The following is a 72089-nucleotide window of genomic DNA, read 5'->3' on the forward strand; positions in this document are numbered from 1 at the left end:
ATCATTCTCCCAACATAACCTCATGTAATTTTCACAAAACCAATATTCTCCCATACTAGTTAATCACTGTGGCAAGGAGCACCTATCTGTTCCACCATGAGGTGGGGCAGAGCTGCTCTAAAGGAGGAGAGAAGAGGAGTAAAGGTGATAGCCTGGCATGAACAACAAAAGGATCATTCCAATTCAGTAATGCAAAATGGTGAAAACTGGCCTTTAGGAATAGGAAATGGTTTTCAAAGTATGAATTGGCACATAGGCCTGATTCACCGTGATGTAACTCCATGATCTGCAGTATTAAGAATATTATTAGCAATGAAATAGAAAAGTGTCAAGAGTCCAACTATGAAACCTTCACATAGCAAATGACAGAACTCACTCAAGGCCTCAGATCCTTTTCACTAGAAGTGGCATGGCTATCAATGGACTACATTTTCTTTTTGGTTGATATTTTCCATTTTATACAGCGAACTCATCATACTATTGCTAAAATCCATGAGGTTGCATCAGTGTAATTGAGTCTGTCATGAATGGAAAAATGCAGCTCTCCTGAAAGGTGAAAAGTGTCAGGAAAGATCCTGCTCAGGAAAGAGCTAATGAAACCCATTGACAGATCACATCAGTGATCAACAGAATTTTTGGAACACTGGGGCAGAGAATTGCCACATGAGACTGGAAGCAGAAGAGGTGCACCAAGAAATGAGTAGTAGTTCCCTGTTCATGCTGCCACAGGTGGATTCAGTGTCTGCCTGAAGGCTTCCTTTTTTTATTCATTCTTATTGCATCTTACTTACTGCTTTGAGATAGGCTTTCCAAGTAAAGCCTGGTGTTTTCTGATAGATGGGTAGATTACACACACAGAGGAAATTAAACTTTTCTATTGTGTCTCTCAGGGTAGTTCTGCTGCCTAATGAATTTGGGGCTTTCAATTTGTCATGTTTGGAGTAAATGTATTTAATAATCTAGGGGTTAATTAGAAAAATAACAACTGACTTTATTAAAAGAGTTCAATTCAACACTATGAATGGAGAATCTTCTCCAAGCAGGACAATTCAAGCCCAAACCAGTGCCAAACAAATGTCACCCATACAGTTCCACCAAACAAACATTAAGTGACAATACACATAACGAAACTCCTGTTGGAACAAACTCATTGGCAGAATGAACATTGAAGACAGGCAGCTCTTACTTAGCTCACTTTAATTACAGTTTCTAACTTAGCTGTTACTTAACTTCTGAGGGTTGATGTCTTTTATTGACTGAGCCTTTCACAGATGTCTTTATACCCATATTATTAGATTCTTAGTGTGTATTTGCTTCCTTAATGCTTTTGTTTCTTGCTTTTAAATACTTAGACTATATCTTTGTTCAAGGAATTTGTGAAAATGTAAAATTTGGAACAGAACTGTAATAATTCTTCAATGACCAATTGTTGATTTAAAATTAAGTTTTATTTGAAGAAAAGAACTTTTGCTGTACTGAAGATTAAATTCTGATGTCTCTAGAGCACTCAGAGCTGTGCTGGCCTTTTCCTCCCCAGGATCCATACTAACCACATGACCCAAACTAACTAGCATCCTTCTGTTGGATTAAACTAGTTGTGACTGACATATAATCTTTAGTAGGGAAAGAGCAGAAACCAGCAAACTCATTTTGCCTAGGGCTGCAATTCAACTTTAAACACTTTCTTTGCAAGCACTGATCCAGTACAGTGAGTATCTTAAACATGGGCAATGGGAAACACAGAAACTCACCATGCAGGATGCTCACTCTGTTTTCCAAACCTGTAAAATCCACATTGAGTGGGAGGGAGATACTCCAGTAAACAAGTTCAGAAAGAAAGAGATGCATGCCCATAGCTTTTCTGCAGGGAGAGCAGATGCTATTGCTTTGGCATCTTTTGCAGCTGTAACTGCTATGCAAGCAGTGCTGATGCTGTTACATAGACAGTGCTGATGGCTCAAGGGGCACCCTCAGGCTGCTCACATGCCAAGCAGAGGCAGCCTAATTTCCTACCTCTATAAATGGAACTGCTGGTGTGCAAGGTCCCTGGACGCTATATTCTTCTGTCTGGCCCTTCTGCACTAAAGGAGGATTCTATTTTGTAAAAAAGAGAGAAATGGAAGTGTGAATAGCCTCCTCCACTCATGCAGTATAATCTCTCTGGGCTACTACTTGAGAAATATGGAGGAATGCAAATAAAACTAAAGAAAAGGAGCAAAGATTGAGGGTGAAACCTTGGCTCCATTGAAGTCAATGGGAGTTTTGCTATTTACTTCACAGGGCCCAAGATTTCACCCTGAGGGAGCAAAGAGAGTTGGCAGAGATGTACTGTACAAGCAGATTTAAGATCAGAGAGGTCAGTCAGTGGATGAAGAGTCAATGGAGAGCTTTGAAAAACAGCAGAGTGTTGAACTGGATAAGGCGTTAGTGAAGTTGACTGCTGAAGTTCAGAGGGTAGCAATTTAGGATGATAATGAGATGTAAGCAGAGTCAGGATGAGCTCCACCCTGACATCTGGTGGTGAGTTGTGGCAAGTTGTGGAAAAGAACTGTAGGGGCTGATCTCATTTGCATAGGCACACCCACCCCACTGAGCGTGAGCCCATAGCTGCCCAAATGGTCACTTTGGCTGCTGTGGGATCCCCAGTGTCTCTGTTATTGGGGCAGGAAGAATAAATTGTTATCTTGATTATGTGAATCAAGGACAATGGAACTGTACTTGGCCTTTTGTTATGATGGAGGGACTTGCCATCAACTAAGTAGCACTTGCTAGGCAAGGGACATGGGTTCCAAAACTTAGTCAATGGAGAGAGATTGGTTAGTAATGTCTGGTTGTATGGGGCCCCTGGTGAGGGCTGTAAATGCTAATTGCATTTTCTCCTTTTTCTACTGTGGAATATTAGAGCTAATTTTGATTCCATTACAAGTCTAGTTACAGGCTACTAAGCTGAATTCACTTTGGGCCAATGGTGCACCAGCACTGAGGCTCCCCTACTACAAGCTGAAATCACTGAGTGTTGTGTGAAGTAGTGGGGGAGCCTGAAGATATATTGCAGAGCAGTTTGTGGGACGGCTGGCAGAGTGGCTCTTGGAGCAGAGCAGTTTGTGGGATGGCTGGAGCAGCTTATAGGGGTGGCTGGCAGAGCGGAGCAATTTATAGGCTGGCGAGTGGAGTGGAGCGGAGCCCTATGGAGAGGTTGGGGCAATTGGCTTTGGACCATGTAAGGTGCCCCATAACTCCCCCATCTCCACCCAGGTTTGGAGGTAAAGCTCTGCAGATAAACTTTTGAACTCTGGTACTGCACTGACCAGGGACAGAGACTTTTGGGTTGTTGGACTTTTGGGACTTTGGGTGACTTTGGATTGCTGGACTCAAGAACCAAAGGGAAAGGTCACGCCCCAGTTTGCTAGGGGTGGGGTTTTTTTGCTCATGGGTTGTGTTATGAATCCTCTTGGTGGTGGTTCCCCAACATAATGCCACATTGTTTCTCTCAGTTATTAAAAGGCTTTTCATAGAATCCTAGAATATCACGGTTGGAAGGGACCTCAGGAGGTCATCTAGTCCAACCCCCTGCTCAAAGCTACACTCAGACTCTGTGCTTGCGAGAGGGGAAGTATTGCCTCTTGGAGGCGCCTGGCGGGGGTGGTATATATTTGTCCTAGGTCACTGGGTGGGGGCTCGAGCCGATTTTTGCATTGTGTTATTGGAATGAAACCCCTAGATACTGAACCTGGCCCTTGTTGCTGCCAACTCTGATGGGCAGAAGGGTTACAGAAATATTTGGGCAATAACTATTTGCATTAAGGTTTGATACTTGCATCATTGTCATTATCAGATTGTCACATCTGCACCCAAAGAAAAGATAATGATATTGATAATTAAATGATAAAAATATGAATGAAGGCTTTTCCCCCCAAGGTAGAAGCAATGTCAAGGTAACAATGAATTTTGCTAGTCTGATCATCTCGTCTGACCTCCTGCACAATGTAGGCCACAGAATCTCACCCACCCACTCCTGCAATAAACCTGTCACCTATGTCTGAGCTATTGAAGTCCTCAAATCATGATTTAAAGAGTTCAAGATGCAGAGAATCCTCCAGCAAGTGACCCATGCCGCATGCTACAGAGCAAGGCGAAAAACCCCCAGGGCTTCTTCCAATCTGCCCTGGAGGGAAATTCCTTCCTGGCCCCAAATATGGTGATCAGCTGAACCCTGAGCATGTGGACAAGATTCACCAGCCAGATACCCAGGAAAGAATTCTCTGTAGTAACTCGGATCCCACCCCATCTAACATCCCATCACAGGCCATTGGGCCTATTTACCACGAATAGTTAACATGATTTTGGCAATGAATTGATTTTTATCCCATCATACCATCTCCTCCATAAACTTATCGAGTTTAATCTTGAAGCCAGATAGGTCTTTTGCCCCCACTGCTTCCCTTGGAATGCTATTCCAGAACTTCACTCCCCTGATGGTTAGAAACCCTTTGTCTAATTTCAAGTCTAAACTTCCCGATGGCCAGTTTATATCCATTTGTTCTTGTGTCCACATTGGTACTGAGCTTAAATAATTCCTCTCCCTCTCCGGTATTTATCCCTCTGATATATTTATAGAGAGCAATCATATCTCCCCTCAACCTTCTTTTGGTTAGACAGACTGACTTTAAAAAAAATTGTGTGGGTGTGAGTGTGATGGAGTTTACCAACCCCACACTAAACCAGATTAAGGCATGGAGCAATACTGGGTTAGGGAAGCTCTGCACCTCAGCAGATGGGAGGCACGCTCCAGGTGGAGGGACAGTTTAAAATGGCACTGGCAGCCCAAGGGAGATACAGGCTGCACTTGGAAGTGAAGCTGAGGGCTGGTGCTGTGGGCAAAGTGATCAGGGCACTGGTAGGACCACGCCAGAAGCAGTGATCTACAATCCCTTCCCCCTTCAATGGTGGGAACCCACAAGAGGCCCTGAAGAGCAGGATGTTTCACCCCCAGGCAGACTAAACTGCTAGTACTAAGACTGTGACCATGCCCCAAAGGGAGGAGCTCCAGCCTGGTAGGAAGAGACCCAGGGAGAATATAACTTGGGGAAGACCAATGGGTGCTCTGGACACTGTAGCACCGCTTTAGGGCCCTGGGTTGGGACCCAGTAGAGAGTTCCCCCCACCCTGTTGTGACAGAACCCCAAGAGGAAACACACAGGAGGGGCTGAGGCTTGCTGTATACAACCCAGCAATGCTCCCACACCCCCTGGACCTCCAGACCAGAGAGACTGAAAAGAACTCTGGAGCTACGGCCTGACTACTAGGCCAGCTGGCTTTCACACTGACCCACTACAAAAATTTGTGGAGACTGCAGGCAACAACTTTGTAACTAAAGGGAGCCTGTGTAAGAACACATGGGCCTAGAACTGGTGTCTGTGGGAGGCACTGCTTCCTCATCACCACCAGGGGCCCAGGCTGGGTTGCCACCAAGACATACTGAGAGGATGAGGCCTGCAGGAAGTCCTGCCCTGAAGGGCATAAGCAATAGCCATCCACAATTCCCTGGTTGGCTGGCACTCCCCATATAAACCATGAAGACATTTCTGGGAGCTTGCTGAAGAGTACAGACCTCCAGTGGGTTCTGCTTTAGATCCTGCCTCACTGCAACTTGTCCTCATCCCAGACTGCTGACCCTGATCCAGGTTTGCTGTCTTTGGCTTAAGATCATTGTTGCCCTGGTGAAAGATCCTGGTGTGGCGCAATCCCAATTCTTGCTGGTTACTCTCAGTTTGGTAATGGACTCTGACTTTTGTTGTTTTGACCTGGCCTGGCCCTGATTGATCTCTGACCGTTGGCCCTGCTACTGAGCAGCTCACTCTGTGCCCACGAGTCGCCCATGACATGGCTTTGATGGCCTGAGGTGTATTTTTTTTAAAGGAGTGGGAGGGGAGCCCTGGAGATGGATCTTGACAAATTGCTAAAATGGGTTTTGGAGAATCAGCAACAGACCCAGTTGCTGCAGAACCTGTTGCTGTTGTTGTTTTGCCAATTGCTGCAGCAGCAGCAGCTTATTAGGGAGTTGGCCACTCAACACAAGGAGCAACAGCTGGTACAACAGGTGGTGCTGCTGGTACAGCCCCAAAACATGCCATCTAACTCATTGACGGGAGCAGTTAACCCCAACTCGGCTTCAAACCTCCCCTTGAAACTGCCAAAAAAAAGAACCAGATGATGAGCCTGAAACATTCCTAGTCACATTTGAGAGGGTAGCCATGGCAGCCTTTTGGCTAGTGGAGAGTTGGGCAATCCTGGTCACCCCGTACCAGACAGGGATGGCCCAGGCCATATACTGAAGCTTCCACATGACAACTGTGCAGGACTATTCCCTACTAAAAAGTAGCCACCCGAGACACTTTTGGCATTTAAAACAAGACCCACCCCCAGAGGTTCAGCAAGAGAGATTTTCAGCTGCAGTTTGACCCAGGCCAGTGGCCCAGACTCTAAAGGAACACTGCTAACAGTGGCTCCAACCCCAGGAAAGAACAGGAGTATGGGTGGTGGAGAAGATTGTGTTGGAGCAGTTCCTCCAAATTCTCCCACTCAGAGTATGGGAGAGGATGGTACAACATCAAGTAGGGATGTAAAAGGTTAAATGGTTAACTGTTAACCCCCGAGGCCCCATGCTGGCAGGAGGAACCCCAGCCCCAGCGGTGCCGGGCCAGCAGAAGGGACACTGGCTGTGCGGAGCAGCCCTGGCCGTATTGGGCAGGCCAGCCAGAGGAACCCCAGACCCTAGCTCTGGCCAGGCCAGAGCAGGCCCCAGTCCCGGCTGGGCCAGAGCAGGCCATAGCCCTGGCCGTGCTGCACTGGCCAGTCAGAGCAACCCCAGCCCCCGCCCCCGCTGCGCCAGGCCCACCTGAGCTACCTTGGTTAACTGTTAACTGGTTAAATGATATAATTTTAACCGGTTAACTTTTTAAACCGATATTTACATCCCTAACACCGACTGGAGACTGTCAGAAATGGGGACGCTGACCAAGAACTACACACTGCCTAAAAAATACGAAGGGGGGACACAGGCCAGTCCTAACCAACTCAGACAACCAGAGGAAGGGCAAGGAGGGGAGATGTGAGAGGAACCTTGCTACCCAACCCAGGAGTGAGCCAAGCAGAGACCACCATGTCTCATGTAGAGATGGGACCACTTCTGATGGGATTGCCCATTCATGGACTGTAATTATGAGTGCATCTGGTGATGGAATCCAGAGCCTGCAAGAAGGCACCAGAAAAACTGGTGGTCCCAGTGCAGGTTAAAAATATCAGAGTCTCAGGCTTAATAGACTAAGGATGTGGTCAGACAATTGCCAGAGAATGTTTGGCAAGGGCCAAGGGAGACCCCTCAAGTACCATATTTCTACAATGCATCTAGAGGGTGTTCACCCCAACCCCATGAGATGATTGCAGTTAATTACACAGTACCATGTGAACACCGCCTGCGTGGGGGTAGCCACAAACCAGGCCTATCCTGTGATAATCAGGTGGGACTTGAAGTTATTTCAGTACTTGATAGAGGCAGGGCAAGGGAAATCCCGGAAGGAAGAAAAGACAAAGTCTGTGGACAGAAAAATAGAAGAACCCAGGGAATGGTTGGGTTGGGGAGGGATGGTGACCTGAGGGAGATGACCTCCATGTCCCCAGTTAATGGCCCCACACCTACTGATGGCCTACACCCCATGGGTACTCAAGCCAAGAACCCATATATATCACAACTCAGTATAGAGCTACTCTCAAACCAAGTTGATTTCATTGAAGAACAACGAATTGCTCTGATGCTGAGGTGAGCCTACAGGCAGCTTGCCTGGGTCAACAATGAAGTACGGCAACCACAGCTACTAAAACAGGAGAAATCAGGAACTGTTTTGTTTCACCTTGCCTTGTCACAGTCTTTTATTTTGCAGATAGATGCATCTGATGTCAGCCTTGGAGCCATACTGTCATAAGAGATGGGGTGAGAGGAACATCCTGTCCTCTCTCTTAGCAGGAAGTTGTCTCCCTGGAAGGAAGTCACCTACCTGGTGATCGAGAAGGAAGACCTAGCAGTAAAGTGGGCTGTAGAAGCCCTGCCCTACTACCTATGGAGTCACCCCTTTCGTCTAGTGACTGACCATGCACCTCTACAGTCTATGAAGGTCACCAACTCCCAAGTCATGCAGTGGTATTTGTCTCTCCAGCCATACTACGTTGAAGTGCTATATCAAACCAGCAAGGACCATAAAATGCAATTCTTTTCATGAGATGAGGGGGGTACTCTCAGCATGTCTGCCCAGAGCTGAAGGGGAGGGCGTGTGATGAGGTTTACAAACCCCACACTAACCCAAAGCAAGGCATAGGCCAGTACTAAGCTAGGGAGGCCCTGCCCCTCAGCAGCTGTGAGGCATGCTCTGGATAGAGAGAGAGTTTAAAAGTGCACTGGCAGCCAGGGGATAGAATTGATGTTGAAGCATGGAGCTAGGGGCAGAGTGACTGGCTCTGATAAGACCACTATGGAAGTAGTGGCCTCCCTTCAGAGGTGGGCACTCACGAAAGGCCTCAAAAAACAGGACGTTACCCTATCGGGCAGGCTAAACTGCTACTACTAAAACTGTGACCATGCTCCAAAGGGAGGAGCTGGAGCCCGCTAGGACAAGACCCAGGGGGAAGTATAACTTGGGGTAAACCAACAGGTGGTCTGGACACTGCCACACCCCTTTAATGCCCTGGGCTGGGACCCGGTAGAGCCTTCCCCCCACTCCCTCTGTCATTGCAGAGCCCCAAGGGGAGAAGAGGAAACAAACAGTAGGGGCTGAAACTTGCTGTATACAATCCAGCAGGCCCCTCCTCAAAAGCAGAGAGACTGAAAAGCACTGTGGAGTCACAGCTTGACCACTAGGCCAGCTGGCTTTCAGACTGACCTGCTACAGTGAGTCAAACACTATGTGCTGAATGCATCAAGGAATAGAAGATAGGATTCACATCACAGATGAATTTAACATTACATTTTATTCTGTTTTGGGCTTGGACAACTGGCTTCCCCTCAGCTGTGGTACCCAGTCAACACTATATTGTAACATTCCATCTGTTTATAATTCTTATTTATTTAATGTCATAGGTTAGCATGACACTTTACAGACATGAAAGGAGAAAAGCTCCCACAGAACCCTAGTGAAGTATGGTGGGCTAGAGGTGGGGTTTGAGACAAGTGGTGTTTTCATAGTATAGTCTGTCTCTGGATCCAAATAACACAATCAGGCTTTTTTAAATTACTGCAGTGATTAAACTAAGAACAAAATAACAACAAAATTCATTCAGTTGATGCAGTGAGTAGGTAGGGTCCATGCTATTCTCAACGTAGGTTCATCCTCCAACCAATTTCCAAGTACAATTTCTTACAACTAACGAGCATGTTGGACTCTGCCACACAGAACATTCCAGACACAGTGTCAAGGTTCCTTCCCCACTCTGAACTCTAGGGTACAGATGGGGGCACCTGCATGAAAACCTCCTAAGCTTACTTTTACCAGCTTAGGTTAAAACTTCCCCAAGGTCCGACTTGGACTTCCACTGCCACCACCAAACTTTATCTGGGTTCCTGAAAAAACATAGTTTGGACACGTCTTTCCCCCCAAAATCCTCCCAACCCTTGCACCCCACTTCCTGGGAAAGGTTTGGTAAAAATCCTCACCAATTTGCATAGGTGACCACAGACCCAAACCCTTGGATCTTAGAACAATGAAAAATCATTGTTTCCTTACAAGAAGACTTTTAATAGACGTAAAAAAGAATCACCTCTGTAAAATCAGGATGGTAAATACCTTATAGGGTAATTAGATTCAAAACACAGAGAATCCCTCTAGGCAAAACCTTAAGTTACAAAAAAGACACACAAACAGGAATATTCAGTCTATTCAGCACAGCTATTTTCTCAGCCATTTAAAGAAATCATAATCTAACACATACCTAGCTAGATTGCTTACTAAGTTCTAAGACTCCGTTCCTGTTCTGTCCCCAGCAAAAGCATCATACAGACAGACACAGACCCTTTGTTTTTCTCCCTCCTCCCAGCTTTTGAAAGTATCTTGTCTCCTCATTGGTCATTTTGGTTAGATGCCAGCAAGGTTACCTTTAGCTTCTTAACCCTTTATAGGTGAGAGGATTTTTCCTCTGGCCAGGAGGGATTTTAAAGGGGTTTACCCTTCCCTTTATATTTATGACACACAGTCATCACAGTTCTTGAAGTTCTATTCCTTACAACGATTTCCTAAACTTGAGAAAGATGAGCCTTTCTTGGGGAAAATGAAACCAATTGTGCCTGATCGCAGTCCCACCATGTATTATTAAAGGCCAATCCATCTTAATTCATGCATCTCCGGTGCCCTCTGGCTCAGTGGTGGATGATGAACTTTTGGGACAAAGGGGGTGTAGCAGAAACAAAACATGCCTGCTTGCTCCCATGGCACCACCCTACCCCAAACCCAGAGAAGGGGAGGATTGACCCTAGGCAAATTGCCCTCCTATACCATGTACAGCCCTTAATTACTTTTGCCAGTGCCAGGCCTGTACCTCCTTCCCAGGATCCTCTTCTTTGTCTTCTCCCTCTTTCGCATTCCCTCTCTCTTTCATAACCTCCTCCTGCCCTGTTCCACAAGGCCTCCTCCAGCTGCTCCATGTCCTTCACTGCAGCACTGAGCCTCAAAGCCCCAGCCAGCAGAGACCAAGAGAGGGAGTGAAAGCCCACCACCCACGCTGGTCCTACCCCCTGTACTGCTAACCTTCAGCGACCCCCACTAGTCTGTGAGGGACTGGAGGGGTGTAAATTGTAGAATGTTCTAAAGTGTTGTGTTCTAAGTGCCCTGTGTAGACCCTGCTGGCGTGCTCTAAAAGGTACGTAGGCCATGTTAAATTCTTTCTGTTTAAACAGAACTACGTCAACTCAAACTAGGTACTTTTTAGAGTGCACCGGCATTTAAAGTATCATCGCTGGACTCTGAATTAGCACCCACTGAAAGGTAGATACAATGAATGATCTTGCTATTATTTCCACCCTTTTTGCACCAGTGTAAGGAGAGGTCTTACAAATGAGCTTCCCATGTCTCCCTACAGTCTATCCTCTCTCACAACTGGAGCTACACAGCCACAAAAGATGGGTCATTCTAGATAATAAAATTGGCCCTTCAAGTCAGGTACAGTATCCTGCCCATAGCTTCTGGTGAAGGCACAGAAAAATCTCCATAATGTACATAGTTCCCTGGACATCCTTTCAGATCCCTGCAGTGATCAGTTTATGCCCTAAAGCATATGTATACCCCATTTTAGCCTACATAATTCCAAGACAAATACTATGGCTTGTAAAAATTTCCAGACCCTTTTCAAAATCAGCTATAGAAATGACTGAGTCTGACTTGTTGCAGGAGTGAATTCCACAGGCAAAAGCTATATGCCACATGGAGAACTATTTCCTGTCTCATTCAATGTGTGCCATTAATTTTATTAGACAATGCCCTTGTTTCTCAGAATTCACCTGTTGAGTAACGATAGTCATACTTTTCCAGGATGTTGTCAGGATTAAGTCAGTAACGTTTGCAAAGTGCTCTGAGATCTTCACATGGAACATGCCAGATAAGTATGGTGTTAGAGTCCCATATTTTAAAATTTAAAGGAGGACTTGTGGCACCTTAGAGACTAACAAATTTATTTGAGCATAAGCTTTTGTGAGCTACAGCTCACTTCATCGGATGCATTCTGTATTTTCCACTGTATGCATCCGATGAAGTGAGCTGTACCTTATGCTCAAATAAATCGGTTAGTCTCTAAGGTGCCACAAGTACGCCTTTTCTTTTTGCGGTACAGACTAACACGGCTGCTACTCTGAAACCTGACATTTTAAAATGTTACCCTAAATTCCTGCCTGATGTAATTGCCCCAGTGGGAGTTGCACGCACTCTGTCAGGGCTGCTTTTGGCCCACTGTTTCTATTCCACATGTAAGCATTTCACTCTGGCCACCAAATAATAAACTAAACATCTCCCCCCTTAACATTACTGGCCTCTGAGGATGACAGAAGATAATTTAAATAGAGCGATGACCATTCAAGGTGGGTAATTAACCCCTCCCCATAACAACCTTAACCGCACCCTGGAGCTCGCGCGTGCTGAGCTGCCCAGGGAACCGACCAATTGCGTAAGGCGCAACCGCAAGAGAACAAAATACTGCGACACCGCGCATGCGCAGCATCAGCTTCCCCTCCCCCCCGAAGGGTGGGTCGTGCCCGTCTAGGGTGGCGAAGTGCGCCCGCGGGGATGTGGTACACTGCGCATGTGCGACGAGTAGGCGGTTGGGCGGGAGGCGCTGCTGTTGGGCCCGGTCCCCACCCCCTCCTCGGCGCTATGAGTGATGGGTTCCGGAAGGCGGAGTCGGGCACTCAGGTGAGGCAGCGACCCCTTCCCCTGCCTGGGAGCGCCGCGCCCCGGGCCTGGCCTCCCCCGCACCGGCCCCACGCGGGGCTCGGAGTAGCGTAGCACGGGCGTGGCCTGTGGGCCGGGCCGGGCCGGCCTGTCCTGGGGGTGTCGCGCCGCCCCTCGCAGCACCATGGCCGGCCGGCAGGGGTTCCCCTGGGGCGGGGAGGACACGGACACGGACACGGACGCGGACGCGTTGGAAGCCTAGGGTGTGGGTGCTGCCGGCTCTGGGGGGGGAACCGAGGAGCTCCCGGCCGCCGTCTCTGCCCGCTGGCACGTCCGTTTCTCCTCGCTGCAGACGGCATCCTGGCCCGGAGGCGGCGGGGCTGCGTCCCAAGGGCTGGCGGCCCGCCGGAAAGATGCGCCCGTGGCCGCTCCAGCCGCGCCGCCAAGCGTTGAAGTATGTGCTTAATTCCCGTGGAGGCCAATGGGACTTAAGTGTGTGCCTAGAATTAAGCAAATGTTTAAACACTTTGCTGAATAAGGTGAACTGCTGAATCAGGGCCCGTATTCCCCCCCCCCCCCCCGTGTGCACCGATATTAACCATGCATGGGACTTGTCTACACTTGTAGAACTTCAGTAATCCACCTCGCCAAAAGGTGGTAGGTTGACAGAAGAATTCTTCCGTCAACCTAGCGCTGGCTACGTGGGGGTGGCTAGGTTGTCTTAACTGCATCGCTCAGGGGGTTGGATTTTTCACACCTTTGAGTGACATAGTTAAACAGACCTATTTTTATAGTGTAGACAAGGCCTCACAATAAACCTTGAGAGACTGTTGTTCACCTTAATGGTCATGAAGGTAGAGATGAATTGTAGCCACTTAAGCACTTTTTTAAAAACTTGGAAGATTTTAAAATTGCCCTGTAAAGTTTTGCTCATAGCAACAAGGCTTATGTTTCTTTAATTCTTCATCCAGTTTTTCTCTGCCCTCCCACCACCCACCCTCTTTCTCTGACCTTGTGACCCTGCGGATGCTCTGGAAATCTTTAAATCTTGCAGCAACACTTCCTCGTAGAATGTTGTGTAGCTTGTAAGTAAAAAAAATTCTGTGCCAAACAAATAATTCTTCAAAAATCTCATAAAATGAGTTTTGTAAAAATGGAGTGACAATGGAAGCTATAAGAGGTGAAGGTTGTCAAAGAGAGTAAGTGAATTTTTATTAAGCAAATAGCTTGTGAAAGGTAAAAATGTCTCACTCATTTTTTTTGACCAGTTGGTCTCTTAACACTTTTAATCACTATCTGATGGTGCCCTGTATAGCATATATTACTTAGAAATGTTGCATATTATTGAATGGCACCCAAAAATGTGCTGAGTACTTCCCAGAAGACATAAGAAAAACTCTTTGAATTCCATTGAAGTACCATTAACTTTCAATGGGACTGAGGCTCCTAAGTAATTTTGACATTTTTGAAAAATTTTCCCACTGCCCCTTCCTCAGCAAACTTACAGTTTAAGGCCCCTGTCCTGAAGCTTATGCCACATGGATGGATGTCTTTTGTCCACAGGGACCCCTATTTTCTACACACCAATAATCACATAAAAAGATCCACTGTGATAGAATATAAAGTGCAATTATTCAGAAGTGTATTGAAAACGCATCTAGGGTACTCTCTTACTAAGGTAGATACACACAGAAAAGTACTGGAAGGTAATCATTTTGTGGAAAAAAGGTAAAAGTTATGTAAAGGAAGAAGTAAGCACCCATAATTAAATTATGGCATGCCAATCTCAATAGTGACCAGATGTTGCTGTATCTTTTCCAGTTTTTTCTGTTCAGTTACTTTCTTTAGCAGTGCTGTGTTAACTGGTTATTTGAGCCATTCACAACAGAAGGTAGAAGCATGTGATTTCTGTTATTGCAGTCTGATTGCTACAGATATTTTACCCTATACAGAAGAACTGTTAAAAATGTTAAAAACTGCCTATGCCAGACTAGGTAGTCCCAGCTCTTGTGAAAAGTTCAATAGATCTTTAACAACCACAGATGGTAAGGTCTCCTCTCTTGTGTCTTATCTGAACACAGTTTTGCTTCAGCATCATTAAGTGTAATATGGACAGACCTTTCACAGAGTTTGTTGCAAAGTTGTTTGTTGATCCTGCCAGGAAATCACACGGTGCACAGCATGATACAAACAAAGCAAGTGTCTGTGGAGATTCTGCTTCAAAACTAGGGAGAAAACATAAGTTTCATAGAAACAAACAGGTACATTATCATCAGTGAATTGTGAATAATCTGTTCAATGCTCAAGATAAGCACCTATAGGTATTTTCAATCAAATGTATAAGCATTCAGTTCATATAACCACAGGTTCATATTTAAGCTATAATCAGATATTTTCTGAGGACTAATGACTGGATGAAAGGACCTGGAGCAATCAAGAACTACTAAATAATCCCCAGGAAATGCCCTATACAGAAAGTATTTGCTATTCTAAAATGAAAATTGGGGAGGGGAAGAGTATGGATTAAAAAAAAAAAAAAAGAATGATGCACATTTAGCTGGTACTGAAATGGCACTTTTTTTGAATTAATGCTGTATCAAGTAGTCAGACTGCTTATATTACCTTAGCATTCAGCAACTAACTCTAAATGTGAACAGCTACATGTACACGTTTGCAGAACATTGTAAAACCGTAGGAACTTGCAAAGCAGAAGGCAGGTTTCCAGCACACTTCGTATTCTCTTGAGATTCCAAGGAGCCATTAGTTCTAAGACACACTTGTTTTTATAGTTTTCATAATGTACGGAAACTTAAAAAAAAAAAAAATTACATGATTTCAACACAAGTCAATACAAACTAGCAAATGCATATTAAGGTAATCTTTGATGCAGTGATATGGCAGATAAATTTTAAGTGAAAAGAAAAGGAGTACTTGTCGCACCTTAAAGACTAACCAATTTATTTGAGCATAAGCTTTCATGAGCTACAGCTCACTTCATCGGATGTAGCTCACGAAAGCTTATGCTCAAATAAATTGGTTAGTCTCTAAGGTGCCACAAGTACTCCTTTTCTTTTTGCGAATACAGACTAACACGGCTGTTACTCTGAAATTTTAAGTGGTGCCTATGTTCAGCCATCATAGCAGGGTACCTTATATTTGTAGAGCCGTACAAAGGACTTAGCCTCACATCTTCCATTTCTTTTAAGCTGTGTGGCTAAATCCTGCACTGGTCTGAAAATCTCAGTTATAGATTCTAAACTGAATTTTCTTGTCCATGCAAAACCGCTGAGTTAGTTGAATATAATTTTGTCTTAATTTGTATCAGGAGAGTTGTTGAACCATCCATGCTACTAAGTTTTCCAATAAAGTGTGTTCTATTTAAAAAGTAGGGAATAATTTCAGTGTGAACACTACCAAATGTCATAGACCTTCCTTTTTTAAAAAGAAAGAAAAACTTGAACACTATACCAGCTAAACATTAAGATTGAGTTATACCCTTTTAAGCAGGGGTGGCCAACATGTGGCTCCGGAGCCGCATGTGGCTCTTCAGAGGTTAATATGCAGCTCCTTGCATAGGCGCTGACTCTGCGGTGGAGCTACAGATACTAACTTTCCAGTGTGCCAGGGGGTGATCACTGCTCAACCCCCTGCTCTGCCCCAGGTCCTGTCTACCCCTTCTCCCAAGGCCTGTGCCCCTTCCCCCGTGCCTGCCATGCCTTCCTCCCCCACAGATCCTCCTGCGCATGCGAAACAGCTGATTGCGGCAGGCGAGAAGTTCTGACTGGCGGGGCTACCAGTGGGTGGGAGGCACTTGGGGGCGAGAGCTGATGGGGGGGGGCTGCTGACGTATTACTGTGGCTCTTTGGCAATGTACATTGATAGATTCTGGCTCCTTCTCAGGCTCAGGTTGCCCACCCCTACTTTAAAGCAAGAACATCTCAAAACATACTTAAGTCTTCCCCTATTCATGTTGAGGGGCATTCTAGTACAAGGAATTTCAGAATAGTGGATGAGCAGTGCTGTGATAAATACATGCAGTATTGCCAACCTCAGAAGATCAAAAATCATAAGTCAGACTCCAAAAAAATTTTTTTTGTAAAAGATTATATTGTGGTAGGTTTTGATCTGTCTTGTTTTGTTTTGTTTTTTAACTCCCCTTGCCCATCCACAGTGTGTGTGAGAGATTTTATTTCTCACTCTTCCAAAATTATTGGGTAAGGTGATTTTGACCTCCACAGCAGGAGCTCTCACACCCACATCTGCACGTCATTTCCCCAGTAATTAATTCTGCACCCCACTGTCCAAATCTGTCTTGTCCTGTCTGTCCCTGCATCAGTTCTTCCCCCACATCAGTTCAACTCATCCCTGGACAACCCATCAGTTCAGCCCCCACAGCCTCACCTCTGCTCCTCCTAGACTCTTCACCCTCATCTCCCAGGCCTGGGGGAGAGAGGAGCTGTAACAGAATCTTCTTCTGCCCCTTCCCAGGCTGGGTGTGAGGGGGAGGAGCATAGGAACTTTCCCCTTTGCTCAAAAGAGCGGAGGTATAGGGAGCAGAGCTGCTGGGTTCCTTCAGTCTCTTGCGCTCCCCCCCATGAGAATGACTTCAGGTTGCTGAGGGGAGGGAGAGAGAGAGCGCTCTGGCTATAGCAGCTCTGATTGATAACTTTGCCCGAGGAGGCAGGCAAGTGAGGCACGCAGCAAATCAGAGGGGGTTCCCCCAGGCAGGGTTCAAATTTGCATAAAGGGTGGAGCTTCTCACATCATCTCAAGACAGGCTCCAGGCCGAGCCAAAATCCTGTCATTCACCAAAAAAAAAAAAAAAAAAAAAATCATGAGAGTTAGCAACACTGTAATGTAATGCAATAATTAATTATATCATAGTGGTTCTGAGGATGCTGTGGGAGCCCTAAACACACTTTGTGTTCTGGATTTAAATGAGTCTTAAACTTTTAATAATGTTTTAATAAACACTAATACAGAAACACATCTATTTGCTGCTCCCGCTTTATGCCTTTTTTTAGGTTGAAGGAGGGTAACACGGTTGGAACTTTGCCTTCGAAAACCATACTTAGCTAAAATCTAATAATTTATCATCCCAGAGGCAAGGCTGTTTATTCAAAAGTCTTAAATATATTCATAATGTCTCAGCTGGACAGCCTGTGTCTCCTGATGGCTGAGGACTTCTTAAGCATCAAAGTAAAGCATCCCATGATCTTGCGAGACTTGGATCTCTAAAACAGATATTCATATAATATTACTGTTCCCAGCCACACTGTTATGTAAAATTTGTAGTAAACTTTATTTGACTTGCAGAACGAAGTAGACTGAGTGTTTTGTCTAGTAAGTAGTAGCAAAAGAATGTAAGGAGAAAGAGGCTAGATAGCAGGATAACAATCTAACCTTTTCAATGACTAATGCTATCTTCTGGACATATATAAAATGAATGACATTTGTAAATATGAACCATTTGCTATGAAAATGTCTCACAGCTATGTAAAATGTGTTAAAACACTCTTTAGAGTTCTTGCATATCCTGATATTCTGGTAAATTTCACTTGGCTGCCATCATATTAACCACAGTGGAGCAGTAAAAGTCATGGTTCAGAGAAAGCAGGTAAGCAAAGACAGAAGGGGACAGGAGACTCACAAAGGGGAAAGATGCAGTGCAGGATGATGAGAATGTAGAGAACATAAACATAGGAGGGAGAGACTCCATAAGCACAAGGGAACAGCATCAGCACAGGAAATGAGCAAGTTATATTCAGTCTCTTCCCTGATCCTGATTATACAGAATACTATAATATTTTTTCAGTGTAACAAGTTGCAGTGTCGCTAAACTGTAACTATGGATATAACATGTATTATACAAGTATTTCATGCAGTGAACAAATGCATGAATCATGGATCCAGTATAATGTCTATTAAAGTGTTTTTATTCTACTTTTAATGAGCATCTCACAAGACTCTTATCAACACACCTGAACAGAACAGTTACAAAGGCAAACACATTGACATTTTATTAATGGAAGGGAATGGTACAATGTCCGTGGAAGTGTCTTACTTGGACTCACATCATAACCTCTTGAAGCAATTTCAGTGTCACTTAGAGTTTTTATACTACCATTAAACAAAAACACAGACAATTGGTTTTTAAATAATTTAAATTGACAATAGCAAGGAGATTCAGAGGAAAAGTTGTCCATCAAATATAGTGTGGAGGAGGGGGAAATGTGTGCTGGGAAGTTATGTTTAGAGTTATGTGCCAAGTGCCCTAAGGATGTGGCTAGGAGAGAGATTTGATGCACTTGTACAGAATTTATTTTATTCTAAAAATCATTAATTTAGAGCTTATGGATGGTCATGAGGTGGTTAGGGACTATTTAGAAAAGCTGGACGTGCACAAGTCCATGGGGCCGGACGAGTTGCATCCGAGAGTGCTGAAGGAATTGGCGGCTGTGATTGCAGAGCCCTTGGCCATTATCTTTGAAAACTCGTGGCGAACGGGGGAAGTCCCGGATGACTGGAAAAAGGCTAATGTAGTGCCAATCTTTAAAAAAGGGAAGAAGGAGGATCCTGGGAACTACAGGCCAGTCAGCCTCACCTCAGTCCCTGGAAAAATCATGGAGCAGGTCCTCAAAGAATCAATCCTGAAGCACTTACATGAGAGGAAAGTGATCAGGAACAGTCAGCATGGATTCACCAAGGGAAGGTCATGCCTGACTAATCTAATCGCCTTTTATGAGGAGATTACTGGTTCTGTGGATGAAGGGAAAGCAGTGGATGTATTGTTTCTTGACTTTAGCAAAGCTTTTGACACGGTCTCCCACAGTATTCTTGTCAGCAAGTTAAGGAAGTATGGGCTGGATGAATGCACTATAAGGTGGGTAGAAAGCTGGCTAGATTGTCGGGCTCAACGGGTAGTGATCAATGGCTCCATGTCTAGTTGGCAGCCGGTGTCAAGTGGAGTGCCCCAGGGGTCAGTCCTGGGGCCGGTTTTGTTCAATATCTTCATAAATGATCTGGAGGATGGTGTGGATTGCACTCTCAGCAAATTTGCGGATGATACTAAACTGGGAGGAGTGGTAGATACGCTGGAGGGGAGGGATAGGATACAGAAGGACCTAGACAAATTGGAGGATTGGGCCAAAAGAAATCTGATGAGGTTCAATAAGGATAAGTGCAGGGTCCTACACTTAGGATGGAAGAATCCAATGCACCGCTACAGACTAGGGACCGAATGGCTAGGCAGCAGTTCTGCGGAAAAGGACCTAGGGGTGACAGTGGACGAGAAGCTGGATATGAGTCAGCAGTGTGCCCTTGTTGCCAAGAAGGCCAATGGCATTTTGGGATGTATAAGTAGGGGCATAGCGAGCAGATCGAGGGATGTGATCGTTCCCCTCTATTCGACACTGGTGAGGCCTCATCTGGAGTACTGTGTCCAGTTTTGGGCCCCCCACTACAAGAAGGATGTGGATAAATTGGAGAGAGTCCAGCGAAGGGCAACAAAAATGATTAGGGGTCTAGAGCACATGACTTATGAGGAGAGGCTGAGGAAGCTGGGATTGTTTAGTCTGCAGAAGAGAAGAATGAGGGGGGATTTGATAGCTGCTTTCAACTACCTGAAAGGGGGTTCCAAAGAGGATGGCTCTAGACTGTTCTCAATGGTAGCAGATGACAGAACGAGGAGTAATGGTCTCAAGTTGCAATGGGGGAGGTTTAGATTGGATATTAGGAAAAACTTTTTCACTAAGAGGGTGGTGAAACACTGGAATGCGTTACCTAGGGAGGTGGTAGAATCTCCTTCCTTAGAGGTTTTTAAGGTCAGGCTTGACAAAGCCCTGGCTGGGATGATTTAACTGGGAATTGGTCCTGCTTCGAGCAGGGGGTTGGACTAGATGACCTTCTGGGGTCCCTTCCAACCCTGATATTCTATGATTCTATGAAGACTGAAGTGCTCTGTCTTCAGGACGTATACTCTGGCAGCAGTGCAAGCTTTTTTGCCAATGTGCTTTAATCCATGTATGGAAGGACATTTCTAACAGTGGGTAAAGTGTTTATTTCTTGAATTGTTGGCCTCTTTGTTGAGACAACAAATGGCACTATAGCTGGCAATGTGGACACCTGTCCATTTAAGAACTGGCCCAAGAACACCCACTTGCCTTACAAAGGCTGTTGAACAGCCATCGTGTAATGACTTTTGATCACTACCAGCCTGTGTTTGAACAAGTGATGGTGAGGTGATAGGATCTGTAGCCCATCAGAGTCCCACATCTAATGTAAGTTGAAATATGTAAGACGCTTTTACTTATATATGAGCTGAGGGACTGGATGACTCAGGAGACTGATAATGGGGAATACAGCCTTTCCCCTCCAGATGACTAGTTTGAAGTCACTGTCTGATGGCTGTTACAAAGGGACCATCTTTCCTTTCATCCTATAAAATGGCAACATTTCCATATTTCAAAGACATCCATTCTTGCAGCAGTTTTTATCTGCCAGTAGCTCATTCTTGTGGTTTTGTAAATACAGGTTCTTACATGGCACTTATCGCTATGGAATCCTGGTGCTCGTTGCTAGGAGAGATAGAAAGTCAACGTCTGTTACTGTACTGTCCAATCTCTGAGCTTGCCACGTGTATGCAGAAAGGCATTTTAAAATCAAATTATTCTGTTGACAGAGCTATCATTGAAAACACACTAAATTCTATGGTTCTGTTGTATCTTATAAATTTAATTCCCATGACCCATTATTTTTAGTTAACACAACGTCTTTTTATCTTTTTTTTTTTTAAAGCTACTTGCACGACTTGAGGGCAGAAGTTCTCTGAAAAATCTTGAACCTTGTCTGTTTGCAGATGAAGGATTTCCCATTCATGGTAAAAAAAAAAAAATTGTGTGTGTGTGATCTTACAAAACTGTACAGTATCAAAGTAAGTTTATGTCTGTCAGGTTACCTCAAGCATGCAAATAGATATAAAATCCTGAATTCGGGGAGAGACTAAATGTTGACATAATATACTTAACTTCTGTAAGGCATTTAACTTATTACTGGTACTGTAAAACATTTTGTTTATGAGACTGGAATGGTACATCAACATGACACACGTTTAATGGATTGAAAACTGGCTAACTGATAGGTCTGAAAATATAATTGTAAAAGGGGAATCATCTTTGACTGGGTGAACTACTAGCGGGTCTTGCGCTATTTAGTATTTTTATCAGTGACCTGAAGGAAAATATAAAATTATAGATGACACAAAGAATGGGGGAATTGCTAATAATGAAGAGGACAGGTCACTAATACAGAGCAATCTGGATTGCTTAGTAAACTGGGTGCAAGTGTAACCCACACACCTGGGTGTTGTGTTCTGTCCCATCTAGTGGTACCAAGACCACTTAAAGAGAGAGAGTTAAATGAGTCTGCTCTACAGCCTTAGCTAACAGCCAGTTGGCTTTTCGCTCGTGCAGTAGAGGCTCATGCACTAAGCTCCAGAGGTCCCCGGTTCAATCCTGCCCACTGACGACCAGGGTCTCTCGGCGTTACACAAGCAAATAACATACTTTTTGATATGGCCAAATGTAAAGTCGTCCATATAGGATCAAAGGCCATGCTATCCTTGGAAGCAGTGGCTCTGAAAAAGACTTGGAGGTAACAATGGAAAGCAACTGATCATGAGTTCCAAGGGCAATATTGTGGCCAAAAGGGCTAATGCAATCCTTGGGTGCAGGAACAAGGGAATCTCTAGTAGGAATAGGGAAGTTATATTATCTCTATATTTGGCACTGGTGCAACTGCTGCTGAACTGTTGTGTCTGTCCCGATGTCCAGTTCAGGAACGATGTTGGTAAACTGGAGAGCCACAAGAACAGTTGAAGGATTGAAAGATATGCCTTATAGTGAAAGGCTCAAAGAGCTCAATCTATTTAGTTTTACAAAAAAAGATTAAGGGGTGACGTGATCACAGTCTGTAAGTATGGGATACAGAAATATGATCATACAAGGCTGTATGATCTAGCAGACAAAAATATAACAAGATCAAATGGCCAGAAATTGTAGCTAGACAAACTGAGTCTCAAAATAAGGCACAAACTTTTAACAGTAAGGGTAATTAACCAGTGGAACTGCTTACCTGGGGCTATGGTGCAATCTCTTATTGCTGGCGATTTTTAAATCCTGATTGGAAATTCTTCTAAAAGATATGCTCTAGTTCAAACAGGAATTAATTCAGGGTCTTATGGCCAGAGTTGTATAGGAGTTCAGACTAGATGATCACAGTGGTCCCTTCTGACCTTAGAATCTATGAAACCTATGAAAATAAACACCATACGTGTCGATTTGGGGACCACTATCTGGAAAGCAATAAATATGTTAAACTAAAAAGACCTTGCTGTTATGTTTGCTTGAGGGAATTTAATGTCAAATTAGAGAGGCAGTAGTGCCTCTCTATATGACCCTGGTGCAACTGCATCTGACTCATTGTGTACACTTCTGATTCCTCCAAATTACTGTAAGTATAGGAAGAATTAGAACAAATAACAGAATGGCAATAAAAAGAATCATGACGACTGAGAAAAAGAAAGTGTGTACAGTCTAAAAAGAGATTAAGTGTGGAACATTTGTGTATTTATAGCATTTAGACTACGTGTCTAAAAATATGTGATCCATGCTCCAAGGTACTTTCAAACTCAGTGGAACAAAGGTGGTGGCTAGTTGGGAGAACAAGGCAACATCAGTAAGACCATATTAAGGGTAGAGCACAATATGATTAACTAAAAAAGATTTTTGTTGTTTTTAAAGATGAAAAAATAAGTAGATGATTTAGAAGACTAATTTCTTTTAGGCTTTGCGGAAGAACTGGGAGATCAACAGGAGGAATTTGAATGAGGAAGAGGGTAATGGCCTTGAGTATCAGCTCAGGAAGACTGTTCCATGATAGTGGGTAGCATGAAAGAAAGCATAAACCCAGTATGATCTTACAGCAGTTGTTGCAGCCATATTGCATGTTTATTTTAAGGATATCAGAAATGGAGTGGCTGGATCATAATTGGGGAAATATGGCAGCTTAAAATTGAATGGAAGAATTCATGGAAAGCTTTTGAACCAACTGTATTTCAAAAGGTCCTTCTTTGAGGTGGCTTGAGGGTAGGGAGGGCACAGATTTTCTCTATGTATGCATGGCTCCCCCTCACCTACATCAGTATTCAGTGTATGAATTCATAACCTAAATTAAAATTTATCCAATGGTTTTTGCAATTCCTGTTTGTACTTTATCAGTGTATGGACTTGTACTGTATCAGTGTATGTAATATCCATCTTCTCAACATTTATTTTTGTTGAAAGATGAAACAAATATTAAACTGGGTCCAAGAATTTAATTTTGCAGTTATCATTTCCAGCGTGAAAGCATTAAACAGATTCACTGTAACAGCTGCTTTTTTGGGTGCCTGTTCCAGCTTCCTGCACCAGCAGACTCTCATACAGGTGATACCATTTGGTTCAGAGAAGTTTGGACACTTTCACAATAAGGCTAATTCACATTAGTGAAGTTTTCTCTGCTCAGGACTGCTTTCTTACTCCATAATAGTAATAAAACCCAACTAGTGAAATTGATAAGTACTCTAAATAATGCTTTGTAGGGTTTGCAGAAAGGATAACTTATTTCTTTTTAAAACAAACACAAAAAAACCCAATGACTTTTCAGTCTGTTCTTTACTTCTTGAGTGCAAAGTCCCAAATGGAGATTTAGCTGGGACTATTTCTTGATGCCCCTCTCTTGATGCCCTTTTCTTTTCTCTGGATGCGAACCAAAATAATACCAATCTTAAATTTGTAGGTAGGGCCAAATATGACCTTCACAGAAGTGGAGTTGCACAGGATGTAAACTAGTACAGATTTTGACCTGTATTAATTAATTTTGTTATGCAGACCCTTATTTTATAAGTTCATTTAAAAGAGTCCTGCAAGTCATTTTTACTTACCTGAGCCCATATACTTGTTGTTTTGATCTTTTTTTCTAGCTATGCTGGTTTAAACCCCTGATGAAAATCTAACTTTATATTAGTCCTCTCACTTTAATTAGTTTCATTTTTGTAAGTTGTCTTGGCCATGTTACCATGCCTTATAAGTGAAATATTTCATAAGCATCTTTGCAGAAAAATTTATTTATTTTAGCATTTTATTAAATTAGCTATGCTTTTTCCTGTTTTCATTGTATTTGAAACAGAACAATATGTACTGTCATGTTTAAATAAATTATACATGATTCCATTATAGGCAACCAAATATTCATAATGTATAGTCAGAGCATCGTAAAATAGAAGCAATGAACATTTGGAGCTGTAATGATATTCCAGCCACTGTTCCTAATCATGTGGGAATTGTGCCTTTAAGGATACATCAGCACATTACATAATATTTTACTGTATTCCTAAGTAGTAGAAATGGCATGAGCTTTAAAAATAATCTTCCACTACTGCCAATCAAGTTTCTCCTTACCACCTTTGAATATCAAGCTTAGATGTGGGTGTAAATGTACAGCTCCGATTTTCAGCTCTAATATGACACCCAAAATTAATTTGAAGTAAACATTTCCTCCCCCTACCCTCACTTGCAAAAAGTAAAGAGTAGTGACATCCTCTGCCCAATTTCCTAAATGACTAACCTATCATTGTCACAAAGCATCTGATAGTGTGAAAGCTGCAACAGCCTAAGCCTGCAACAGTTAAGGCTACAATTTAGTCACGAGTATTTTTAGTAAAAGTCATGGACAGGTCACGGGCAAGAAACAAAAAGTCACAGCCCCTGACCTGTCCATGGCTTGTACTATAAATATCCCTAACTAAATCTTAGGTGCTGGGGTAGGGGGCGGGAGTGCTCCAACGGACACTGACGCTGCTCTGGGGGGGACAGCCCGGGACCCTGTCACTGCTGCTCCGGGCAGGGGACAGTCTAGGGCCCCACCGCTGATGCTCCGGGCAGGGGGCAGCCCGGAGCATCACTGCTCTGGGGCAGCCCCTGGGACAAACTGCTGGCCCCAGGCCGTCTGAGCAGTGGCCAATGCAGCTGGCCCTGGGGTCAGCTGCACTGGCCAATGCAGAAGTCACGGAGATCCTGGAAAGTCATGGAATCCATGACCTCCGTGAAAGACTTGTAGCCCTTACCTATAGTATAATACACATCACCACCACTAGCGCTAAGTGTGATAATAGCCTGACTAGAATTGTCTAAACTGGGCTGCAGTGCAATGGAATAGTTCTACCAGCATTTGCTAATTAGTAAAACTTAAGACATCATTTCTACTGTGTGCTTTCTGAGATAGGATGGCTAGAACTAAGCACAGTATTTTATGTGAGGCATCCCATCTATTTATATAATAGCATTTGAGGGTATGTCTACACAGCAACGTAAGCCCGGGCTCGAGCCTGGGCTCACGCCTAACTCCCTTTGCATGCACACACCAATTGTGCTACCCTAGGGCTTGGACCTAGGGTCCCAGGACCCTGCAGGTCCCAGAAGTCCTCTGGATATATCCCAGAGCAGCAGAGAGGAGTGCTGCAGGCAGCCAGTGCAGTGGCCGAAAGCCCCATTACTGTCTTCCTGTTCCAGCTCCTCCTTGTTGCTGCGCGGAGCTTGCCTGGAACAGGGAGCAAAGCTGACAGGCAGGAGGTAGCTCCTGGCCACCGGGATGTTGGGAGTCATCCCTCCCCCAGCTCTGCTGCTCCCCTTCCCTGCAGGGCAGCCTCTTGGTCCCACTCCGGTCTCTGGTCCTTGCTCCTGGGCCCCCTGCCCTCCCTATATCTGTGTGTGCAGAGGCACCCAGGCAGCATGAACTGTGAGGGGTGAGTGAGAACCAGCCCAAAAACTTCTCCATAGCCTTCTGGGAATCCCTTATCCCTGTCTTCCAGGGTGCAGTGGGGGCAGGAATGAGGCTGAGGGAAGGGGGGGGGTTTCCTCTGAAACCCACATATTATGTCAAACTTCAAAACAAACAGACAAAAATAAATATAAAGACAACCAAACAAAAACACCTTCATTGAACGTCCCATTTTAAAAATTAAGACTTGCAAAGTTTCATTTGAATAGTTTGACAGCCCTGGAGACTGATGTCCTAATAATCCTCAGAACCTGTGCACATGGGCATTTTCCTGCCACTGTGACTCGGCCTAGAGGTGGAGAGCCCAATTCTCAGGTGAGTTGGTAGCTCGCTATAAAGCCTTCTCAAACTGCAGCCATTCTACTGAGACACCCACCAAAGCAGCTAATTATGCAGTTTATGGACTCATGCTCCGTATGGGCACCTGAGTCCCATCAATAGCACCATTACAGTTAGGAAGCAGGATGGTCAGTAGAGTTTTCACATAGTACAACACATGTGTAGGGCTGAAGTGTCGACACTGGGTGGGGGGCCGATAGAAACTCTGATATAGGGTTACTTTGATTCAGGTCTGTGCACTGCAGTGTGGATGCCAGAGCCCTAGGTTCAAGCAGGGGTCCAAAAATCCTTAGCCTAGGTTTAAAACGCAGTGTAGATGCTCACGCCCAGAGTTCCCTGACATGAGTCAGCTGACTTGAGTCTCACTAACTGTAGGCTTGCAGTGCTGTGTAGATATAACTGTAGTGGCTTCAGTGTTTTCTATTTCATTCCCTATACATCCTGTATAGGTTTGCTTTTTCTAGGTCTATTGCACTTTGAACAAACATTTTTGTTGACCTGTTCACAGTGACACCCAGATCTTTTTCTGTATGATTACAGCTAATTAGAACCAATTTGTACTTGTGAATAGTCCAGGGTATTCTTTACAGTATGCATCAACTTGAATTCAGCAATACTGAATTTCTTCTGACACCAGGCTGCTCATTCACCTAGCTCTGATAGGGCCTTAATCTCTAGTCTTGATTAATCTAATAAATTTTGTGTCATCTGGAAACTTTGCCATGCCATCAGCACATTTTTTCATGTTGCTGTTCATGTACTTTGCAACTATTAGTAAATATTAGGCATCCCCAGTCGTAATATGGAAACCTTCTGTTAACCTCCTTCCATATTAAACTGGCCATTTATTCCTGCTCTGTATCTTAGTCTATGACAGTACAGTACTTCTTATCCCATAGTTATTTCCCCTCTTTTACGGCACTTTGAGATCTACTGACAAAAATATAACGGGTGGTATTAGGGAGTATTAATATTTATTACTTTGTTTCCTTAACAGCCTCTTGTGAGAGACTTTGTCAAAGATTTTTTGTAAGTTCAGTTGTCAGCCAGTTCTCCTTCCTCTGTTGTGTCATGGTTTGCCTGCTCTGATCCGCAAGGGTGAACTTCCTCCTCTTATCTTACTGTAGCAGCTCAGTCACTAACTTCGTGAAAATCTAAATTTATAAATTATGCTATAAAGGGCTCTCATTACATAGTGGTTCTTATTGCGGGCAGCCTCTTTGATAATCACAAAGGCCCAGAAGTTCCCTGCTCCTTCAAGTTTTTTTTACAGTCCACAGTGTACTTCTTTTGAGAGAATGGATGTTAACTTCAAAGTCCAATTCAGACATAAGTCGTACCTAACTGTATCCAACAAACTTCAGAGGGAGTTTAAATAAGGTGTCTTGTCCTTAGATTAAAATGAATAAACCCTCGGAGAAGCTTAGAATAGATTTTCATGTAACTTAACATTTTTACATAATTAAACTTTTTGGAAGCGTTTATCAGATCATAATGGTCCCCAATGCTTGGTGAGAACTCTTCCCCCAGAGCAGGGCTTTACAGAAGGTAACTTTATATGAATACACACATAAAATCCCAGAGGAAAACATCTTTTAAACTGACAAAACCAAATATTTACTTCATAGAATAACTTGTAATTTTCTTAAACTCACCATTGAGAATGGTGAAACAGTGCTATCCCCTACCTCAACTAAACCATTGTGTAGCATTATTGTGTGCTTTTTGAACAAGCTGTATTTCACTTCAGAGATGGCTGAAACAACTCTTAATGTTTAATTGACAAATCCAGTAACAGAGCGACATTCAAAATTGCCATTGAAGGCAATGGAAGTCTTGTGCAGAAGCCAATGGCAGGACCGAACATATATTTTGGAAAACACTTTTCAGGAGAAGACAAATTTGTTCGAAAATATTTCAAAGGCTTAGAGAAGGAGCTGGAGGAAATGACACCACCCAGCATATTTGAAAGGACTTCTTTGTGCCGGGTTCATTTTGTAACAGGGTTCTGAGATAGTTATCATGTCTTCAGCACAGTATATGTGACATAACAGATGCCTGAAAGTAGCAGTGTTAAATTTTGCAAACTCTGAATAGGAGGGGAAAGTAAGGAATTATTTAATATACTGAATAGTCCTTGCCCTTAGTCTAGCAAGGGGTATTCAGCGCAAACAAACAAACCCTGACTGCTGCCCAGGCCCCTCCGTATAATTTTGGAAACATCAAAAATTGAGAAAAATAGAACTCCAGTTTGAAAAGAGACTGCTGGATTTCACATATTATGTATTATGGAGAGAGAGTTTCCATGTATGGCTGAAGTGGATAGAACTGTCACATCATGTGTAAATTACCTCTAACGCTTCCGGTATGTGAAGCAAGAGTCTCAATTCACTGCTTCTTCCCTTGTCCCAACTTCTCCATTCTAGTCTGTATACTTGTGAACAATAATAGCCTATAAAAGTTGAGTGATGACTTGAAAAACCCTACTTGAAAAAATGAACTCAGACAGGCACAAACATATTGGAACAAAGCTGCAATTAATTCTCTGCTCTTGCCTTCCTCTGGAAAGCTCTTACCCCATTTACACTTGCCTAGGTCATGGAAATGCAAAGCTTACTGCAGTTACAGTTGTGCAATTCTAATTCTGCCAGAGTAGAGCAGTTAAATGTCCACCTTACTGCACATGCTTTTACCATAATGTGTAAAGCCCTACATGGAATTAGCATACACCATAAAGAGAGAATAGTAGCTTTCTAAAATGAAAAAGAGAGCTATTAATAAATAAGTTAACTTTTATCTTCCTCTGATGTAAGACTGAATTTTTAGGTGTCCTGTATGTGTATCTGACAAAAGAAACACCTCCCTAGTAATGGGTTATACTTACTAGTTTGTCTTTTTAACACTTCCTTGCATTCGGTAGTGTGTTTTTAATTATTTCAATTGTGGATGAAGCAGAATTTTCCAAGTAGGTTGCATTTGCCCGCAAAAAGAAAAATCCCCACCTCAGATGGCAGAAGAGTAGCTTCCTAACTCCCATGCAATCTGCAATTCCATCTTCCCAAAAGATGCAGTTTCATGTTGCAAGCACTGTCTGAGAAAATATGTAATAAATCATAGAATCATAGAAATGTAGGACTGGAAGGGACCTTGTTAACTTATCTAGTCCAGTCCGCTGCACTGAGGCATGGTAATCTGCTGACATTCCCGTTGTCAGTCACAGGTACACGTCGCTAGCTAGTGAAGGGGAACAAGCACATTCCATACCTGAAACACTACAGGCCTGTCGATGCTACAAAAATAGACATGTCTAAACATGACAGTGACATCTAACATGTTTTTTCTTCCCTGTGTTATCTCCATTTTTATTTTTTCTTTGTATAGTTATCAGAAATAGCAGTACAGTCTTAGTCTTTTATGTAGCAGCCTCCTCTTCAAGCCCTATCCACCTGTAATGACAGAGGTGCTGCCAGTCAGTGTCGTCCAGTTGCCAGTCTTTCATCAATAGCAATTTCTTTAACACTAAGTCCTTGTCTATATGGGGGGGAGGGTTACTTTGCACTCAGTTTGCACACCAACTAGTACGCCATACTAATAGCATGCACTCAGGATAGCTGTGCCTTTTTTCAGTTTGCATCATTGTGTATACATGGCTGGGGTTTGGTGTATACTAAGCATGTGGCATTCTAGGATGGTATCCCATGGTCCTTTGCTTCGTTGCTGACCTATGTGCATTTTTCTCACTGCACATTGTGTGATGAATAAAGGAAGCCAGTGGAATATTAGAACCTGGGGAGAAATTCAAAGTATCCAAGGATTCTGCTGTCTCCACCCCATGCTTCCTCTCTGCCTGGGCAAGCTACCATCATTTTAATTGTAGTCTGTTGGTCAGCATGGACCAGCAATGCATCTTGCAGGTTTGGTGGCAACCCCAAATATGCAGAGGCTGTTTGGGCTTTTTTTGAGCTGTTGGAGCTGGGAGGCCCTGGCTTTGGACTTCACCGACTGCACCACTGAGCAGATGATGTAGCGGCAGTAGCAGCTCCTCCAGTAGCAACAGCAGTGCTGGCAGAAGATGGAGGATGAGGAACATGACAGCGATCAACTGCAAGAAATCAGCTCTTTCTGGAGCAGCTTCACATGGTGCAGCATTGTTTCTAGACTTGGGAATCCACTGTTGATTGGTGAGAAAGGATCATTCTGCAGACCTGGGGTGACCAGCAGTGGCAAAAGAATTTCAGAATGGGAAAGGTAACCTTTTTTCAGATCTGTGCTGAACTAGCACTGGAGCTGCAGTGGCAGTGTACCAACATGTGGTAACACAGATCATTTGAGAGGTGGGTCACTGGTGCTATCTGGAAGCTGGCCACCCTGAACGTTACCAGCCCATAGCCAATGAATTCAGCATAGTGGCCCCAACAGTCAGTCTTCCTGTCATGCAGGTGTGTGGAGCCATGCATAAGGTCAGGTACTGTTGCACCAGGTTATAAAGCTTGATGATGCTCAGGAGATTATTGATGGCTTTGCACGATGGGGGATGGGTCACTCAATGATTGCCTGTTCTGTTCATTCGTTCTGAAGCACCTGGCATTGGCCACTGTTGGAATACAGGATACCATTGGTCTGATCCAGCATGGCCATTCTTATGTTCTTATGCATACATGGGGTTCCCAAACTATATTGTGCCAGTTGATGGGACCCATATTCGTAATGTTTGCCCCCACACACCAGGGCTCTGAGTTTACAAACAGAAAGGGGTATTTCTCCATGGTGCTCCAAGGCCTAATTGACCACCATGGCAGGTTCATAACAGAAATGTGGAGTGGTCTGGAAGGGTCCACAATGCTTGAATCTTTTGGAACTCAGCTCCGTTGACCTTAATGAATAAAGGAGACGTTGCCCCCAAGATCACTGAGGACAATAATGGAGTGGAGGTTGGTTTGGTTATCCTGGGAGACCCAGCTTATCCTCTGCTTCCCTGGCTAGTGAAGCTGTTCACAGACCACTTGGACAAAAGGAATGAACTGCTTAACTATAGCCTCAGAAGTTGCAGAATGACAGTGGAGTGTGCATTTGGCTGTCGATAAGGAAGGTGGTGCTGTTTGTGGAGTAAGTTGGAAGCCTCAGAAAAAGCCTTGCCTAAAATTATAGCTGCATGTAGTATTTTGCACAGAATTTGTGAGAGTAAGGGAGAAAGGCTTAACGATGGGTGGGAGGCTAAGGTGTGGAGACTTGCTCAGCAGTTTGAGCATCCAGCAAGGCGTCAACTAGAAAATAGACACAGCCTGGGCAATACTGTCAGGGATGCCTACTGCTCTTCCTTTGAGTCTCAAGCCTGAATTTGTGCAGATGTAATCTAGCTATTACCCTGGGGAGTGGGGAGGAATGGTTTATTAGCACTGCAGTGTCTTTTATGGGTGGTAGAAGTGGAACATCATGCCACTCCTTATTTTGTCTTAATCTGTATCTTTATACTTATGCAAAATGTATGGTTTTTCTGTGTACCATTCATTGCAGACTCTTTCTGAATACCCTTTTTTAATTAAACTACAGTTCAGTATGTTACAACCAGAAATAAACCTTTAATTAGAACAACAATGAAACACAGCTTTAAAATGAGGCAGTGCGTTGGAGGGCAGCACACAATAACATGTGGGAGCAGAGAGGCTCCAATTCATAGGCGAGTAAACATCCTGCCTCTCCCTCTTCTTGTTCTACTCCCTTCTGGTGTCGAGTGTCAGGGCTCAAAGTTTTGGGGCTGTTAGATGGCTCGAAAGAGCTGGGCTCCCAGGTGTAATTGTTCTTGCTGCCATGAGCTTGGGATAGGGAAATAAATGGCATCTGGGAGCATGGCAGTGGGGATACAGCAGGGAATTTATGATGGTGTTCCCAGTACCTGGTATTGTCCAATGGCTGCAAAACATGGCTGGGTCCTGGTTGAGGGCGCTAGATTGTTTGTGTATCCACTAGCAGCACGCACTGCAGCAGAGCATTCTGCTTCTGTATTACCCTCCAGGAGTTGCCTTGGAGGCCATGGCACACCTGGTGGCTGAGCTTTGTGACTTTGTCCTCACCCAGAACCATTTCAGATGTGGGGACAACTTATACCTTCAAGTCAGCGGCACTGCTATGGGTACCCGCATGGCCCCACAGTATGCCAACATTTTTATGGCTGACTTAGAACAACTCTTCCTCAGCTCTCGTCCCCTAGCGCCCCTACTCTACTTGCACTACATTGATGACATCTTCATCATATGGACCCACGGGAAGGAGGCCCTTGAAGAATTCCACCTGAATTTCAACAATTTCCACCCCACCATCAACCTCAGCCTGGACCAGTCCACATAAGAGAGCTACTTCCTGGACATTACAATGCAAATAAGTGATGGTCACATAAACGCCACCCTATACTGGAAACCTACTGACCGCTATATTTGCCTACATGCCTTCAGCTTCCATCCAGGACACATCCCATGATCCATTGTCTACGGCCAAGCCCTAACATACAACCGAATTTGCTCTAATCCCTCAAACACCTACAAGATCTTTATCAAGCGTTCTTAAAACTACAATACCCACCTGAGTAAGTGAGGAAACAGATCGACAGAGCGGGATGGGTACCCAGAAGTCACTTATTACAGTACAGGCCCAACAAGGAAAATAACAGAACACCACTGGCCATTACGTACAGCCCCCAGCTAAAACCTCTCCAGCACATCATCAGTGATCGACAATCTATCCTGAAAAACAATCCCTCACTCTCACAGACCTTGGGAGGCAGGCCAGTCCTCGCTTACAGACAGCCCCCCAACCTGAGGCAAATACTCACCAGCAACTACACACCACACCACAGAAACACTAACCCAGGAACCAATGCCTGTAACAAACCCCGTTGCCTACTCTGTCCCCATATCTACTCCAGCGACACCATCAGAGGACCCATCCACATCAGCCACACCATCAGGGACTCATTCACCTGCACATCTACTCATGTGATATATGCCATCATGTGCCAGCAATGCCCCTCTGCCATGTTCATTGGCCAAACCGAACAGTCTCTGTGTAAAAGAATAAATGAACACAAATCAGACATCAGGAATGGTAACATTCAAAAGCCAGTAGGAGAACACTTCAGTCTCCCTGGACATTCTATAACAGATTTAAAAGTAGCCATACTTCAACAAAAAAACTTCAAAAACAGACTTCAAAGAGAAATTGTGGAACTAAAATTCATTTGCAAATTTAACACCATTAATTTTGGGCTTGAATAGGGACCGGGAGTGATTGGCTCACTACAAAAGCAACTTTCCCTCTCTTGGTATTGACACCACCTCATCAATTATTGGAAGTGGACCACATCCACTCTGATTGAATTGGCCCTGTCAGCACTGGTTCTCCGCTTGAAAGGTAACTCCCTTTTCTTCATGTGTCAGTATAATAATGCCTGCATCTGTAATTTTCACTCCATGCATCTGAAGAAGTGGGTTTTTTACCCACGAAAACTTATGCCCAAATAAATCTGTTAGTCTTTAAGGTGCCACCGGACTCCTCATTGTCTTTCTCTACAGTGTCTTTTGCCATAGCAAAACTGTCTCTAGCCACTTCACAGCTTTCTCTGGATAGCTCCCTGTCTTCTTCTCTCTCTGACCTCAAATGAAACTTAGAGCTTGCCATTGGTTTTAAGTTTTTGCGGAGAGTCTGCAGTGAGAACTGCCAGCATCTATTTCTCATTTCCCCTCCCTAAGATTCTTCCCAGTCTTGGGCGGATTTCAGAGATGGTAAGTGGTGTGTGCATGGGGACTAGTTTGGGATTTTTGTGTGTGCAGTGTATACTGTTTGGGTTTGTAGTTGTGTCCTGAAGGCTGTGGGGGATTGGGAATTATGGCTGTGTTTGCAGTTGGGCTGTGTCTTGGAGGTGCTTATGCAGTGTTGGAGGAGTAAGCAGGGGACATCTGAAGGCAAACGGGACAGTAATCCCCTCTGCATTGCCATTAGGCTGTCCTGACTCTGGATGATGATACACTGAGGCATGTGTAAAGAATGGCCTTATTCAAAGGGGCAAAGGGCAGACCATCAAGACAGAAGCTGATTGCTTGGCTGGTCCACTTGCCATTTTGGAAAAGGGACAGTATGGCTGGGGGAGGCAGGAGCTGGAGACTCAGAAAGGCTCGCAGCTCACATGTTACAAAGATGGCTGCAGTGTGGGGCACCTGGAACAGAAGTTTGTCCAGCAGTATGATAGGGAAATAAATGGCATCTGGGAGCTCGGCAGTGAGGGTACAGCAGGGAAATTATGAACGTGTTCCCAGTACCCTGTATTGTCCAGTAGCTGCACTGGACTTATGTGCTGAGGGTCCCTCCATAGGATCGGCCTCCTCTGAGTCCCAGTCTGGGTTTTTGACTGGGAATCAGGCTCACTTTCTACACAGCTGCTCTCATGATCTGGAGTCTCAAAGAAATCATGGCTTCTGTGGATAGCTCTTCACTGCCCTCCTCATGTCCCTCATCCAATGACTCTTGCTGCTTATCCTTGGGGGGGAAGGGATCTGCAGCCTCCTTGGGTTCAGTAGTGGTGTAATCACATAATATCTTGTCCAATTCCTTAAAAAATAGACAGGTTATATTTCCATGGCTGGACTGCTTCTTGGCATCCTGGTTTTAAAGTAAGTTTTCTTGAGCTGTTTGATCTTTATCTGGTACTGCTCAGTGTCCCAGTTGTGACCTGTGGACACCTGACTAGCAGTGTCCACAAACATATCTTTATTGTGGAGGCTGGCCTCAAGAGCTTATTGCACCAATTCTGCTCCCCAGATGGCAGGGAGATCTAGGGTCTCAGCACAGTTCAAAGCAGATGCTTGAGGCATGTTGTAAAGGCTGTGGGAGTAATATTGCTGCAATGCCGATAATACTGGAATCCAGGAGCAAATGGGCTGATCCTGGCATTGTGCCAGTGTTTAAACTGGTCAACTGCACCCCATAGCAGTGGAGAGCACACAGGTGAAGAGACAGGTCAGTAATGGGCGCTGCAGAGCAGTGTGGGATAGCGGTTGGAGGACTGCCAAAGTAGCGTGCAGCATCATTGCATCCACATGAACAATAGATCACGCTAATTTGCATCGAACTTAATACACTTTGAAAGAGGACTCCAGAGTTTGTGATAAATGCAGAGTTAGTGCACTCTAAGGAATTGTGTCATATATGAAGGCATTTTCGGACCAGACCAACTTGAGTTAGTGTAGACTAAACTCCTTTGTATAGACAAGCCTTAATTAACAGCAGGTGAAACTTAATTGTGTGTTTGGGGATAGGAGGGGGAATAGAAAAAGGAAATTACTTGTTCATGTGCAGTCATCAGTAGCATATAGTTGTTAAACTATTAGCCACAAAATGGATTTTTCATGTGAAATGTGATTTTAGTTTCTATTTTATCAAATATTGCATTAACCATTGTAGTAATCATTGCAGTACATACTGATACAGCAGCATGAAGAATTGTATTTTGCAGGGTTTAATTAGATATCAAAATTAGGCTAAATAATGCACATATACTGTTGGGGATTTGGTGAAAAGTCAAAACTTGGTGGTTCTTTTTAATTTCTTTTAGGAGATCTCTTTATTTTATGTTTTTGTACTGAATACCAATGACATGCATCATCAGTTGAATCTGTGATGTATGTTCCTTGCTTCTTTCAAGGGCCTGACTGGGATAGGAATGGGAGAAGGGAGTGTTCTACATTTGTTCTACTTGTCAAAACAACAAGAAGCCACGGAGCTCCTCAGGCCAAAAGGAAGAATTGGCTTCTTTTCAGGAGTTCTGATAAGGGTGTAGCAATCTGGTTTAACTAACTAGTACAGTGGTTCTCAAACTTTTTTACTGATGACCCCTTTCACAAAGCAAGCCTCTGAGTGCGGACTCCCCCTCCTTATAAATTAAAAACACGGTTTTATATATTTAACACCATTATAAATGCTGGAGGCAAAGCAGGGTTTGGAATGGAGGCTAACGGCTCATGATCCCCATGTAATAGTCTCATGATCCACCAGTTTGAGAACCCTTGAACTAGTAGATGTAGATCAAGGGGGCTCAAAATACTCTTCTGGCCTGATTTTTCAGAAGCAATGAGCGCTGCAGCTGTCAGTGTGCAGCTCCCAGTTAAGTAAATGAATTGTGCGTGCTCTGTGACTCTGAAAAATCAGGTCAGTAAACCTTGAAAATGGAGCAGGTATTGCTTACAAACTATCTCATGTGCTTGGTTTTTTTAGTTTTGTTTTCTTTTTTAATTCTCAGGAGATGTCATTGAATTCCATGGTCCAGAAGGAACAGGAAAAACAGAAATGCTTTATCACCTGATAGCCCGCTGTGTCCTTCCAAAATCAGGAGGAGGACTGGAAGTAGAAGTCATGTTCATTGATACAGACTACCATTTTGACATGCTTCGTCTAGTTACCATTCTTGAACACAGATTGTCCCAAAGCACAGAAGAAATGATCAAACAGTGCCTTGGAAGGCTTTTCCTTGTTAACTGCAATAGCAGCACTCAGTTGCTTCTCACTCTTTACTCTCTAGAAAACAAGTTTTGCGCTCACCCTTCTCTCTGCATTGTGATTTTAGATAGTATATCAGCTTTTTATTGGATAGATAGAAGCAATGGAGGTGAGAGCTTTAACATTCAGGAGATGAATCTGAAGAGATGTGCTGAATTTCTTGAGAAGCTAGTAAGAGAGCATCATTTGGCCCTGTTTGCAACAACACAAACGATTATGCAGAAATCTTCAAACTCCACAGAAAGCTCTGTTCCTTTAAAACCTCACTGTGAAGCTGATGTAGAGTATAGGCCTTATCTATGTAAATCATGGCAACAAATGGTGACCCACAGAATATTTTTCTCTAAGCAATGTAATTTTAGCAGTAGCAAAGCGTTTTCAGTTGTTTCTTGTCACACCAAAAAAACCCATGTCATAAAATGTTCATTCAGTGTTGCAGAATGTGGAGTTCAGTTTTAACTTCAGTCTGTCTCTAAAACTAGTAAATCTTCACATCACAGTCTAATTAGCTTTACTTTAAGTTTTTTTTAAAAAAATTCTTCTAACCTATTTTATTATCTCAGATTGTTAATGAATTTTGTCACCCACCTTTAAACGTCTTAAACTCAGTAAAGGGCAGAGGAGTTTAAAGCTTTGAATTTCTGCAGAAGGTCAGCTTAAAATAGAAGAGAATGTTGAAACTTCTTGTATGTGGTTGATGCATAAAGAGATTAAATCAAGAAGACTAGAAGTATAGGGCATCTTTAACTCCTAATATACTTATGTAATGTAACATAGAGGGTATACAACCAAATGCACTGACTTCAGCTCTGTGTTGTAACTGTCTTCCAGTGACTTATGATAGTGATTGTGTTTAGGCAAATGTAGCTCTTTTTAAATATTGGTCTTAATTCATTGCCATTAGCATACATCCTTAATTCATTCCCATTAGCATTCCCACTGGGCATACATCCTGAGTTAGCAGGCACAGTTGCACCTAAGGGGTGGGATTCATCTCCTCCAGGGAAGGGTATGTAGTGTTGGTCATGGTGGTCCTAGCCAGCACTGCCCATTTGTGTCACATGCTTGGGGGAATAGGGATTCTGGCTGTCACTGTTCTGCCAGCAGTCCTCAAGCATCTGCAGCCCTCCCAAAGTTGAGGGACACAGGGCCATAGTTGACTGATCCTAGGAGGTAGCCTGAGGCCCCTGTAAGTTAGTGACAGACCTAGCAAGTAGTTAACATTTGAAAGGAAAAGGGCTAGAAACATAATTTTTTTAAATACAATTTCTAGCTCTCCTCCTCCCCCAAATCTGGGATGCCGTGTCACAATCAACGTGGTTTGTGTTACTAGTTTTAGATCCTTATTTATTATTATGCCAGCCACTGTTTGGAAAATCAGTCTAGCCACAGAATGCTCACCCAATTTTGTAAATACCTAACTTAGGGATCTCTTATTTTCAGATGATCATCAGTCCACTATCCTATGTCTCCCTTTAGGTGTATCGGCTCTACAAAGCCATGGGATTGCATGGACCATCATAATGCTAAAATGTATTCTCAAAAAGCTCCTCTACAATTTATTTTCTTTTGATCTAGGTTTTATATCATATCCTCCAGTATTTGAACATTCTTTGTACCATGCTATCTCCTGCACACTGTATTTTAATAAAGAGAGACACACAAGTGTAAATCATATGATTTGAAAAAGGCAGAGGAGAAGACTCCTGGCTAAACAGCATATGTTTCTTGGGGCACTTTATGTTCAGAGCAGTGTGCATCAGTTAGTTTAGCAATCATACAATAAGTTCCTTATTGCATAATCTTTTAGAGGTATTTTTAAATGTTACTACCCTTTTACAACTGTTTCACCTCTGTGAAATGAATTTTCATCCAAGTATAGTTCCTAGTACTAAGGTATTGCAATTACTAGTCTCAGAAGCTCAGAATTCTCAATAGAGACCGACGCATTTTCGCTCCTAAAGAGGAAGTAGATAGAGAATGGAAGATTGATGATGAGGAAAGCTTGCACAGCTCCTGCCCCTTATGGTGGATAGAGAATGCTTTAGTTTCAACAGCTGTTAATTTTGGTTCTTTTCACAGACACTAAAGACTGATTTACAATGGTGAATGTAATGTACTACCACCACCACCATCTTATGTTTGTATCTGTTTAAGGGGGAACGGAGGCACCCTGACACAACTTATGTATTTTAAAATTGTGATTTGAAAGGCAGATCAAAGTAAACATAATGAGGAGTGGATGAACAAAAAGATTTATATGCACTGTTACCATGGTAAGAAACAAGGAATATAGGGAGAGGATAAGGAATCCAGAAACACTTCTTAGTAAAATGAACATCATGTATACAGGAAAAACAAGCAACATAGTATATATATGAAAACTCAAATATGTCCTATAAAATTATGGAAATAACTGAAGAAACAAACTTGAGCTTGCTCCTTCCATATTTATTCAGAAACACTAAACAGGCAATCCAGTAAATTCACTTCCTCCTTATGATTGTGTTTGAGGAGACTGTAACCACTTCTGTATGCATTGGCCTGACAGATGCTAGTGCTCCACTCCTTCCAAGAAGTTGTGCTTCTGAATTCAGGTTCCTTTGGAACAGTCCTATCAGAACACTTTTCACATGGAAAGCAGACAGCTTTTCTACAGTGCTTCATCTCCGTATCCATTTAAACCCTAAAAAAACCTGAATCTCTGAGTCATGATAGGTTCCTGTATCAACTCTGAAATGTGTGTTTCTATGACAGGTTAGGGCTGTGAAATTCATTCTGATCATATCTTGCTCAAGAAGTCTAAACTGAAGCTGTTCTAGTGTGCTAATACAGATGAATTGGACATACCAGGGAATCACCCTTCCTTTACATTGGACAGTCTGGAATTCCACCCTTCTTTATCTGAAGCTTGCAAAGCAATGTGATTTCTCCCACATGCTGTCTTTCCATTTCTCCAGTGAGTTGGAGCATACCCTCTTGGCTGAATGCCAAACTCCCAGCCTGGTTGGGATGCCTTCCTGACTCCAAGCCAAATTTCCATCTGAACCTTTATCCAAGCTCAGGAAAAAATGCCTCCAATAGTGGCACTGCTAGTTTCTAGGGTGATGTTAGCTCCTCTGAGTGCCCCAGCACGTGGCTAACAGTAAGAATTCTCCATCACGTAATCTGTTTGCTTTCAGCTGTTTAGCCTTTTATTTGGCACTGTCTTGGTGTAGTCTGGGTTTACACATTTTAGTTTTTGGCTTGAGCTGAGGTGTCAAATGCTGCAAGTTCCGAACAATTAAAGCAGCTAGAAGAAACTCTTCCTGAATGAAGCTCAAGTAGAACATGTGTGTGCAGGATTTGGCATGCTGTGTGTTGCAGCTCTGGCAAACAAGCTCCAGACCATATGGGAAATTCAGCGTAGTTCTAGCAAGGAACAACATAACATTTATTAATCTAGAGTGCCCTTTGAAAGCTTCAAAGGGCTTTATAGGAAAAATACAGTACATTATTTAATGCAAAAAACATACATTACAGTTACAAATTCCACTCAAATCAAGAGGACAAAATATGGTTCTTGCTGCAATGTTCAGCCATGTTGCACAACATATATGTTTCACAGTTTAGCACACATCAGTATAATAAATTGCATATTTAAAAGAAACACCCCCTATAATCTGAGCCAAGATAACTGAGGCAATATTACAGTGAGCATACAGTGAGCACCCCCATTGTTATTTGAACAACCATGAAACCATGCCTGGAAACAAATATGTGGACAACGGTATATCCCAAAACCCTATAAACATACTGTCATCAATATAAACGGAAGGGTAAACACCTTTAAATTCCTCCTGGCCAGAGAAAAAACCCTTTCAGGTGTAAAGGGTTAATTTAAGAAGCTAAGATAACCTCGCTGACACCTGTCCAAAATGACCAATGAGGAGACAAGATACTTTCAAAGTGGGGGGGGGGGGGGAACAAAGGGTTCTCTCTGTGTGTTGCTTTTGCCAGGACTAGAGCAGGAATGCTCTTCAGAACTCCTGTGAAGAGTTAATAAGCAATCTAGTTAGCTATGTGTTAGATTCTGTTTTGTTTAAATGGCTGATAAAATAGCTGTGCTGAATGGAATGGATATTCCTGTTTTTGTGTCTTTCTGTAACTTAAGGTTTTGCCTAGAGGGATTCTCTGTGTTTTGAATCTAATTACCCTGTAAGGTATTTACCATCCTGATTTTACAGAGGTGATTCTTTTACTTTTTCTTTAATTCAAATTCTTCTTTTAAGAACCTGATTGCTTTTTCCTTGTTCTTAAGATCCAAGGGTTTGGGTTTGTGTTCACTTATGCAAATCGGTGAGGATTTTTATCAAGCCTTCCCCAGGAAAGGGGGTGTAGGGCTTGGGGGGATTTGGGGGGGAAAGATGTTTCCAGGTGGGCTCTTTCCCAGTTATATTTTGTTAGACACTTGGTGGTGGCAGCAATAAAGTCCAGGAACAAAAGGTAAAATAGTTTGTACCTTGGGGAAGTTTTAACCTAAGCTGGTTAAAATAAGCTTAGGGGTTTTTTCTTGCAGGTCCCCACCTCTGTACCCTAGAGTTCAGAGTGGGGAAGGAACCTTGACACCTACATTTTTTAACTTGGGTGGCCCAAAGGCATCAAGAATTATGTCTAGGCATTAGAGCTGGACAGAAAAAAAACTTCAGTTGAACCATTGTCCATCAGAGAACACAATTCTATCCAAAGGCAAATGCTTTGCAAATTCATGTCAGTTTTATAGAAATTTTGTTTTGGAGAAAAACTTTGGGGAAAAGCTCGGTGTTGAAACATCCTGTTTTGAGATTTTTGGACTGAAACATTTTTATTTTTAAAATATCTTTTAATTGTGAATATTTTATTATAATATAAGAAATCATAGTCTACATGAAACATTTTGATTTTTCAAAACAAAATGTTTCAATTGATCTGAAACAAAAAATTTGGATTTTTTTTTAGGAGAATTTCAACATTTTGCAGGGTTGTGCCTAACTAGAACACAGACAAATTTCAAAATCTCTCAATCCTCCATGAAATGGAATTTCTATCTTCTGTATAGCTCTACTAGGCATCGAACAAAGTGGCCTGGGTTTCAGAAATGCTGAGCACCTGGGACTCCCTTTGATGTCTATGGGCGCTGCAGCCAATAAGTGATCTGGAAATGCACTGTCATTAACCTCTATCAGGATGATGTCAGCTGGAAGGATGAACCTTAAGCATCCATGAAGGAGATGCAGTGGTACTGAGACTGGGAAAAACCAATTTGCTTCATATTCTAACGGTACGTCTTCACTACCCACCGGATCGGCGGGTAGTGATCAATCTATTGGGGATCGATTTATCATGTCTCGTCTAGATGTGATAAATCGATCCCCGAATCGACGCCTGTACTCCACCTCAGCGGGAAGAGTAAGTGGAGTCGACGGGGGAGCCGCTGCAGTTGACTCGCCGCTCTGAGGACAGTCAGGTAAGTCGAACTAAGATACTTCGATTTCAGCTACGTGAATAACATAGCTGAAGTTGCGTACTTAGTTCGAAACTCCCCTGCCCCTAGTGTAGCCCATGCCTAAATAAATTGGGGGAGCGGAAGTTATCACCTGCCGGCTGTTTTGGCAGCTAAGTGAATTGCGCTAATGAACTGACAGAGCAACACTGTCAGTCATAGATTCATGGACCTCTGCCCTCCTTGATGTGATCAAATATGAAGATTCTCCAACAGTGAGATTTCTCATGGCATGTTGGATAAGGCCTATGAGCGGGACACGCATCTGGGCTATGCAAAGATAAAGGAGCTGAGGCAGGCGTACCAGAAGGCAAGGGAGTCAAACTCAGTCTGGTGCTGTGCCAAAGACCTGCCTCTTCTATAAGGATCTGGACGTGATCCTTGGCGGCAACCCCACCTCCACTGCCAAGAGCCCCATGGATACTTTGGGGGGGCTGCAGACAGTGGCCAGCAGACTCAACCCCAAGGCCAAAGTGATGGACAAGGAAGTGGAATTGGAGGATGAGATGGGACAGGCGACAGGGTTGTCCAGTACTGTTGCAAGCCAGGACATCATCTCAACTCTGGAGGTTTGAGCTAGTCCCAGCACTTCGTCTCTGGCATGCATGATGCAGGAGAGGGGGGCTCTGGTAAGTGATCATTTTGAGTTGATACTGCTCAGTTACATGAGTTAGAGCTGTCTTTTGCTTTATGCTATAAGTGGGTTAAGGAATAGAAATGTACAAGACTAGCGGTGTTTAATTCTGCTTCACATTCCCCTGTGCAGCTACTCAGTGGGGTGGAACAGTGTGTTAATGTACACCGAGATATTGCGCGAATCCTCCAGAGAGATCTCTAGGAAACTTTCTGGTAGATACTCACCAATCTTCTGCCAAAGGTTCCTTGGCAGAACAGCTTTGTTGCAGGAAACTTTCCCACACCAATTGGCAATCACTTGTGCAGGGCCCAAAGCAGCACACAGGTGAGCAGCACAGGGACCCGATCTGAAGCCACACACGTGCAGGAGATGTACCCTTGCATCCTGGCTTACCCTCAGGAGTAAGATATTGGTGTGACATTATTGACAGAATCTGTAAATGTCTAGATCATTGTTGCAACCAAAATCCTATAGTGGCACCAAATCTCATACAAAAGGGGTCAAATAAGGTGTCTAAGACAAGGTTATAGTTTTCTGGTTATGATTATGCTATCTGTATATGTGTATTATTTTTGTAGTTGAAGTTATGAATATTGGCTCTATACTGTCTGTATTTCAAACTTATGCTATGCTTCTGGATGACACCCCAGACAAGTTGGTGTCAGCTCTGCCTAGCCTGCTTGATGGCCCATCAGCTATACAATTGACCTATTGAGAGAAGGCAGACACACCTTGTGACTCAGCAAGGTATGCAGGGACATGCCTATGGACAGAACTCTGAGGTTTTTCCATACCATGTGAGGGACAGCTTGTCCATGGGACAAAAAGCAGAGACCACATGGCAAGAGACTATAAAAAGCTGCTGCAGCTCCTCCATCTGGTCTTCAATCCTGCTTCTTACCTCTGGAGAGACTTTGCTACAAATGGGAGCTCTAAACAAAGGACTGATGACCCATCCCAGCTGTGGATGCACTCCAGAGACTTGATTTAAACCGGCAGTTTATTCTATCACTGTTACAAGCCTGAACCAAGAACTTTGCCATCACTGTATGTAATTGATTCCATTTAACCAATTCTAGTTCTTATCTAATCTTTTTCCTTTTATGAATAAACCTTTAGATTTTAGATTCTAAAGGATTGGCAACAGCGTGATTTGTGGGTAAGATCTGATTTGTATATTGACCTGGGTTTGGGGCTTGGTCCTTTGGGATCGAACCTTTTTTCTTTTACTGGGGTATTGGTTTTCATAACCATTTATCTCCATAACAAGTGACACTGGTGGTGATACTGGGAAACTGAGTGTCTAAGGGAATTGCTTGTGTGACTTGTGGTTAGCCAGTGGGGTAAAACCAAAGTCCTCTCCGTGTGACTGGTTTGGTTTGCCTTGGTGTGCATAGAAACCCCAGCCTTGGGCTGTAATTTCCCTGCTTTAAGCAATTTGTCCTGAATTGGCACTCTCAGTTGGGTCCCAACAGAACCAGCATCGTTACAATTGTCTTCAATGACCCCTGCCTATGGAAAAAGGTGGCAGAATTTACGATATTGTCCCTAGTTGCTTACAGTGTTCCCCTTAAAAAAACACCCTTGGCTCCTTCTTGAAGGTGTGTCATCATCCCCCTGGCCAAACTCACCATTTTTAGGGCATTGGCCAAGCTTGTGTGTTTGCCAAGGGACAGTGAGAAAGAGGTGTATTGTACTATTATGATTAGATGATGTGAGTTTACTAACAGTCGTGCTTCTGTTTGTTGTTTCTTGCTCTTTTGCAGATGTGACCTTCAGGGGAACCTCCTACACACTGATGGAGCATCTCCACCAGAAAAGGAAGCAACCAAGGAGGAGCAAGGTGTAGTCGAAGAAGAGAGCCTGAGCCATGAGACCTGAAGTGATGCCTGAGGCCAAACTAAAGTAGTAGTGAGGCCCTGCTGATATAAAACAAAGTGAACAAAAGGCAGACTGTGAGCAGAAGTCAGGCCCTGTTATAAAACATGGCTGTTTCTAAGTTCACTGGTTCTGGCAAGGACAGGGCTGGTATTGCAAGGACACACACATTCCTGAGAAGTACTAGGCACAAGACACTTATGCAAACACATTCCAGAAGGGTGGTACCAGAACACCCTGATACTAAGTGTGGTACAAACACACTCCCCAAAGATAACAGGAACATGTTAACGCCTCCTAAAAATAAGGTCAGGATGATAGTATGATGGCTAGAGATGTTTTGATTGAACCAACGTGTAAGGTAAAGGGTGCTAACGAACCGTGTCAGAGCAGCAATATGTAACTTGTTTGTATCGGTGTATAAAGAGGGGTCTCAGAAGAAGTATTTTGGCCAGCTGAGGAGGGAATAGAAAGTCCCACCATTCACTGAGCTGAGTTCATTGTTACGAGCATACAGGTACTAACGTAACTGTAGACATTGATCCAGATAGCTAGGACTGTGCTTTGTTGACTATAAGCCTGGCCAGGTGCCTTTGCTACTAAACCAAGACTTGTGGTCTTATTAGCAGTTTGATTGGAGTCTGCTATGCGGACTATCTGGCCAGAGCCAGTGCTGCACGCAGAGAGAACACACGTGCAGCCAATGACTAACTACAAAAGGAAGATGTGTTTTAGGAGGTCTCCAATGCTCTGATGGCGCAGAACAAGAATGCAGGGCAAGAAGGGAGACAGTTAATGAAAATTTAAAAATAAACAGGGGCAGGACCAAATGTTTGTTGGCCAGGAGTAGGTGATAAAGGTGATGGAGGAGCAAACGAAAATGCTGAAGTCCTTAATTGCGCTACAGGCAGAATACATGTGCTTGACACCCCTTGCAGCCCCTACAGAACTGTTTGCCATGCAGTCCCTAAACTCCTCACATACATTCCTTGCGTCTTCCAGCCTATTGCAGTACCCTCTTCACGCCACCCCTTCGGACAGCTTCCAAAATGATAGCTGGAATTGCACACAGCTATGACAGCCTCCATTGGGAGGGTGCCCTTCAGTGTTAGAAAATGCTTGGTTGAAAGGGAGTTATGTTGTGTTTAGTGCTATTTAATAAAAAAAAATATATACTTTCTGAAAGGTAATCTTTATTTCTCTCCTACACAAGGTGGTTGCTCCTGGAATTAATACACAGTGGCAATTTGCATATTTGCACACTACAAATCACGGTCAGGAAGCAATCATCAAAATTTTCATGCAAGGTGGCAAGTTAACAAAGAATGGCAGACTATGGAAACGTATTATTGGTGCTCATTGTCAAAATGACAGGTTTCAGAGTAACAGCCGTGTTAGTCTGTATTCGTAAAAAGAAAAAAGAAAAGGAGTACTTGTGGCACCTTAGAGACTAACCAGTTTATTTGAGCATGAGCTTTCGTGAGCTACAGCTCACTTCATCGGATGCATAGCATATCGTGGAAACTGCAGAAGACATTATATACACACAGAGACCATGAAACAAAACTTCCTCCCACCCCACTCTCCTGCTGGTAACAGCTTATCTAAAGTGATCATCAAGGAGGGCCATTTCCAGCACAAATCCAGGTTTTCTCACCCTTCCCCCCCCCCCCCCCCAGACACACATACAAACTCACTCTCGTGCTGGTAATAGCCCATCCCTCTTTGAAACCTCTCTTTATAATGCGCATGATAATCGAGGTGGGTCATTTCCAGCACTAATCCAGGTTTTCTCACACCCCCCACACACACACACACCCACCCCCCTCCAAAAACCACACACACAAACTCACTCTCCTGCTGGCAATAGCTCATCTTACAATGTGCACAGCAATAATCCAAGTTTAACCAGAACGTCTTGGGGGGGGGGTTTCTTTTTACGAATACAGACTAACACGGCTGTTACTCTGAAACCTGTCATTATGCAAGGCACTGCATTTAGCCGCATGGAGTGGAAATCTATCAACTGCATGAAAAAACTTGTACAGATACAGACAGACATCATCTTCCTTTCCAAATGCAAACAGATGGACATCGTACCAAAAGGACTGAAGGTAAAAAATCCATTACAATCTACATACCACACAGACTATGCTGACAGCTTGTGCCACACGCTCTCAAAGAAACTGCGGAATCACCTGATCAACATCCTCTACAGCAAACAGGGAAAGATTAAGAATGAGCTCTCAAAAATGGATACTCTCATAAAAAACCAACCTTCCACACAAACTTCCTCGTGGCTGGATTTTACTAAAACTAGACAAGCCATTTACAACGCACACTTTACTTCTCTACAAAAGAAAAAGGACACTAAACTTTCTAAACTACTACAGGCTACAAGGGGCCACAGCAATGGTTCCCTCAACCCACCCAGCAATATTGTTAACCTATCCAACTATACTCTCAGCCCAGCAGAAGCAGCTGTCCTATCTCGGGGTCTCTCCTTCTGCCCCTCCACCCCCTCGAACATGATACAGTTCTGTGGTGACCTAGAATCCTATTTTCGACGTCTCCGACTCAAGGAATATTTCCAAAATACCTCTGAACAACATAATGATCCACAGAGGCCTGCCTACCAACATTACAAAAAGAAGGATTCTAGGTGGACTCCTCCTGAAGGTCGAAACAGCAGACTGGACTTATACATAGAGTGCTTCCGCCGACGTGCACGGGCTGAAATTGTGGAAAAGCAGCATCACTTGCCCCATAACCTCAGCCGTGCAGAACACAATGCCATCCACAGCCTCAGAAACAACTCTGACATCATAATCAAAAAGGCTGACAAAGGAGGTGCTGTTGTCATCATGAATAGGTCAGAATATGAACAAGAGGCTGCTCGGCAGCTCTCCAACACCACTTTCTACAAGCCATTACCCTCTGATCCCACTGAGAGTTACCAAAAGCATCTACAGCATTTGCTCAAGAAACTTCCTGAAAAAGCACAAGATCAAATCCGCACAGACACACCCCTGGAACCCCGACCTGGGATATTCTATCTACTACCCAAGATCCATAAACCTGGAAATCCTGGGCGCCCCATCATCTCAGGCATTGGCACCCTGACAGCAGGCTTGTCCGGCTATGTAGACTCACTCCTCGGGCCCTACGCTACCAGCACTCCCAGCTACCTTCGAGACACCACTGACTTCCTGAGGAAACTACAATCCATTGGTGATCTTCCTGATAACACCATCCTGGCCACTATGGATGTAGAAGCCCTCTACACCAACATTCCACACAAAGATGGACTACAAGCCATCAAGAACACTATCCCCGATAATGTCACGGCTAACCTGGTGGCTGAACTTTGTGACTTTGTCCTTACCCATAACTATTTTACATTTGGGGACAATGTATACCTTCAGATCAGCGGCACTGCTATGGGTACCCGCATGGCCCCACAGTATGCCAACATTTTTATGGCTGATTTAGAACAACGCTTCCTCAGCTCTCGTCCCCTAACGCCCCTAGTTTACTTGCGCTATATTGATGACATCTTCATCATCTGGACCCATGGAAAAGAAGCCCTTGAGGAATTCCACCATGATTTCAACAATTTCCATCCCACCATCAACCTCAGCCTGGTCCAGTCCACACAAGAGATCCACTTCCTGGACACTACAGTGCTAATAAACGATGGTCACATCAACACCACCCTATACCGGAAACCTACTGACCGCTATTCCTACCTACATGCCTCCAGCTTTCACCCTGACCACACCACACGATCCATCGTCTACAGCCAAGCTCTGCGATACAACCGCATTTGCTCCAACCCCTCAGACAGAGACAAACACCTACAAGATCTCTATCAAGCATTCTTACAACTACAATACCCACCTGCGGAAGTGAAGAAACAGATTGATAGAGCCAGAAGAGTTCCCAGAAGTCACCTACTACAGGACAGGCCTAACAAAGAAAATAACAGAACGCCACTAGCCGTCACCTTCAGCCCCCAACTAAAACCCCTCCAACGCATTATTAAGGATCTACAACCTATCCTGAAGGATGACCCAACACTCTCACAAATCTTGGGAGAAAGGCCAGTCCTTGCCTACAGACAGCCCCCCAACCTGAAGCGAATACTCACCAACAACCACATACCACACAACAGAACCACTAACCCAGGAACCTATCCTTGCAACAAAGCCCGTTGCCAACTGTGCCCACATATCTATTCAGGGGACACCATCACAGGGCCTAACAACATCAGCCACACTATCAGAGGCTCGTTCACCTGCACATCCACCAATGTGATATATGCCATCATGTGCCAGCAATGCCCCTCTGCCATGTACATTGGTCAAACTGGACAGTCTCTACGTAAAAGAATAAATGGACACAAATCAGATGTTAAGAATTATAACATTCATAAACCAGTCGGAGAACACTTCAATCTCTCTGGTCACGCAATCACAGACATGAGGGTCGCTATCTTAAAGCAAAAAAACTTCAAATCCAGACTCCAGCGAGAAACTGCTGAATTGGAATTCATTTGCAAATTGGATACTATTAATTTGGGCTTGAATAGAGACTGGGAGTGGCTAAGTCATTATGCAAGGTAGCCTATCTCCCCTTGTTTTTTTCCTACAAACCCCCCCCAAGACGTTCTGGTTAAACTTGGATTATTGCTGTGCACATTGTAAGATGAGCTATTGCCAGCAGGAGAGTGAGTTTGTGTGTGTGGTTTTTGGAGGGGGGTGGGTGTGTGGGGGGGGGGGTGAGAAAACCTGGATTAGTGCTGGAAATGACCCACCTCGATTATCATGCGCATTATAAAGAGAGGTTTCAAAGAGGGATGGGCTATTACCAGCAGGAGAGTGAGTTTGTATGTGTGTCGGGGGCGGGGGGGGGGGGAAGGGTGAGAAAACCTGGATTTGTGCTGGAAATGGCCCTCCTTGATGATCACTTTAGATAAGCTGTTACCAGCAGGAGAGTGGGGTGGGAGGAAGTTTTGTTTCATGGTCTCTGTGTGTATATAATGTCTTCTGCAGTTTCCACGATATGCTATGCATCCGATGAAGTGAGCTGTAGCTCACGAAAGCTCATGCTCAAATAAACTAGTTAGTCTCTAAGGTGCCACAAGTACTCCTTTTCTTTTTTCTTTTTATTGTCAAAATGGTGCTTCAAAGCCTCCCTCGTTTGAATAGTCCCCATTATGCCCCTCAAATAGCCCCTCATCTTGCTGCTCAAAAATCAGCCGGCAGGCAATCTATCTTCACACTCCACCCCTGGGGAAACTTTTTAACCTTAGCTTTGCAAATATTATGCGGCACACAGCAGGCCGCTATGACTATGGGAATAATTTTGCTCATTTAGATCTAAACTGCTATAAAGGCAGTGCCAATGAACTTTTAGGCTGCCAAACACACATTCAGTAGTCATTCTGCACCTGCTCAGCCTATTGTTGAAGTACTCCTTGCTGCTGTCCTGGTTTCCCGTGTAAGGCTTCATGAGGCATGAGAGTATGCTGGGTCTCCCAGGATCCCTATGAGCATTTCAATATGCCCCATTGGTATCTTCTGGTCTGCAAAGAAAGCCCCCACTTGCAGTTTTCTGTACAGGCCAGTGTCCCTGAAAATCATGAAAATGCATCATGCACCTTCCCTGACCACCCCGCATTATCAGTGAAATGACCCTGGTGATCCACAAGTGCCTGCAGTACCATAGAGAAGTACCCCTTTCCACTGATGTACTCTATTGCAAGATGGTCCAGGGCCAAAATTGGGATACTCGTGCCATCTATTGCCCCACTGCAGTTAGGGAATCCCATTGCTGCAAAGTCATCCACTATTTCACACACATTTTCAAGAGTCACAGTCCTTTGTAACAGGATATGATTAATGGCCCTGCACACTTGTGTGCATGCAACCCCCGTGGTGGACTTCCCAATTCCAAACTGATTTGCTACTGACCGGTAGCAGTCTGGAGTTGCAGCTTCCACACAGTGACCACCACATGCTTCTCCACAGAGAGAGCAGCTCTCATTTTGGTGTCTTTGCACTGCAGTGCTGGGGTAAGCGCTGTACACAGTTCCAGGAAGGTGGCTTTGCACATACAGAAGTTCTGCAGCCACTGCTCATCATCCCAGACTTGCATAACAATGCCATCCCACCACTTAGTGCTTGTTTCCTGAGCACAGTAGCGACGGTCCATCATGTGTAACTGTTCCATGAATGCCAAAAGTAATCTGGTGTTGCTTCTTTCCAAGGCACACAGCGCATCAGACATTATGGATTCCTGTTCAGATTCAGAGCTCATGATATACTGCATCATTAGTCGCGCTGTGTTCATAACGCTGACCACAGCAATAGAGCACAGTGCAGGAGCCATCCTTTCAGGCAGAGATGGTGGGCACACAGTTACTGGGCCATTGAAAAATGGCACAAAACATAGAAGCCCTTGGAATGATGGGACAGAAAAAAAACCCTGCATTGGATGTTGAGCCTGCACCCATGATGCACTGTGCTCCACTCTGCCTTCCCACCACTCCTAACTGCAGAAGGTGGCAAGTTGTACAGTGGGATAGCAACCCACAGTGCGCTGCTCTCACTGTCAGTGCTAGAGCACCAACTGTGGCCGCACTCCACTGACAGAAGAAACATTGTGTGAACATGCACAAGTGATGTAATTATAGTGGTTTATGATCGTCGGCGTAACTTGCATCGACTTAAGTCTGTAGTGTAGACATAGCCTGAGTGTATTAGCGTGTGATTGCCTTTTCTCCCTGTGACAGGTTGGGTCACAGAAACTCCCTCAAGACTGTCAGTCAATGTGCTGGGATAACACTGAGAACAAATCCCCCCCCCCCCCCCCACCAGAGAAGGCTTCCTTCCGCTCCCATCTTGCTGAGCTGGACACACCAGTCAACTACAGCACAGACCAAGAGGTTGGGCCACACCTCCCTCCTGTTCACAGAAATTAAGATTCACTTAGCCCAGAGGGTTCTCAATTAACAGGGTCTTTCCCAGCACCCAATATTCAGTCTTTCTGGGAGCCTAAATCCCAAATGAATCCCTTTTACTCTGTATAAAGCTTATACAGGATAAACTCATAAATTGTCCGCCCTCTATAACACTGATAGAGAGATATGAACACCTTTTGCTCCCCCAGGTATTAATTACTTACTCTGGGTTAATTAATAAGCAAAAGTGATTTTATTAAGTATAAAAAGTAGAATTTAAGTGGTTCCAAGTAACAACAGACAGAACCAAGTAAGTTACCAAGCAAAATAAAACATGCAAGTCTAAGCTTAATACAGTAGGAAACTGAATACAGGTAAATCTCACTCTCATAGATGTCCCAATAAGCTTCTTTCACAGACTAGACTACTTCCGAGTCTGGGCCCAATCCTTTTCAGACCAACGTTGTGGTTTATGTCCTGGGTCCAGCAATCACTCACACCCCCGTAGTTACAGACCTTTGTTCCAGTTTCTTTCAGGCATCTCTTTGGGGTGGAGAGGCCATCTCTTGAGCCAGCTGAAGACCAAAATGGAGGGGCTTCCATGGCCTTTTATATTCTCTCTCTTGTGGGTGGAAACCCCTTTGTTCCTCTGTGCAAAATCACAACAACAAGATGGAGTTTGTGGCCACCTGAGCAAGTCACATGTCCATGAATGATTCAGCTTTTTACAGGTCGATGCCATTGATTACATGTTAGTTTAAACTTTCCCAGGAAAGCTCAGATGTGGATTGGCATCACCCAAAGTCCATTGTCAGTTAAGTGTTTCTTGATTGGGCATTTACTCAGAATAGTCCTTTCTCAAGAAGCTGACCAAATGCTTCACTGATGCTACTTAGAATCAAACACATTGAGATACACGTACATAGCCAATACTCATAACTTCAAATTCAAAAATGATACACACATACAGACAGTATAATCATAACCAGCAAATTATAACCTTTCCATAGACACCTTACTTGACCTCCTTTGTACAAGATTTGGTGCAACTAAAGGACCTTGGTTGCAGCAATGATCTATACAGTCACAGTTCATGTCGAGAACATTCACACTCCCATCTACGCCCTCCAAACTTCTAGCTATTTTGTTCACATAGGTTCCCTCAGTCCTTCCCTCCTCCAGGGTTGTGGGAACCTGGCTTTCAGATATGAGTGTAATTATTACACACATTTATAAGGCTTAAATTAGGTCATTAGCATTCCTAGTGAGGAACCTGAGTCAAACTCAGTGTAATAAATGTGTGTAATAAATTTCTCAAACTTGTTCAAAGTGTTTTTTTCTGACTAGGAATTTTCTCTTGCCACTGCTTCCTCCAAGCTACTTCTATGTTTAATTCACTGCTCCTAGATTCTCAGAACATATCCTTGTCCAGAACTGCATTCTTTCATTTATAGTTTGAAAGATGCTTCCTTGCAGAAATGCCTCTCACCACTGTCTTCAGTGCCTGGTTTGATCCTTCCAAAGGGCTCTCTGTGGGACTAATTGTGAAAGCTATCTGGAAGACACAGTAAATCCAGAATGCAGCTGCTCACTTTGGGCCAGTGCAAGCATATTACACCTGGGTTCTGCTTTCTGGCCCAGGATCTTGGCCTCTATGCCTATACCCAAATCACCATACAGATCACCTATGCGTCTCCAACTTGCTGTGCAACCTATGCTATGCTGGATGAAGCTGGAAGTAGGACATTCTGTGTTAGCAGACCTATGTCACTGGAATTCAACCCTGGCAGAAATACACAAACAGAGCCATATTTAACAAGAACTGGGCTCTCAGAGGACAGGCCAAATCCCTCTTCATTTTCTGTCAAGAAGCTTCAGGCAGAAGAGGTGCTGTGAGGAGTTTGTCTCTCCAGGGATGATCCAGTTCCCATAGGAGTCAATGGGAATTGGACTCAAGCGCCTAATTAGGAATGTTAATGTCCTAATTTAAGCCACAAACTGCACCAGATACCACTGTGATGGATGCCTTTTAAATGTGTGTAACAATAAATACAGGCGTGATCAGTCCACAGACCCCCCAGTTGCATATTAATTGCAGAAAATTTATAAAAAACAGGATTTTAGGAGGTCCAAAAGCAACCTTCAATCTCAATAACTATTCTTTTCCCATTCTATATATTAATTTATCATCATTGGCTTAAGCAGTGCATTAGTGCTCATTGAAAACTATAGAGAAAGAGCACTAGAAAGTGTTTCTTAACTGCATCTTTATCAAAGCATTCATTTGAAATTAATGCTTTCATTTCTCGATGATTTTGCTTTAGTTCAAGGTTACATCATTAAGTTTTTGTACACATTGGAACTTTGGATATGCTTTAGTATTTTAATGCTTGTTGAAGTATATGCACCCTAGAATTAAAGCAGCATTTCTAAATAAAGGGCAGCTTTTTCACCCTGGGCTGTTGCAACAGCTAATTTACAGCCAATCATTATATATGTATAGTTGGGATTATTTTTGCCAATGTGCATTACTTTGCATTTATCAGTGTTGAATTGCATCTGCCATTTTGTTGACCAGTTAACCAGTTTTGTGAGAGCTCCCTGTAATTCTTCACAGTGAGCTTTGGACTTAACTACCTTGAATAATTTTGTATCATCTGAAACTTTGCTATTTCACTGTTCATTCCCTTTTCCAGATGATTAATGAATATGTTGAACAGCACAGATCTCAGTACAGATCATTGGGGAACCCCATTGTTTACCTCTCTGCACTGTGAAAATGAACCATTTATTCCTACCCTTTGTTTATTGATCTATGAGAAGACCTTCCCTGTTATTCCATGATGACTTAGTTTCCTTAAGATCCTTTGGTGATGGACCTTGTCGAAGGCTTTCTGAAAATCCAAGTACACTATATCGACTGGATTATCCACATGCTTGTTGAACCCCTCAAAGAATTCTAATAGATTGGTGAGGCATGACTTCCCCTTACAAAAGCCATGTCAACTTTCCCCCAACAAACTGTGTTCATCTGTGTTTGATAATTCTGTTCTTTACTATAGTTTCTACCAATTTGCCTAGTACTGAAGTTAGGGTACTGACCTGAAATTGCCAGGATCACTCCTGCAGCACTTTAAAAATCAGTGTTACATTAGCTACCTTACAGTCATCTGGTACAGAGGCTTGTTTCAGCAATGGTTACATACTACAGTTATGACTTCTACAATTTCATATTTGAGTTCTTTCAAAACCCTTGAGTGAATACCGTCTGGTCTTGGTGACTTATTACTGATTAATATATCGGTTTGTTCTAACATTTATTGACACATCCGTGTGGGACAGTACTTCAGAGTTGTCGCCCAAAAAGGATAGCTCTGATGTGGGTATCTCCCAGACATCCTCTGCAGCGAAGACCAATGCAAATAATTCATTTAGCTTCTCTGCAATGACCTTGTCTTCCTGGAGTGCTCCTTTAACACCTGTGATGTCTAGTGGCCCAGCTGCCTGTTTAGCAGGCTTCCTGCTTCTGATCTACCAAAAAAGTTCTCATTGTTAGTTTTTGCACCTTTAGCAAGTTGCTTCTCAACTTCTTTCTTGGTCTGCCTTATTATACTTTTACGCTTAACATGCCACAGTTTAAGTACCTTATTATCCTCACTAGGATTTGACTTCCAAATTTTAAAAGATGCCTTTTTGCCTCTGATGGCCTCCATTGCTCTGCTGTTTTCCCATAGTGGCATTCGGTTGGTCCTCTTATTGTCTTGTCTCATTTGGGGTATACATTTAGTCTGAACCGCTATTTTGGTGTTTTTAAAGTGATCCCCTGCTGCTTGCAGGCATTTAACCCTTGTGACAGGCAGCTCCTTTTAATTTCCATCTAGAAAGCATCCTCATTTTAGTCTAGTTTCTCTTTTTGAAGTTAAATGTTACCCTGGTGGGGTTTTTTTATATGCCCCCTATAGGTATGTTAATTTTAATTATATTATGGTTACTATTACTGAGCGGTTCAGCTATAGATACCTTGTGGGCCAGATCCTGTGCTCCATTTAAGACTAAATCAGGAATTGCCTTGCTCCTTGTGGGTTCCAGGACTAGCTGCTCCAAGAAGAAGTCATTTATGGTGTCTAGAAGTTTTATCTGTACGTCACGTCCTGAGATGACATTTACCCGGTCAATATTAGGCTAGCTGAAATCACCATTATTATTGTGCTTCTCTGGTTTTGTAGCCTCTCTAACCTCCTGTAGCATTTCACAAGCACTGTCACCATCCTGGTCAGGTGCTTGGTAGTGTATTTCTACTGCTATACTCTTTATTATTCAAGCATGGAATTTCTATCCTTAGAGATTCTATGGTACAGTTTGTGTTGTGTAAGATTTTTACCTTATTTGACTCTATGCTTTGTTTAACATATAATGCCATTTCCCCTACCAGTGTGACCTACTCTGTTGTTCCTCTATATTTTATACACTGGTATTATCATGTCCCATTGATTATCCTCATTCCACCAAGTTTCTGTGATGCCTATTATATTAATATCCTCATTTAATGCTAAGCACTCTAGTTCACCCATTTTAGTATTTAAACTTTTAGTATTTGTATATAAGCTCTTGTTCATTTTGTCAACATTCAGTTGATTGCTTTCATGTACTATATTTAAATGGGACTCTATTTTGTTTGAGCGTTCTACTACCTTCACACCTGGCAGGCAATTTACCATGTGGTTCTCCCAGTCATCACAAACCCAACTATCTATATTTCTAATAATTGAATCCTCCACTACTATTGTCTCTCTTCCTAATAACAGGGGTCCTGACCTGTGGAGCGATATCCTCCATGCAAGAGGATATCAGGACATCATCTGGAAGGTGGGTCCCAACTAGTTTCCCTCCACTCCAGCTTGATGCTCTCCAGCCCCGAGACCTTCATCCTCCTTAACAGCACAGGGCCAGAGATGAGGTGAAAGTCCCTGAAAGTCTCTTTTATGGACCTCTCCGTCTCCCTCTGTTCCTCCAGTTGAGCCACTCTTGCCTCAAGAGCCTGTACTCTGTCTCTGAAGGCTGTGAGCTGCTTGCCCCCCATGAACACATATTCTGCCTCTCCTCAAGGCAGTAATCATGAATGTTGGATGTTGCACTCAGTGCAATAAACTGGGTGACCCCCACCCTGCTGCTGGCCTTCTGTCTGCATTTTTTACTCTGGTTTTTTTTTTTTTAATATAGCCTAAGTTAAGTAGCCTTATTTCTGACAGTAGCAGGTTTTGATTAAGGTGATGTGTTCAAAAGTTTTCAGTTAAGCAGAGGAGGCTAACTATGAAACAGTATGACAAAAATTTGAGGAGTATTGTACTCTACATAAATATGAAACAGAAGGGATGTTTTTAACTTGAGGATACAAAAAGCTGAAATTATAGAACAATTTGTGACTAATCTAAGGCTGAAGAGTCAATCTTGCAACTGCCTGATAAGAAATCAGATTGTGATTGGAATCCAAAACAAAAAGCAAAAGAGATTGCTGTGAGACCCAGAATTAACCCTTGATAAGACAAGTAGTATTTGCCAACCAACAGAAGTTACACCGTCCAGAATGAAGTTTATGGAAGGTGGACAGTGGTCTGACACTGTAGACATGATTGAGAATCCAAAATATCACAAGAAAAAAAAAAGATCTCAGGCAGAAAGACATGTAGAGCTCAAAGTCAGAATTAAGCAAAACATAGAGCTGCATAAACCATGTCAGCCAGCACAAGGCCTAGCACACAGGAAAAATTGCAAGATGTGTAATAGGTTACATCATTTTGCAAGGACGAGCAGAGTGTGCGCAGTCTGGAGAAAGAGGTCTAGGACTACGCAACTAGCTCAGATTTATTTGTTCTAGGAGCAATGGACACAGTTGCAGTAGGACACTGAAAGCAAATGGGACATCTATTAATTTTAAGTTGGACACTGGTGCACAAGCCAATATGTTGCCATAAAAAAGTGTTAACATTGTTTAAAAAGCCACAGATAATGAAAAGTAAACTCAGGGCTTACAGTGGTGAGCTTATCCTCCCACTGAAGCAATATTCAAATTAAATGTATGGGAAAAGAATGAACTGGAAAAGACACAGTTTGTAATAGTACCAGGGAAACATGCTTTATTGGGTTAAAAGTGTCAAGCCCTTGTCTCATGAAAAGTGTGCACTCATTGGAAGGGCAGGGGCCCAAAACAATTCAGGAAGGGTTTGAGGGAAGCTCTCAACAGCATAAATCATAGAGGTGACAGAGCCCAACTACCTGACAATTCACGCCCCTTTGAAATTTCCCCTCACCCTAAAGCAGAGGCTAGAAGAGGAGCTGGATAGTCTGATTGCTCTGGGAATCACACAGTGAGTAGAAGAACCCTCAGAGTGAATACACTCCTTGGTCACTGTAGGAGAAAAAGACGGCGCCCTTCGCTTATGTGTAGGCCCCAGAAGAATTACATAAATATGTAAAAGGGCCATTTCCCACTTCCTACAAGGGGAGAAATTTTTAGGGAGATGACCAATGCCAAATATTTTTCTATGGTGGATGCATCAGCAGAGTTCCTAGAAAAACTGGGCATCTGTTTGTGCACATTCAATATCCCCTTTGGGCATGCCATTTGGGTTGTGTTTGGCTCCTGAGATGTTACACCAGAAAATACAGCACATTTTTGATGGTCTAGAGCAGTGGTGGGCAACCTGTGGTCCACAGGCTGCATGCGGCCGATCAGGGTAATCTGACTGTAGGCTGCGAGACATTTAGCTGACGTTGACTGTGAGCGGGCACGGCCCCCTGCAGCTCCCAGTGGCCGCGGTTTGCCGTTCCCAGCCAATGGGCGCTGCGGGAAGCCCACCACTGGTCTAGAAGCCACTCAGGTTTACACAGATGATGTTTTGATCTGTGGAAAACCGGTAGAACAGCATGAGCAGAGGTTCTGGAAAGAACCAGAGCAGCGGGGCTAAAACTAAACAAAACAAAAATGTAAATTCTGTATAATGGAAATAACAGACCTGGGAGAGGAGTTAATGCAGCAACATGTAGAGGTAGATCACAGTGAGGGTGAGGCTGTCACCAACATGCCTGCCTCAATAGACATGGCGGGGTACAAAAATTGCTTGGAATGGTGAGCTATGTAGGGAAATTTATGCGCACGTTACTTGTTCAAACTACCATCCCGAGAGCACTACCATGCAAAGATGTCCAAATGGACATGGAATACAAATTTGAATAAACAATTTGAGAAACTGATGGCATCAAAAAGGTCCCAGTCCTGAGGTACTATTACAATAAGTGCAGAACTAAGTTGTACACGGATGCCTCCAAGGAGAGGGTATTGGCACACTCTTCTGACAGCAGCATGGTCAAAATTAGAGACCAGGGGCTAGACCAAAGGGATTTAGGTGCCTAATCACCACTTTAGGCACCTACGCTGAAAATTTATATCCTCAAAAATCCCTGCTCAGCTGCCATCTAACTCTGTAAGTGCTGAAATTTCCATGGACAAAGTCCTGTGGGCACCTTTAAAAAAAAAACAAAACAAACAAATAAAAAACCCCTATCTGTGAGTAGGTGCACAGCTGCTAAGTCAAAACACCAAGGCCCTAGCTCACACCCAAGCCCCAGTGGGAACCTCAAACTAAGAGTTCCCTCATGTGTCGTGCCTGCAGGGCCCACTTAATATAATAATTAAATAGTCATTAGAACATAAAACGGGGGTCTCCCACATCCCAGGGGAGTGCCCTAATCACCGGGCTAGAGAGTCATTCTCACGCTCTCTCTGGCCCAATGAATATTTAATTATTTCTATAATGTAGACCAGCAGCAATGGTGGAGATTGAGAGAGGCCCTCAGCCCAGAATAGCCCAGTGGTTAGAGCACTCATATGGGTTCAAATCCCTGCTCTACCTCAGGCAGCAGTGGGATTTGAGCCTGGGTCTCCCATACCGTGGGTAATTCTCTAACCATTGAGCCAAAAGTTATAAGGGGGCCCCAACTTGTCCTCTGGCTGTGTTTTGGGGGGCAGGGCGGGGGGACTGATCTATTAGGAGGCCTCCGAGCATGCTACTTGATTGGGCCCCTGTCATAAAAATAAAGGGAAGGGTAAACACCTTTAAAATCCCTCCTGGCCAGAGGAAAAACCCTTTCACTTGTAAAGGGTTAAGAAGCTAGGATAACCTCGCTGGCACCTGACCAAAATGACCAATGAGGAGACAAGATACTTTCAAAGCTGGAGCGGGGGAGAAACAAAGGCTCTGTCTGTCTGTGTGATGCTTTTGCCAGGAACAGAACAGGAATGGAGTCTTAGAACTTAGTAAGTAATCTAGCTAGATATGCGTTAGATTCTGTTTTGTTTAAATGGCTGATAAAATAGCTGTGCTGAATGGAATGGATATTCCTGTTTTTGTGTCTTTTTGTAACTTAAGGTTTTGCCTAGAGGGATTCTCTATGTTTTGAATCTAATTACCCTGTAAGGTATTTACCATCCTGACTTTACAGAGGTGATTCTTTTACTTTTTCTTCTATTAAAATTCTTCTTTTAAGAACCTGATTGCTTTTTCCTTGTTCTTAAGATCCAAGGGTTTGGGTCTGTGTTCACCTATGCAAATTGGTGAGGATTTTTATCAAACCTTCCCCAGGAAAGGAGGTGTAGGGTTTGGGGAGGATTTTGGGGGGGAAAGACGTTTCCAAGCGGGCTCTTTCCTGGTTATATATCTGTTAGACGCTTGGTGGTGGCAGCAATAAAGTCCAAGGGAAAAAGGAAAATAGTTTGTACCTTGGGGAAGTTTTAACCTAAGCTGGTAAAAATAAGCTTAGGAGGTTTTCATGCAGGTCCCCACATCTGTACCCTAGAGTTCAGAGTGGGGAAGGAACCTTGATAGCCCCGCAAGTGAGATAGGGGGAAAACACCTAGCCTGAGGCAACCACTGGCTGTGCGCATGCTCACAGGCAGGTTTTTAGTCAGAGGTGATAACTGGTGAGGACATGCAGGGTCACATGCGCCATTTGTTGCTTGGCTTGTACTGAGCATGCTCACATGGACTGAGCATGTTCAGTAACACTGCTGACGCCAGCTGCCCTCACTCTGCTGCTCTCCCCAGGCACTAACAGCAGGCACAGGTCGTCTCTGAAGTCTAGAGGAAACTTTATCAATGGAAACTTAGGCCCCTAGGGAATTTAGGCACTTACAAAGTTAGGCAGCAGCTGATGTGGGTTTTGAGGATCTCAATTTTGGCCTTACATGCCTAAAGTGGCAGTTAAGCCCCTAAATACCTTTGAGGATCTGGGCCCTAGAATGAACGTTATCCTGCTGCCCAAAGGCTGGTGAGAAGTGGGAGTTGGGGGAGAGAGAGAGAGGGGAAAAAATATCAATCTCCACAGCTGTTCTCTGCACTGAATGTGTACTTCAGTTCCAGCTGTTCAGTTATGCAAAAGTACTAGTGTGTTGTGCTGCCTTGGACTGAACAGAGGTCACTTGGACTGTGAAGTAGGAAAGAGCTCCAAAGGACTGTGTGGGAGAAAGATACAAAGAAAGTGAGGAGGAAATGAATGCAGGGATGTAGACAGGAGTTATGCAGGGTCTGGAAGCCAGGGGTAAGAACTTTGAATTCTTCACGCCTGGGTTTGCACTTTCAAGCATAGTCTAATAGCATCATAGAATTAGAAAGTAGAGATGGAAAACTACCTGTACATGATCCAGTTCCAGATCAAGGCCAAATTTTCCATAACACTCAACAGAGCCCTTTTTCCAAATGATCCTAGAGTCAGTTGAAGCTGGAAACAAGCTTTTGAGTATAGGAAAACTAAGTTAGTTCCTATTAAAATGCATTTTCTTAAGATAAAAAACACAAGGATTTAATGTTAAAGTTTTAAGTGGCCTTGCCAGAAGTCCCAGTGTTTTTATTCTGCGTACTGACTGATACTTGAATGGTGCTTTGCTCTTGAGCATCTGAGTGTCACTGCTGCCTCCATGTACGCAAACACACACCCCTTCCATTTATTTGAAGCCAAACCCTTTATCCTTGGACTCCAGTTAACATCAGTTTCTCATTAAGTTTAGCAATGATTTAACCTTAATTACTGGGTGGGATATAGTAAAACTAAAGTGCCAATTCATTCCAAGACTAACACACATATTTAACAGACTCTAGGACTCTTAGTGGGTGTGAATGATAACACAGCACAGATAGGAACAAAAAGGTTTTCATTTAGGCAAACAGCTGTCCTGTGAAGTAGAATGCTCAAAGAGTGCAAATAGTTAGAGGGAATTTCTCCATGGGCCCCCCATGAGGCTCCCACTTAGTATAATGGAAATTTGAACCTAATTCAAGTTCTCTTGTCGTATCACACCAATTCCCAATTCTGTCACCGTATGAAATAGGATAAAGTCCCTGCAAAAGTCCCTAATGCCAACAGAACTCCATTAAAAAAATAGAAGCCCAGATCCTATACAGTTTTATCTTCAAATGGGACTTAATGTTTCCATTTTTTTCCATTGGACTCTTTCTGACTAGTTGTTGGTTATAAAGCTGCAAAGCAGGCGCTGATAACCTTGTCTTGCACGATACTGTGGTTTGTGAATGCAAGAGGAGAGATGCAATGGTCTAGTCTTGATTTAAACAACAAAAAGACAATTCTTCTATAAAATTCCACAAAAGCCTTAAGTACCTTTGCGGATGGATATTTGGAACCTCCCACTTCTATGCAGTGGTGATGCTATGTCCTTCAATGCTATGGACTCACCTTTCTCTAGTATCTTTATTCAAGAAGGATCCCAAGGTGCTTGTAGATAGATGTGCACATTGGTTGATTACTGGCACAGCCCTGATGAATTCCTCATTTTCACAGCATAGAGTGCGCTTAGGCTTAGTGATTTGGGTTCTCTCATTTATAGGCCATGATTCTGCAAAGGTGTATGTGTATGTTTAATATTAAAGTATGTAAGCTGTTGCAGTGAAATCACTGGGACTATTCATGTGCTTGAAGTCAAGCATGTGCATGTGTGTTTCCAGGATCAGACTATAGTTAGCATTGATACCTGAACCCTTTCTTTAGTTACGTTAGTCTCAAATGAATTAATATTAACAGCAGTGGAATTCTAACACTGGCCCAAGTCATCCTTCCACAGGAAAAACCCGTACAGGTGATAAACTTCACAGCTTCCCATTAGATCATCCTATCAGAGGAGGGGGCATGGATTTACACCCCCCTCCCCTGCTTCCTCCACAGAATGATCAGAAGGCATGGTGTGGCCATTGTAATGGACAGTGGATTACTCCACACACACCAGACAACAAGAACACAAATGCAAACACATGCACATCCTGCTGCAAACTCAGAGCTGTGGAGGGAAAGAGAGGGACATGCTGACAGGCAGTGTTATCATATACTGTGAATTTCCATGGTTGTAAGGGAACAATATGATTACATGGCGACTTAGGTACCCAGGTTCATCACTCTGGTGTAATGTGAGAACCTGAATAGAATAAATACTGCAGGAAATTTCCATCTCTCCCCCACCCCCCATCCCTGCGCAGGCTTCTTCTTCAAGTACTGTCCCTATGAGTGCTCCATTTCAGGTGCACATGTGGCCCATGCGCCTTTGATTGGAGATTTCTGGTAGCAGTGCCTATTCAGTCTGCGCATGCGCCCTAGCTGCCTTGGGGCCATGTATATAGGGCAGCACGGATGAACCGCCATCAGTTCCTTCTTAACTGCCTCTTCCTGTGTTGGAACTTATTGTAGTGCCTGCTCTAAAATTTCTCTAGGGAGAGCTTAATTTATTGTTGTATTTAGGTGTTAGCCTTAGGTTTAGCTACTTACTTTAGTTTTAGATACTTACTTTCTGTTTATGAGATATTCACATCCCATAAAAATGTAACAGGTTTGAGGTGCAAGAGGAGGTTAAAAAAAAAAGTAGGGAAATTAAAATTGGGTTCCTCATGAACCTCTCCCTTCAACCTGCCTAAGATCTGGGCCTGGCTACCTCTCCTGTACAGCAGCCTTTGAGTGAACATAATACTCCGTTGACCTCCACAACCTGCTCACCCTCTACACCATCGTGGGACAAAGCCACAGAAAGTAGCACCAAAGCTTCTAGAAAGAAAGTTCCAGATCCCCTCAAAGAGAAGCTGCTTCCAAGAAACCTAGAGACCTACCATTTTGGAGACCTCGCGTCCCAGAAAGGGTACTGCTGAGGCTCAATGCTTCACCAGAACCAAGAGCTCCTCATCTAAGGCTTCAGGCTCTAAGATTCATGGCACCCAGCATACCAAGTTGGCATCAAAGTCAATCTCGGTACCTCCCAGGCATGACTGCAGTGGCAGAGACCTTAAGGCCTCTGCATGAAAGAGGCTGGCACCAACCACAGGTCCTCCAGCATTATCTCCAGTACTCAAATTGACATTTACTAAATTACTAGATCAAGACCATTGAGCAAGGGACATCCTTGGTACCACAGTCTACTACAGCAGAGCTTCATGTGGTTATAGTGCAGATCCACCCAGTACCACAGAAGTTTAGATTCTCCAAGGACTTGTCTCAGATGATCCAGAGTCCCCTTTATTTATGAGTACCAAAAGACTTCTGGTACCAGAATCTTCCAGGTCACCAATACCTTACCCTTCTCCAGTACCCCCAGTAAGGATGAAAAGAGACAAACCTCATCACCACGCATGTCTGCTCATCCCTTGGACTATGATGAGGACACTTTCTCAGACTCTCAGATTTCATTACAATGCACCCCCAGTCCTGACTTTTCTTCTGAGAGAGAGGTTTCAAAATTCAGAGAGCCTCATGTTGCCCCTCATCCATCCTGGTCTGAACAACACTGGATGCCCCTTCCCTTTCCTTACGGCCATCCTCAGTGGTCCTATTGGGACTCATGGGCTACTTATCTACAAGAGTTTTCTAGAGCACCAAGTTACTCCAGTGGGGACCACCAGAGACACCATCTCCTGCTCCCTCTGTTCTGCCTTGCCAACCTCTACCCCAAGAGTTGTCTTTTGAGGAACAAAAGGCAAGAGCTGATGAAGTGACACGCAACTAACATCTCATCTTCACCAGATGAAGCTGTGTTGCACACCACACCCACACCATTTTATGCAGATGATTTCAAAACATTTCCAGGAACTTATGAATGCTGAATTGCTCCAAATTCCCTTAGAGGAGGTTCATGAGACAATATATTGGATATTTTGCACATGGCAGCCTCTGATCAAGTGCCCTCGCCTGTAAACGAGGCTCTATTTGAACCTGCCAAAACTATCTGGCAGACTTCATCGCCACACCTTCAACATGTAAAAGAGCTGAAACAAAAGTATTATGTTGCAGATAAGGGCTTTGAATTTTTGTTTACTCACTCTTCACCTAATTCTTTGGTGGTTGATGCCATCAGTGAGTGTGGCAGACAACCTCTTTCTAAAGCAACACCATATAACAAAGACCAAAAATGCCTAGATCTCTTTGGTCGCAAAAGCTACTCCTCCACAGCATTGCAATTTCAGATCACTAACTATCAATGGCTAAATATAGTCACACAAACTACAATAACTTTAATTCATTTACTGAGCATCTCCCTTTAGAACACTGAGAATAGTTTCAGACAGCCATTGTGGAAGATCACCGCCTAGCAAGGATCTTGTTACAAGCCTCCCTTGAGGCAGCCGACACAGCAGCTCACGATGTCTAAAGCAATCATCATGCATCATGATTTTTGGCTGCAATCTTCGGGATGCCCAATAGAGATCCAGAACACCACAGAGAACCTTCCTTTTGATGGACGTAAGCACTTTCATGATTCCACTGATTAATCCCCATGTACTCTCTAGGATTTGAGAACCATGCTTGATCTCTCAGGATCTAAGTAGTGCAAACAAGAGGAAATTCAGCCAGACTAAAGGCTCCACTGTTTCCACCCAAAGACTTCCAAAGTGGGTTAGGGGTTGTATTGACTGTTAATGTCAGCACCCAGGTCTGGATAACCAATTAGTCTAGCCTGGGCATGAGAAGCTTCCCTGAAAAGACCTACCTACGTTACTGTGTCCTTGCTGGTGCTATGCTCACCCATGTGTGTTGCTAGGACTTCTGGGGACATATCCCATGGCTCTTTACACAGCAGTAAGCTGAGCCTGAGTAAAAGCAATGCCCTGGCTTTCACCCACACCCTGGACCATGCTAGGTAGCCTGTATTGAAAGCACCACTAAACTCAGAACAGAGGGGTTTGTTTGTAGACAGGAGTGGGGTAGGGGCAACATGCAAGTAAGAGCCTGAGTTAACCTTCTAGAGCAGACATACCCAGAGTCCAGGGGTCTGCTCTGTACCCCTCCCCCACACCTTCTGAAATATATTAAATGTTCTTGTTCCTTATTTGTTGGGTGATTTAACCTAAAATCTTTCTGAACAAGTACTTAACTTCCACTAGCCACATGGGGAAGTATATTAAACTGTAGAAGTAGTGAATGCCCCTTAGTTTCAGATTTTTAGAACTAGACCAGACAAAGCAGTCAAAAAGATATTGCAAAGGACAATCCTGTACTGGCAAGGCATGGACTAGAGGACTTGATCGGTCTCCTCCATCTCTAAAATCCAATTATGGAGCAACAATAAGACCCACAGCTGTTATTTTGTGAGCAACGTTTTAGCTTGTTAATTAAAAATAAACAACTAAATAAAAAGAGAGAGGGAGAGAGAGAGAGAAAAGACTACTTTGTGGCCTATCTTTAGGTAGTTGATAGATAGTGGGCAGCCATCCAGTCTTCAAAACTTCTCCTCTGTGCTGGTAACCCATGTTAGAAGGCTGTGTAATGGTCTTTCATTGATTTTGGGTTTTTTGAATAGCTGCCTTAAATGATTGATTTTTGGCCTGAGAAAACGTTTCTTACCTGGCACCTGAGTTTTGGAGATGAATACTAATGTTCTCCTCTGACAGTTCATCCAACAGATGAATTAGATTCACAGCATGCATAAGAATGATAAATCTGACATTTTTTGAAGAAATTAAAATCTGATGGCATTCATTAACAGCTTCTAGCTCCCATCAACACCCAAAAGTTTTAAAAGCATGTTTAAGCATGTCTTCATTCTACTGATGGAATATATGTTAATATTTGATAGCTCTGACTTGCACTTCTAAAAGTACTAATTAATCTCACTAGATGAAAACTGGCACACAATTGAAATTAGCTCCATCCTTCCTTACTGCGACCGTGTGCCAGTTCATCTTGGAGCACGTCATGATTTACTGTAACAGTTTTAGGTCCATAATGGGGCCAATAACTAGCATCTGGAAGCCACAATGCACTTCCCCAGTGGATGCCATTCACATATAGTTATTTAATTAATTAACAGCTCCACTAGTACAAGCCAGTAAAGGCTCCATTAAGGCTTTTTTATGTAACTTCCAAAGTAAGAACATATGCTGCACTCTGCTTTCCCCTTGGAGCATGCTTTAAGCTGCAACCTGGTTATCTTTTGACTGATTTTCAAATCCCACCGTAACCTGCTGCTTTTGCCTGAGTTTGGGATTCGACAGACATATAGCTGCAGAGCACTCGCTAGGAACAGCAAAATAACATTCTACCTGCATGCGCTCATTGCATCCTGATGTGCCAAGCCCCTGGAAAGGGTTTGGCCGCCAGAGTGCAGTTCCCAGACGCCACACGTGACACGCTCTCACTTGCCCATTTCTGTGCTGAAAAAGGATGGGAGGTCCTTGGGAATAGGCAGAATATCAGTGCGAAAACAAAGAATGCCAGAGCTTTAGGGAGTCTATGAAAGTATGTGACAGCCTAATGCCTTATGAAATGTGGAAAAGCCATCAAGGGGCCTTGAGCTAGTAAAACTGAACTCAGTTTACAGATGAAACATGGATTTTGCTTTTCCAAACTACAAGGATTCCTACTTCTTAAAAATCAAGTGCCGTTAAATAGAGATCAGGTCTTCATGCAGTTTACTGTGTGCTGGTCTGCAACAAGGTGAAGGGGTCTTAAGCACCAGCAGATAGCGAATTACATTCTGCTCCACACTCCTGAAGTTGGAAAGAGTGGAACAGAGCTGGAGCTGAAGAGCAGCTGCTCCCTGCTGCTATCCAGTCAGATGTTAATGAAGTTTGAAGCAGCAATAACTTCTGCTGTGTCCTTTTTGAACAGCTACCTCATCGCTGCAGAGGAGGCAGACAATGGCAAGAGGACAGCTCACAAGAGGCACTGGATCTTCTTAGGTGTCCTGAGATATATTGACTCTTGAGACATAGAATATCAGGGTTGGAAGAGACCTGAGGAGATCATCTAGTCCAACCCCCTGCTCAAAGCAGGACCAATCCCCAACTAAATCATCCCAGCCAGGGCTTTGTCAAGCCTTCCCTTAAAAACCTCTGAGGAAGGAGATTCCACCTCCTCCCTAGGTAACCCATTCCAGCATTTCACCACCCTCCTAGTGAAATTTTTTTTTCTTAACATCCAACCTAAACCTCCCTCATGCAACTTGAGACCATTACTCCGTGTTCTGTCACCTGCTACCACTGAGAACAGTCTAGATCCATCCTCTTTGGAACCCCCTTTCAGGTAGTTGAAAGCAGCTATCAAATCCCCCCTCATTCATCTCTTCCGAGACTAAACAATCCCAGTTCCCTCAGCTTCTCCTCATAAGTCATGTGCTCCAGCCCCCTAATCATTTTTGCTGCCCTCCGCTGGACTCTTTCCAATTTTTCCACATCCTTCTTGTAGTGTGGGGCCCAAAACTGGACGCTGTACTCCAGATGAGGCCTTACCAATGTCGAATAGAGGGGAACGATCACGTCCCTTGATCTGCTGGCAATGCCCCTACTTATACAGCCCAAAATGCCGTTAGCCTTCTTGGCAACAAGGGCACACTGTTGACTCATATCCAGCTTCTCGTCCACTGTAACCCCTAGGTCCTTTTCTGCAGAACTGCTGCCGAGCCATTCGGTCCCTAGTCTGTAGCAGTGCATTGGATTCTTCTGTCCTAAGTGCAGGACTCTGCACTTGTCCTTGTTGAACCTCATCAGATTTCTTTTGGCCCAATCCTCTAATTTGTCTAGGTCCCTCTGTATCCTATCCCTATCCTCCAGCATATCTACCACTCCTCCCAGCTTAGTGTCATCTGGGAACTCGCTGAGGGTGCAGTCCACGCCCTCCTCCAGATCATTAATGAAGATATTGAACAAATCCGGCCCCAGGACTGACCCTTGGGGCACTCCGTTTGATACCAGCCGCCAGCTAGACATGGAGCCATTGATCACTGCCCATTGAGCCTGACGATCTACCCAGCTTTCTATCCACCTTATAGTCCAAGAGCCATCTATGGCTCTGGATGACCAAATCTCTGGCCATCTCTATGAAGAGCCTAAGTCCTCTATGGAACCATTCAAGAGAAACTGTTTCCTACCTTTTGTGGGGGGGCGGGGACAGCGGGAGATGGGGATTAGCAGGGAGTGTTTCCCATTTAGGGGAGATTATGGCCCATAGTTTGTATACAGCACTCAAGGCATTTTAATATTCTGGGTATTAATAACAGCCATGACATTTCACACTAGGGAAATGGCAAACACTTTGTAAGTATAAACATCAAGCTTTAATATTTATGAAATGTCCATCTTCCATAATTAGAGGCAATTTATGCTGTTTGCCAAGTGCTTGGAGATCGCGGGATGGAAGGTGCTAGAGAAATGCCATGAATTATTGTAATATTTCATAGCTATCCCAAGAGCCACTTATTTGCTTCCTAATTTTAACAATAGGAAGGCCACTCAGAAACAATAAAAAGCCCCTCCTCCCAACACATTTTCTAGGGAGTTGCCCCGTGATACTGTAGTAAACATGAAAGGGCAGAGCTATTGGCAGGGTGGAAATGTCATTTAAGAACAACTGTCTACAATAAGCATTGATGGTATTATATGGCACAGAGTTGGAGTGCTGGTACTTGATTAGAATATATTATACATGTGACTAAATGATTCCACAGGCCCATGTCAAAGCATTGCATAATCATCAATACCAAACCCTTTCTTGCTTTCTTGACAGAATGTGTGTTTTATTCCTCCCCCTGCAGCACCGCTATGAGGTGCAGGGCTCTCACCCTGCTATACTACAGTGAAAAAACAGTAAGGGACATTTGTGGTCATCACCTCTCATCTGGTTCCTAGTCTGTGATCCAAGGTATCTTCCATTTCCCCAGAGTTTTTGTACCAATTAAACTGATGGAGTTAAAATGGTGCAACCCCCTAGTGTAGACGCAGCTACACCAGTATAAAAAGGGGATCATGTCAATACAGCTATTGCTGTAAATTATTCTGGAAATAAGCTATACCAATAGAGCTGCTTTCATATTAGGGCGAGGCAGCAATTTAAGTTTTTCAATCTCTAAACCAATATAGTTAATTTGCTACAAAAACTGCATACAGACTAGCTTTAAACCAATAAGTCAACTGCAAAATATTCACCAATGCACTTTGCGCTGCCCTGGAAATGCAGAGCAGCTGTAAGCCCAACTTAAACTTGCTGATTTGCACTGCTCTGGTACACCAGTAACTATGCCATTAAAAGTTTACCTCAGAAAAACTATTTAAGGTTAATGCTACATCTCTTCAAATCATTAAAAATATCACAGGGGAGCTTTTTCTTTAGGTTTCTTGTTTAGAGTTCATGTATGAAACTTCTGATAATTTTAAGAAGCAAGGAAAATCTAGACCAAAACTATGTTAAGATGGAGTTTCCATTGAAAGTACATATCAGTAACTTAAGGGTACAAAAATTACAAAAATATTGTAATTATCCCAAAACCAAGTATTAGAAACCCAAGAAATTTGGAATTTAGGTTACTATTAAAAGAAATCTGAACATGTTAAGGAAATGCACAGATGAACAGACACTTCCTGTGATAATTTTCATTTTGTCAAAACCTCAAACTTCTGTTTAAAAAAAAAAAAGTCTCAGAAATTTGTTGACCAGCCCTAGCATAGACTATGACTTTCCCCAAGGTCATACACAAATTCAGAGGCAATCACTAGTTGAATCTAGAAGTAGTGACACCGAGCTATCTGACCTAACCTCTAGACCTGCCCTCCTTCTGTCATGTAACTTTACAGGAATGTCAGGTTGTCAACTTGAAGGGCTGAAAACCTTGGCATTGTCCTTTGACTTGCTCAGTTGAGGAAGGAAATCATGGATCACTCCCTGACTACTTCATTTAATAGAAACACCAGGATTGCATGATGGCACAATTTTCTGGTTCCAATAGTATTTCTTCATGATCAGTGAATATCCTTAAAGCTGTATGACAACTTTCACTGGACATATGCTACATATTGCTATATATTGTAAAAACACTCAAAGGATTAACAGTTATCAGTGAATGTATCTCTGGCTGTGCACATACGGTGAATCCACAAAGAGGGGATTAGAGATGTAGGATATGAATTTAAGAAAAAAATATTACAGTGCAGCCAAGAATGAAGTCACAAGAGGGTGCTTACCCCATGATGGATAGTATTGTGTTTTATACAAATTACTGTTATTTATTTGTACTATAGCAGCATCTGGACCCCTCCCCCCCGCCCCAATAAGGGACTGGAGTACCATTATGCTAGGTGCTATACAGGGACATAAAAGAAAAAACAGTCTCAGCCCCCAAATAACTTACAATCCAAAGGCTAGATCCTGTAAGCGGATCCACATGAATGGAGGAGTCTACCCACAAGGATCAATTTCCAGGGTTTAGTTTTTATATAATAAATTAATCTGATATTAATTGAGTGGTTAATGGGAGGGGTTAAATGGCATTTATTAGTTTTAACAAGGTAGAAAAATAGCAAAAGTTGAAGGCATAGTGATGCATAATAGAAGAACTGGGTAATTTCTGATGAAAAAAATATACCATACAGGATAGATATA

At 43.5% G+C, this 72089-nt stretch overlaps 1 protein-coding gene across 2 annotated transcripts; it reads left to right on the top strand.

Annotated features, from left to right (window-relative positions):
• The first annotated feature begins 12255 nt into the window (after positions 1 to 12255).
• Positions 12256 to 41001, top strand: XRCC2 (X-ray repair cross complementing 2). 2 transcript variants are annotated; one of them, XM_074946313.1, is made up of 3 exons: positions 12256 to 12443; positions 21219 to 21300; positions 36922 to 41001. In XM_074946313.1, exons 1-3 carry the CDS (start codon positions 12318 to 12320, stop codon positions 37635 to 37637), a joined length of 924 nt encoding a protein of 307 aa, XP_074802414.1. In that variant the 5' UTR covers positions 12256 to 12317; the 3' UTR covers positions 37638 to 41001. The 2 variants fall into 2 exon arrangements, 1 of the variants encoding a protein (XP_074802414.1); XR_012638343.1 differs by lacking the exon at positions 36922 to 41001 and adding an exon at positions 23265 to 23784 and having other exon boundaries at positions 12258 to 12443.
• Positions 41002 to 72089: the final 31088 nt, after the last annotated feature.

The sequence above is a fragment of the Natator depressus genome, chromosome 2 (genome assembly GCF_965152275.1).
Source record: "Natator depressus isolate rNatDep1 chromosome 2, rNatDep2.hap1, whole genome shotgun sequence".
NCBI lineage: Eukaryota > Metazoa > Chordata > Testudines > Cheloniidae > Natator > Natator depressus.

Excerpts from the sequence above, each read along its gene's own strand:
- XRCC2 (XM_074946313.1), top strand. The coding sequence starts at position 12,318 with ATGTGGTACACTGCGCATGTGCGACGAGTAGGCGGTTGGGCGGGAGGC. Across the intron at positions 12,444-21,218 it reads AGGCGGAGTCGGGCACTCAG|CTACTTGCACGACTTGAGGG; the intron begins GTGAGGCAGCGA and ends TTTTTTTTAAAG. Across the intron at positions 21,301-36,921 it reads TGAAGGATTTCCCATTCATG|GAGATGTCATTGAATTCCAT; the intron begins GTAAAAAAAAAA and ends TTTAATTCTCAG.